Source organism: Vidua chalybeata, chromosome 3 (assembly GCF_026979565.1).
Source record: "Vidua chalybeata isolate OUT-0048 chromosome 3, bVidCha1 merged haplotype, whole genome shotgun sequence".
NCBI lineage: Eukaryota > Metazoa > Chordata > Aves > Passeriformes > Viduidae > Vidua > Vidua chalybeata.
In genome coordinates this window covers 102743862-102815950 of record NC_071532.1, presented here as the reverse complement: position 1 = coordinate 102815950, position 72089 = coordinate 102743862, and the positions used below count along the sequence as shown (strand labels likewise).

Here is a 72089-nt window from a genome sequence, read left to right as displayed (position 1 = left end):
CTACAATGGAGCTGGAGAGGGATTTTTTTAAAAGGGCCTCTTAGGATATGATGAGAGGTACTAGCTTTAAACTGAAAGAGAGTAGGTTTAGATTAGATGTTAGGAAGAAATTCTTTACCATGAGGGTGGTGAGGCACAGGAACAGGCTGCCCAGAGAAGCTGTGGATGCTCCATCCCCAGAAGTGTTCAGGACCAGGTTGAATGAGGCTTTGAGCAACCTGATCTACTGAAAGGTGTCCCTGCCCATGGCAGGCGGGTTGGATCTGGATGATTCTGAAGGGTCCTTAAAGCCCAAATGATTCTGTGATACACATGCACATTGGAAAAACAGACCCATTTACAGTTAACCTTCACCAAGTACAAAGGGGAGGCTTATGATCATGCAGGACTGGCTTCCTACTCATGATCTTTATGACAGAGAAACTTAACCTTCCAGGACATATGAGCACAGCGACAGATCTCAGTGTCTTCTGAATAACAATTCAAATGCACACATTTGATTATCTTTTTGCACTCATTAATTAAATACTTATAGAAAACTTTACAGAGGGGCAAACGTTTGCAAAAAATAGCCCTCATCACATTCTTCTTATGACAGGGTTGAATATGAAGCAAAGCAAGAGTTATAGTTAAGGTAGGTCTCAGTCTTCCAATAAAATTTAAATATATTTTATTTCTGTGCATTCCCAGCTACAGGAAAGGTAACTCCTTTGGGATTTATCCTTTATTAGACTACCGAATGTGACTACAATCACAGGAAATACTGCATTCTTTTGTCTGTATGTACTTAAAGACATTACAGGACTTCTTATATGGGGAGTACTGTTAGCACTGTTTAAATATGAAAAAAAAAATCTCTCTACTTAAAAAAAAAGCTGCATGGAAAAAACAATCAAAATTGCCTAAGCAATACTATCACATAATTAGATTGCCTGGCATAAGCTTAATACATGAAATGTCCTCAGTTCTCATGCCATTCTCTGTCTTGATTAAGGAAGGAACTAAAAGACCAGACTTTTTCCATTGCTAAATTTTCCATTGTGAAATTTGACATGTTCATGACTGCAGAAGCTCTGTTAATCAATAAATCACTAGACAACTTTGATTAATTAACTAGTCAACAACTCATAAGGCAGTTCAGTCAGAACATCTGCATTTCCTTTTGTCCTGTGTGATTTTTTAGTGAAGTAAAATGTGGCTGTTTCTTTCCCAGACTGTTTGCTTTAAATGTTCTATGGAAGAATTATGGATTATTTTTATTTGTGCTTCAGTAGCAGCTAACAGCCTCTTCTAAGCTCCAGGCTTAATTTGTGCTAGGTTTTACATGATCCCACTTTAATAAGCAAGGCTGGGGGTAGAAAGAGATGCAAAGTAATTCCAGGGGTGCTCGTCCGTACCCCAGCACAAGCCCGGAGGCAAAGCCTGCACCAGAGCTCGGATGTGTGGAGCCCTCCCACAGCACCCTGCCAGCCATGCTGCCTGTCCTGCAAGGAAACACAGAATGCTCTGCTCTAAGCAAACAGCATTGTTTTCAAAGACAATTTGCTAGCATGAGCTTTCCTGTAAAAGGAACCATCTTATTATCACTCTGGGTGGGATGTCATCCTCCAACAGGATGCCTCCCATGGACCCATCTAACCTGCACTCCAGTGTTGGGTGCTGAATGCTGTCATCCTTCCAAAGTCAGTGCCCAGCCCTTCTGCAGGGTATTCAGGCTGGTGGAGGATGGCAGCAAGAAATGAAGAGGCACATGTTACAGGTGATGGCATGTTCTCCTCTGGAGTAACCTAATATTTGGATGTGTGTTGGTCAAGAGAAAACAATTATAACTGTACACAGGGCTGTAGCTTCGGTCACAGGTTGTAGATTCTGTCACACTTGGATGTCACTTGGATGCCTGTCACAGGAAATGGATCCTGCAGAAGGAGACCTATGAACTTAAAAAAATATAAACTTAATGTGACTTCATACTCATGTTTCTATAAAGTTCCATCAGATTTCAAGTATTCTTTTCTACATTTCAAGAATGTAGAAAAGAAACCCATTATTTACTATTACTGACATACACAGTTTGCTATGTTGATTAGGCTCTTCAGTTACTTTGTGTTTTTTGCTTTTTTTGAGATTTAATGCTCTGTCTCACCCAGCTGACATTTCCAGACTCCCCTGATTAAGGGAGCACTGAAAACCTTCCTCTGACTCACAAGCCCAGCAGAGACCTCTGAGCCATGCTTGACTGCCCCTGCACGGAACAGGTCCTATAACCTCTGTAGGACTGCACCACATTCTGGGTTATTTAAATATGTGAACTGCTGCCTCTACACTTATTTCCTTACAGTGGTTCCAATTCATCTGTATGTCTCCCACTCTTTTCATCACTGTTCCTCATGATAAGTCCTCTCCTCCATTTCTGTTGTTCTCCCTCACAAATCCTTGTTGCAAAAGAGGATGAAAAAAAATATGAAATGCTGAGATTACTGCTAGACAGAAATTCCAGTATTTCAGGCAGATCTGTTGCTGATCTTTTTAATTCTGACAAAAAAGGCATGAGTTTCCCTATCATTTTCCAGAACATATGAGACGCAAAGTGAGGACCAGGGTGTCTTCCCCCAGGGCACAAGCAGTAACACAGTTTGGTTGTCATTACTCAGAGCACCATTTGAGACTTTCATTTCAAATACATGATAGCTCAGTTTCCATCTAAAGCAGCCAAAAAACAAGCAAACCAGAAAACATTACCCATGATCCTTTATCTTAATCCTTTCTTTTATTTTTTTTTCTTGCCTCAGAAACAAAAAACAGAGGCTGCAGAGCAATATATTGAAAAAGTTGAAACATACCAACCTTTGAAGAATCACATACAAAATACTATTTTAAATCAAAAGTATGTGTGTTGCACTTTGGACCAGGTTGCCAGCTGATGTAAAACAGTTCAGTTCCTTTAATCATATGGGGTTATGCCAATTTACATCAGCTGAGGATCTGTCTAATAGTAATATGTGAAGCAGGGCTTCACCACATACTGTACTGAATGTTGGAAAACATCCTGTACTTAAATGCATGCAGCTCTTTAACTTGGAGTATGAGACTGGCCACATTGTTTGACACAAGGGTTAGTTTTCAGATAGTGAAATTTCAGTTGCCAGGTGCCAGAGGCAATTTATCAGACACTCATAAAATAAAGATCAAAAAGCCCATCAGTCTCCCACTGCATCTGGGATCTAGGAAGGAACACTTACAGCCCCCTATCCTTTAAACAGCTCTCACTTAAAGAGCTCACTGTTTATAATAACAAGAAAAGGAGAAAGGGGTCAGGTCAAAACCAGCTGAACAGCAGGTGGTGTTATAAAGTTTTTTTTCCACAGTTAAAACTTTTGTGAAATAGTGGTTCAAGTGTACTCATACAACCATGTTTCATATTTTTAATTTGTATTTTTGGATAATTTTGGCAATTAGAATACAAGTCACAGATAACTTGACTTTTTTTCATCTGTTGTTTACTCAAATATGTTACAAAAATAATCCTGAATGATTTCCTTTCATGCTTCCCTTTTGACTGAAAGCCCTTGCTACACACGACTGAACTTAGCTTTTAGATCCAGAAACAAAATTCCTCCAAAGTTCAAAGGGGTTTCCGAGCTGTGTTCCTGTTCATAACCAGCTTAGCTGGAATGGTGCAAGATGAGAAGTTTGGATTCAGATCTGAACTGTACTATTATTTAATTTTTAATGAGCACTCACACTCAGTCTTGGCTGAAGTCAGAGACGTGAACCTTGCCTTCTGAAATGTTTCAATGTCAAGGCTCTGGCATTGCCCTCCAGTCTCCTCAGTGGAGTGGAAGAAGCATCTTTCCACCTCCAAGCAATGTGTCACATTCTGGTTTGAGTCCATCTCTTATGACTTCATTCCTCAAAGACAAAACAGCCAGACTCTATCAGGCAAGAATTAGCCACACATGCTCAGAGTTGTCATCAAAAACTCCCATAAGAAACCCCTCAAATTAGATGAATATAAGATACTTTGCTATTCCAGAAGAGTCAATGAGTGTCACGTGAAAGCCTCATCTCTAATCAGCAACTGACCATGACAACCTGACAAATTTGAAACACTAATTAAAATATACCATTACCCCTGAGGACATAGGATCAGAGGAAATCTGCCCCTTATATACTAAAAAATCCTATGAAGTACAGAGCACACACAGTCTCCAGAGACATTTCATGGCACTGAACACACTGGAGCAGAGGGAATGTAATTTGTCTTGACTAATTTTAATCCCTTAATTTAGGTACCTGCTGAGGTTCTAAGAATAGCAAAAGGAAAGAAGAAGGTATCTAAATTATTATCCTAATTGCAGTACAACTCAGATATTCTGCATCATCCTCCAGAGGTGCTTTCCTCCATCAGTCAGGCTTGGGAGCCCTGGCTCTCATACAAAACCCCTAAATTTGATCCTTACTACAGGCAATGTGACTGACGTCACTGATAACAGCATTATTTTCTGCAGTGTGTGCTGTTTGCTCATGCATCCATTCAAAAGTGTTCTCCTCTTGTTGCTTTTACCTCCACTGGTCTAAGGGTTTCTTCACCACAGCTTTGATTAATGACCAGTTGTTGGGAAGAGCGATGTCTCCAAGTTCACAAACCCAGTGCTCATCATTTTTCAAAAATGTAAATGTTTGTCAACAGTTACTGCACAGAGGTAATAAAAATCTATGGGAAAGAAGTGGTGTGCCTTGGATACAAAAAGTATGACTATCATTAGTATTATTTGCTGGCAAATGTGACTTTTGTAATAGTGACCACAATATTGTTACCATACATCAGCGTTCACGGAGGCTAGTACCCCCTAATTTTCTTACTGCTATCAGGCTTCCCAAACACCTTGTCCCAGAAATCATTTTTCTATTCCAAAGCATGAGTCAGGTCTCCCATCTGCTTTGGACATCCATTCAAAAAAGCTTACTTGGCCTTAATCCCAGTCACTGAATTCTGTGTGGTATCCAGTATAGTGTATGCATTATTTTCAAATGCTGTAATATTGTTATCTTTGCTTTATAACTGTGATCCCTTAGAGCTTTCCTTTGTATTTCCAGCATTCATTTCCCAGGCAGTTTTATAAAAATGTAATGAGGTGCTATTATTAAAGCCTATTAACTTATACAGGCTTGTTGCCTGATGAGAACTCAAATTTTATTTTCCTTAAGCAGCAGGCCAGATTGCAATCAAGCAGTTTCTCCAGTGAGTATCCCAGCAAATTCATCACCCTCTTTCTTAGTCTGAGATAATGCCACAGTAGAGACAAAGCCAAAACTTTCCTTTTTCAGAGTTACAACAAAAACATATTTACTCTTTTCACTGTAATTTCCTGTAGTAAGGCAGTTCTTTCCTTCATTTTGTAGCTTCTTCTCCTGTTTTCCAACTTTCATTCCAGAAATTAGACTGAGATATTTATGAACTGTGCTGAGCTCATGGATTTTAATTAAGATTTCTACATACCTGAATAATTTCTATAACTTACCTCTTCTAGCAAGACTATCATTAGGCTCGTGCAGCCTGTGTAGGCACAAGACCACACAAAGCAGGAGGCTTTGCATTCCAGGTCCCCATCTCCAGAGGCCAGAGAACAGCAAGGGCTGCCAAATTGGTTTTGATGGGCCCCAGCTCCGCCTGCAGCTGTCAGGGCCCTCCCACGCACTGACAGAGAGAGATTTTCCCACCCTCCTCTGACCTCCAGAGATGTGCCTAGTATGGAAACCTGCTGAAAGCACCAAGGTGTTAGGCATTTCTGCTTAAAACGGCTGGAAGAGGAGAAAGACCTTGAAAGCACAAGGTTGTTTGGCTTCAGTTTCTAGTCCTGTTGCTTGACTGACTTTACATTTTACTCCCTCTAATATTCTGTTTTGACTTTGTGTTTCATAAAACATGAGAAGAGAACTTCTAGCTGTGATTCATGGAAAAACACAGCCATCAAACTGTGCTCAGGTTATTAGTGAACTTGTAGAAATAGGTCAAAACTTAAAAAAATAAGGGGGGGGGGGAGTTTTTCAATATAGACTACAAAACACAAAGACCAGATTCATTACAAGATAATGTTATACATTTAAAAAACATTAATAATTCAGCAGCTTGAATATGTGATTCTGCTCTTCTAAAAAAAAATTATATTTCATGCATACTGGGCTCCTGAATCTCAAAAAACCAACATCTTCTGGCGCTGCAAATATCTCATGAGATTCCTTAATTGGAATCCACTTGTGAGTGTCCAAAATGTGCAGATTTTTGGAAAGCTAATTTCATTGAACTGGAATTCTTCCTAAATTTCCTTGGCACTGATCTAATGATATATGAGGTAATTTAACAAGTATTTCACAAATGCCAGGCCTAAGACAAAATGCTACTTCAAGTTATCTCTGTGGATAGGTTGAGTGGAGATAGACAGTGGGATGGCTGAGCAAGATTTTCATGGCAGACCCTTCAGCAAAAGACCCAGATAATGGTATATTCCTAGCAGGGAAGTCACTTTTAAGGAGGTTTCTATATTTCCTGTTCAGTCAGCTGGGGAAAATGCAGTGTCTTCAAGGCATCTACTGAAAGACTCAAACCTCCCTTAGTTTTAGTTTTAGGCACAACAGAGAGGTGAATGGGACTTCCTTTAGAGTAGGCACAGGTTACTGAGGCAGGAGAGACACACCTTCCATTACCAAAGGCAAGCTGACCTTGTTTTATGTGAGGCCTTTCTGTGGCACCAAAGAGAAAAAGAGAACCACTTCACACATCAGTCTATTACATCCATTCTTGAACTTCGCTCTGCCCATGCATCTCCTTAAATCAGCTAAGAAGCCAATCCTGAACAGAACAAAGCCTTCAGCGTATCAAATTTACATCTCCCTCTATAAATTTTCTGCATACTAAAGCCAGAAGAGATTATTATGGTCATTTGATCTGTTGTATAATACACCACCTAGATTTGTCTTCATAATATATTTTACAATAATATACTGGCTTTTAAAGCAATTAATTTCTAATTATACACTTTCAAACTCCATGTTTCCTTAGCTAAGCTGTTCTAAACTTTCATTAATTATAGTTAAGCTCAAGTTTCACATGACAATAACTTGGAGGAGTGCGATTTAAAACAGAACTTGTGAAATTACCACTTCTATGAATGCTGGTGTGTAGCTAGACAGCAAAATATATACCTCCATATAAAAATTGACATACCTATTTCTGATGTGAGCCCTGTCATTAAATGGAGTCAATTATTCCTTTTTGCTATTCAAAATTCTACCAATTCCTTCCAGTACAACTCAGGTTCAGTTCTTGGCTGCTTCTTTATGCTTGCTCTGTGATTTTCTCAAATCTAGCTTTTCCACTCATTAAAGTCACAGCTAAATTCTCCTTTCCCTCCTGTGCCTCTGCTCCCAAATCTCTTCACCAGCATGTCTGATATGTCTTATCAAGTCAGAAGCAAGCTCCTTACTCATGTCAACCAAAGCTCTGGAATACAGTTCCCCCCTACCTCTGCAGCCTTCCCTCTGCCCATTCCCACGGTCTCTCTCCAAGCACTTCCCAAGCCTTCAGCCTATCTGCTCCAGTTGGCTCTTTTCCTGCTCTCTGTGGTCCTCAGGAGTTGCCAGCTGGCCTGCTCTTCCGTCTTCCTTAGAAAATTAGATACTTTTGCTGTCCCCACTACCTAATGTGGAGTCAGGTTCATGTAACCCCATCTTCAGAAGGAGAGCTCTAAACTCATCTTTTTTCTCTTGCCTTGCTGTTGACACCATTTCTGGGACCACTCCAGTAAAAGAAAATCAAAAAGTTGTATGTGGTTCTTAGCAAAGGTATAATGAGCTGGCTCGTGGACATCAGCTTCTGGATGGAATCTAAGTTCCTTGATGGTTTTATGAGCATGTCACCAAACACTGATTTGCCTGCAGTTCCAAATCTTTATTATTTGTTTGGGAGGCAGAAGCATCTTAGTTGTATGCAAAGATGGTGAAAAAACAATCCAGAGTTGTCATTAAAAAGAGAAGAATTAGCTAAAATTGTTGCCAGAAAAAATACTTAATTTGCAAAAGAAATAAAAAGCTCTCTTTCTCCCTCCAGTATTTAAATGTTATAACTGGCCATGCAGTTTTGTTGCAATGTCTTTGGTAGCCACTGATTCTTCACTTTGGAGTGTTAATACCTAGTTTACGAATTTCCAAGTGTTGAACTACTAATGATATGGTTATTTAATGTTTCTAGACAAAGGGAATTACTTTTCTCATATGTTATGAGAAATAATCATCATGGGAACAAAAGGAAAATTTGGCTACTGAACCAGAGGAACTAACAGATCCATTACTTTCCTGGAAACGTTTCCTTTTAGTTGGCTAATGTGCATCATGAGCTAACGATAATGATGCACATGACTGCATGGAAGGGATAACCTTTTTCTCTCTATTCTCTGGGAAGACAGACATAATCTATCTCCACTTCAGACAGCACACAGCACATTAGTATGTTTTAGCGTCTATTTACACTAGAACTGGGTGCTAGGACAGCTCAGTAATTTCCAAGTCACAGATGGTTCATGTCTGGGCCATTCAACGTACAGCCTGCACCCATTTTTATGGCCATACCCACACATGAAAAGCTCGGTTCTTTGAATATCTTTTATTTTCAAACTGCCTTCTGGGAGTGAACTTGATTTCATTTGGCAGATGAACATGAAAAGAAATTAATATCCATTTCCCTCTGTGCCTTTCTCCCAAATGGTGTTCTGAACCTGGGTTGCTTTTATTTCCTCTATTCTGGCTGAGGTGTCTCATTCTTAGTCTTGCAGCTTCATCTTATTTTTGATACCCATGATATGATGGAGGGGTCAAAGAACCCAGCTCAGCCTTTTTTGTTCTCAATCAGCAGGGAAAAAAATGTCTCATTCTAGAATTGTGTCCTCTTCCTTCTTTCATTCCCTCCCTCCATAAACACAAAAAGAGAAGAGGAGAAATATCTGGTTACAACATAAGACAGGACTGGAAAATTGCTGTATGAATATCACCATGTCATGTAAGGCTTAAATGATACTCTGTGTCCTGCAGAGGAAAGTACTCCTGTCAAAAGAATTTTTACACCCCCATGCCTCCTAGTTTGAAATTGTTCCACTGAGGAGAAAGGAAGATTTTTTTTTAATGTACTTAAAAATTATAATGGTGCTGAAATTCCCCCCTTTAATCACACAAGTCTCACAAATATGTTGTCATGCAGACCCTTCTTACGTTTGAAAATTCGCTTTGTTCTTCAGTCTGTTAACCATCTTTTACAGCAGGACCTGTGAAATCTGAGGCTGAAGTAGCATACATGTTTCATAAAGAAATATATTTTAGAGACAGCATTACGCAGGAGGATAATTAAATAGGGCTCCTGAATTCCTCTGTGTGTGAGGCAGGGCTGCACTTGTCTTTGCATGCCAGAAAATATCTAAGATGAAGCATGGGACAGTTAGTTTTTAGGTTATGCCAAATTCTGTATAGAAAAAAGAGATATGGGTTAGGTACTATGTGAAAAGCTGAAGGTTTTACTCTCTGGTTTGGTCCCTGATTTAAAGCAGTCAATTTTTTTCTGGAAAACACAGAAATTTTTATTATGCTTGTTGATTGACTGCCTCTGGCCCAAGACAGTAAATGAAGCACAGTTACTCTTGGATTAAACCCAGTTTCACCATTACTGATTGATCTTCCAAAGAGAAATCAGCACGAAAGGCTCGTCGCCTGCTACTGCTTGGCAGAGAGGAGACAGCAGTGTCAGGATGGGACCACTGTGTCAGGAAGACAAAAACAGACTTCTGAGAGCAACTCCGATTTAATGTCAGTTTTGTAATTCACCTGTGGCATTACATCCTTTACAGCTGGGAATGCTTCATTAAATACCAGGCATTGTTTCATTGTTTAAAAATAAGTTTGCCAAGCTTTTTTTTTTGTTTTGTTTTGTTTTGTTTTGTTTTGTTTTGTTTTTCTTTTAAGCCTAGAGCCAGCAAAGAAACTGCTTTCTCAACAACAGAGATAGCTTGACTTCAGCAAATGTACTAATGCTAATAGTGTTGAAGAAGAAACACATCTCTGATAAGGACTGAGCAGAGGCTGCACAGCAGATAAGGAAATTATTTTTTAAAATAAAGCCAAAGGGAAAAAATGGAATAAAGATAAAAAGACTTTATAGTTGGGGTTTTTTTTCCAAGTGACAAAAATCTGCCAGATTAATACAAAATCAACAGGACTGCCTCCTTAAGGAACAAAGTTATCTTGAAACTTGTTTATCAAACAAAATATTCTAAGAATCTGCTTTAATTAAGAACATTACTTCTATCTTTTACCAAGTGCAGTCTTCTATTTGGCACAGCTTTAGTAACAAGTGGTAGATATTTAAACAAATGGGATTTTAGCCATGGAAGAGCGACGATATCTATCCATTTGGTTTGTTTAGAGCCCATTCACACCTTGAGTGATATCTATAGGTCTTGCACAGATGTAGCAAGGCAAATGCATGCTTTACTTTGTGTTGTTGGCTCTCTCCTACATAGGAGTGCGTTTATATTGCAGGGCACCAGCAGAAGCCTGATTACACAATGCCACTCTCTCCCCCTTCTGGCAGAATACACTCTCTCCCCTTGCAGGAAGAGCAAGGCAGGACATAGCCCCAACAGTGATAAACAGCTGTAGAATTATCCCTTCTTATATGACACAAATCACAGTTGCTGTGTTATTGAGGAGTTCATTGCTTTTAATTCTTCCTTCTTTTTCTCCCTTGAACTTCCTCCCTCTCACAGGCAGGTTTGTCCCAGCCAGGCACACCTGGCCAGTCCCATGTGTCTTCCCATCTTTGCACTGTGAGAGAAGAGTCCTGGAGTTCTGTACATCAGAAAGGCAGAGATTTAGCAGTGCCATTCCAAGCATACATTCTCATTTAAAGCAGCTACCTAGTTAATTCAGTAGTTAAACTTCAAGTGCTATTTTGGAGAAAAGCGTGGGAACTGAGATTTGCTAGATGTGCCCCAAAGGAGAATTTGTCTGGTTTTAGATTGTGAAATACTCCAGCTTCTGGTATTGTTGTTCCTTTTTATTTCTCAAAGTAAACACATATTGCTACTCTGACGTGTCTGGTCCTTCAAATGTTAACACACAAGAGTAAACTTTTATGGTTTCACAGATCAAAGGGTTTTACAAAATTAAGAACATGCATAAAGTACTTGCAAGATCAGGAATGCAATTGACTATGCCCAAAATAAAAATTCAGAGAAATTAGAGAAAACTTCGTAGAAATTTTCTTCCTCTTGAATTCAAATACATCAGAATGGCCTGAAGCTGAATACGAAACTTTGCAGTTTCAATCTGCTTCATGAAATCTCTGTCTTAGGCAAAGAATAAACAACTCTACAGAAAATGAAATTCTGGTTCTGGCTCTGCAAACTAAATGCCTGTGCTTAACTTTATGAACAAAACCTTTGATGTCTGTGGGTTTACTCTATAATGGTTTGTCACACACTGGATCTGGGGAACTTTTTATGGCTTGGCATACTTAGGTGTACTTTTTTGCAGAGCGCTAAAAGGAATCATTGGTCTTATATGTGTAAGTTTAGCTTTTATTCAAGGGGATTTTTTAAATACCTGGATTTTGTTGAGCAAACTATAATACAAAAATTATTCCTTGCATTTGAAAAACACAGCTTCTCCAACACTAGCTGCTGTACTTCACATGCGTATAATATTGCTATCAGCTGCTTATTGACTTAAAAAATATTTGATTTCTCCCTCTCTCCCCTACTTAGAAAGATTAAAGGCTTAGATGTTCTGTTATACCATACCATATGTTAAGAGGAAAGACTAATTTTGGCTGCCTACAACATTCCAAACCCTATTTAAGTAATATTAGCTAAAAGCTCATCTTGTATAAATGCTTAAATCTGCAGATGTAAAGCTTTGATTAACAAAGTCCTGTAAGGAACAAAATCTGCAATTTACTGCTTTTGAAAAGTCTGCCATGCTCCAGGGAGATGTACTGTTTCTTGGTGGAGCCCTGGCAGGACTCTCTGAGGTATTCACAGGATCTGTTCACACCCACTGGATTTCACTTAGGAAAAAGTCTGTGGAACTCCCCTAACCACATCATTATGATGGTTAAAAAGCTCCAAATTAAAGCCAATTTCTACTTTTCTCTTGCTTAGCTCACTGACAACTACAAGCTAATGCTTGAATTTTTTTTCTGTATTCTGTTCCCCTTGCTGTTAAACGAGGCCTGAGTGAGGGTTTCCTTTCTGGTGAGTAAGTATCACACCATGCAAGTACAAGGATAAGAGTGAGCAGAACTGCTGACATCAGCCTTCTGCCAAAAGCTCATGAGCTGGAAGGTCAGATTACACAAATCAGCCTGTGATAAAATGCTAAGGGGAGATGATCACATCCTCATCAATTGGAAGAGTTCAGTAACTTTTTACAGTGTGTTCTCAGACAGCTGCTAGGATTAAATTTATAGGTACTAAGTTAAGGATTTCTGGTTCTCTGATGAGTGTAGATTCAGTAAATCTTCATTCTTAGAGAATTTGGGGGCTGTGGGTTGCTGCAGTAGGCAAGGAGAATTGACTGCTCTGGATTTAGTGAGTGGCTGTGTTTCAATCTCAAATGTCAGATTGTTGCTTGAAGAAATCAGATAAATATTTTTTCCATCCTGATGAATAACTTCAAGCGTTCTTCTGTTTATTTGCTCATTTTCTGTTTAGCTAGTGGGTTGTTGTTTTGGATTGTTTGGTTTGGTGCATTTCTCCTCCCTCTGTGACATTGCACATGGGAAACTTTGGGACAGAACAGCACTCTGAGAGAATAAAAAGGATTCCCTTGGCCAGCTGGAGCTTCTACATGAAGATTAAGGCATAGATCAAATAATACAACCATACTCTCTAGCATTGAGTGTAGTGAGATACAAAGATATAAATTCAGATGTATTGGTATTGCAAATTATAAATATAATTCCATTAAACTCTGTTATTTTAACTGGTATTATTTAAAAACAGGAAAGAAAATATAAAACCTATGATCTTTATAGCACACCCTTCTTTTTTATGCCATGAAGTCATCATGCTTTGCTTAAGTACCCCTCTTTCCATACAGATTCACTTGCTAATCCTTCCATATCTTAACTTAGATGCTGGATCTGCTCTGCTGCATGACTGATCCACATCTCTCTCATGTGCATGTATTTTACCATAGTTAGCCATGGGTGACATCACCTCAACAATCAGAGAAAGACTATTAATTACTCTGAAATTCCTTCAGTCTTTCACTAGAAGTCAGTCTAAAGCTCTGCATTGGAGCATAAACACATCCTTATGGCCTTTTCTTTTAAAACTTGCATCTTGCTTACAATGACTTCTGACGGTAAGCAGTAGCCAATTGAGTTTTAATGTGGCACTGTAAATATATGTGTTCCACAATGCCTTGTACGCACAAAGCACTCCAGCTGATGATCTACATCAGACCATACATCTGGCAAGCATCAAGAAGATATTAAACCTGCTGCCTTGAAGAAAACACCACCAGCAAAGTCTGATTGTACTAGGAATTTCATACAAATACCTATTTCCATTTTGGTATGTGAATTATACAGTGTATAAATGTCTTCCAGGCCTGTCCCAGCCACATGTCATGGGTGACCCTTCAGATCCCACCTCTTTGGACCAGTTCCTTTGTATACTTCACTGTATAGCCAGTAAGTCACCATAAGGCTTTTCATTAGCCCACCTGAGATGGTTCCTAGGAAGATGGGAGAGGTGGTGACCAGGGAATATACACATGCTGTTGGCCAGTCCTGGGAGCCTTCTTTACAATTAACAGACACAACTACAGATTCTGGTTTCTTAAGGAAAAAGTGCCTAGGGGCTACTGCAGATTAGAGGGACACAGTCATGCCTTGCATCACACATTAGCATTATATGATACATTCAACAATTATACCCAGTCGGGTTGTGTTTGAAGTTTCTCTATGTAGTACTTTTCAGTTTTCTTACAGGTATTGATACAGATTTAAGCACTCTTTTTTTTTTTTTTTTTAATTAATTGGATATGCTGTTTTTTGAATGATCTGCAAAAATACCAGTGACTTTGCTTCACATGTAGATTAATAAATTTAAAGGACTACATTTGTGCTCAAACCTAGGCCTGTACTATTTATTATTGCATATATTGTCAATTGCTTATTTGCTTATTTATCAATTGCATTTATGGAATTTTGCCAATTCTTCATTCCTGATCCTCTAAATGTACTACTTGGCTTGGTAATTGACGTTTTCTTTAACCTAAAAGAAATTAAAGACATTTACATTGATGTGATTGTAACCATAACAGTGCCAAGTGAAAAAAATACTTCTGGAATCTCAAAATATCTCCATATTTCAGACATCTAGATGTGTTACACTCCCAAAATAATTAATAATTCAGGAAGCTCAGCATAACTGTAGCAGTAGATGTTGTTAACAAAAGAGAAAAGCTGGAAAGGAGATTGGTACTACTTCTCATGGAAAATTCTTATGTGTTTCCTCCCAAAGCCAGATGTGCATGTTCTATGGCACCTCAGAGGGATATTCCTACACTGCTCACATCAACTGTTGCTTTATTTTAAGGGTCCAAACAGGACTTGATTTTTTCTGTCTAGGGAGAAGCTTCCCCCACAAGGGAAGCAGCACCAGAGGCATAGGTTGGTTTTATGCTGAGTTCTTTCTTTACATATAGAAAAGATACAAACTTATCTAACAGTGGTCTATTATGATATGTCAAAATCATAGGATTGTCTTGGGCTGGGCTGTTAGGATATACGAGGCTGATCTATGTCAGTATCATTTTAACTTGGTGCCAGTTTTAGAGGTGTTTTGGACTCTGATAATGAGACACAGGATGGGAGATAGAAAAACAAATTGAGAACAGAGACAGGGGGTTTAAGGGAGTAAAATGCAATCAATAGCAAAACAGATATTCCTAGCGATTAAAAAAAAAAACAAACCCACAACTTTGGAAACCAGCCATTCTTAGTATAAAGTATGTGCAAGAAGGAGAACCTGAGTGGTTCCACTTCATCTGTACCTCCCACTGTTTTCATCACTGTAGCTCATGATGAGCCCTCTCCTCCATCCCTGTCAGTCTCCCTCACAGACCCTTATGATCTTTCCTCCTCTTATGGTTTTGAGCTTTTAAATTGCTCTACGTCTGCCAGTAAAAGGGAATGTCTAAATATATAACTGATACACCCATTCACCTTGGGATGAATGTTTTATTGGTTTGGATGTCATCATATTCCTCACAATCACACGTTCCTCCCTCCAGCACATATGGAAAGCAGCTGTATCATACGGGCACTGCTCTTACAGTTTAAACCTGGGAGACTCAGAAGCTCAAAATTAAAACAACAAAACAACTCTGACGTCCTCTTAGCAAGCCCTAGTTTTAATCATTGCAGAAGTGAAGAAAATCAATGAGAAAGCAGAATCTGAGCAAGGAATAGTAGTTCTCCTGTGTTCAGAAGATGTTATTCCAAAGGACAAATGGCACTATTACTCCATATCTGTGTGCAAAAGTTCTCAAAAATAGAAAAAAATGCCCAAGTTTCTGATTCTGTCTTCTTCAATTTTATTGAACAAGCAGGAGTGGATTTTTGCATCTGGCATAGTCAGATGGCAGAGTGCTCTAAAAATAACATTCCGTGTTTAACTAGAACTTTTTATCCAGATATCTTAAAGCCATTTACAGGGGGGGATAAGGTACGTTATCCCCACTTGACAAGACAGAAGAATCAAGATTCTGTTGAGTTAATAATTCACCTGCCCAAAGATAGCCCTTGTTTTCACCTAAGGGACAGGACCAGATAAATGGCAATCCAAGAAGCTGAATTCTGTTTTTCCATTCACTCACATTTCACACTAGGTGATGAGGGAGAGGCCATGGGACCTTCCATGACACCCTCGTGCCATGCACACCCAGCTGTGCCTGGCCCTGTGGGCTAATAATGCCCCACAAACTGGGACATGGGTGAATACTTCAGCAGGTGAACTGCTGAACATTTAGTCTACAGAAAACCTTTAAATCTTTAAATAAAATGATCACCTAAATTTTGTCCTTTAAAGTCCATGAGCAGACATCGCCAAGACTGCAGAGGCTGTAGTTTGAATCAAAGCCTTTGAATATTGCAAGCTCTTGGCATAAATTGCTCAGTGCAGCAGGAAATCCTCTCACACATGCACAGCACTGGTGCCTGGTTGCAAAGAGCCTCCCACTCACATGGCTATAAGGACAGAAACCTTTCAGCATGACTGCACAGCACACAGCAATCAGCCAATGCTATATTTAGACTGAGAAGTTTTCTTTCACTCCAGCTGCATTGAGAGACTGGAAATTGCATTGCATACAAGACCCAGAATTAGCTCCTTGACTTCATCTGCTCCACTAACACACCAACTGCTTTCTCCTTCCGTTCTGATGTCCTGACTTTGGTGAGCCACAACAAAAGACCTTTTCTGTAGTTGAAATGGGACTGTGGTGTGTGGGTATTTTCTTAACACATCTATCCATTCATGCTGCATAATTATTGACACATCCACTTTTACTGACAGCTTTTTTTTTTGCTCTTTTTCCTTTTTAAACTTAGCATCTGCCAGTTCTGAGTTACTACACCTCCTGTTAACAGCAGTGCCTTGCTCTAATCCTGCATTTATTTTTTTCTCACATAAATCAAAATTCATGCATTTTCCCTATGTTGTTTCAATTAATAGAAGAAAAAAGTCCTCCCAAGACACAAAAGACTAGAGAGTATCAGGCAGAAAGAGTCATTACTGTCACTTTTCAGGATAAACACAGAAACTATCAGAATATTTTCTCTCTTCCCAAAGCTTCCCTGCTACCATTTCCAATGGGGCTGTTCATGGCAGTCTACAGCACTCATTATTAAGAAAGTAATAGATGCTCTTCCAGATCTCAGGACCACAGGATATGCTGCAGCTGAGTTGCTTCCTCTGCTGGTCACACTGGTGCTGTTTATAATTTCATATTATTTGTCTTGCTATTGCACCAGAAATCTCCTGGTGTCAAAAGATCTTGGGAGAGAACTTAAATAGACCTTCAGTTACAAGTTTGGCTTGGAACTTTTTATCTCTGAAAATGAGAATGCTGTGAAACTACACTGATGATTTCACACGTGACCTCTCTAATATAACAAGTCATCTTCTAATGGGGCTGAGATGAAGAGATGTCAGGTGGTAGAGGTCAGAATCTCTGCTCCATATCAGTAACAGGAGATCATCCAAGAACATGGCAGGGAACTTCTTGATGGGTACCAGCTTAGGAAAGGGAATCAAAATCTGAAATAGTTATGAATTAGTAGGATATCCAGCAGAAGTGCTCAGACTGCGAAGTGGCCAGCACATGGAGATTAACAAGGTAAATGTGCAGAATATGCTCACTTAATTGCTAACTCATCTCTGTGTCTCCCTTTCTTCCCTGCACATTTATTGCCTCTTGATGGTGTTTTCCAACAGCACTGTAATTTTTCAGTGTACAGGCTGATGGGCCACAGTGTACATATAAGAGAACAGTGAAGCCTGGGTTTTGAATGCTTCCAGATTTCTGGGTGTATCCTTCCATTGTTCATCTTAATAAGCACATAATACTGGGATGACAGGATGGAGCAAGGGCGAGGAGATGCTGAAGGGAAGTGCAGCCATCCAGTGGTCACTCAGTGCTCAGCTACACAGCGAGTGCTGCATGGAGCTGGGAGGATTTCCTGGGACTGCTCCTTAAAGCTGTGAGACAGAAAAGCTCCTTAGAGCTCTGGCAGAAACAGTGCAGAACACAAACTCACTTTACATTTTAGTGACTGTATTTTGGCTTCCATGAGATGATAGGAAATACGTCAAAACTTTAATGTAAGTCTTCCTATTAGTTAGTTTACTATACAAGATAAATATGTAATATTCCTAGAGTGTTACTTCAAATTTGTATTCTAGTAGTATCAACATGCTCAAGATGAGCTCAAAGCCTGATGATCAGTGATAATACAATGATTTCTAATGAATGGCAGCTTTGCCCATAAAGATTTTAAGATCAGACAGGGAAGAAATAAGGAAGTGCCACTAGTCCTCTAAACCATCAGAGACTCCACATGCAAAGAGTGAGTGTGACTTCCACAGTCACCCCAGGAAGCTGTGGTCAATACATGAGATGAATCTCCATGTCCTGTGTTTTAGTCTAGTGTCACCCTCACACTGCTTTATTTTCTGCACTGCGCATTCTGCATTGAGAAACACATTGATTTAAACTCACATCACCTTACATTTGCCAAGTGGCTATTAGGAAAATCACAGGATCATAAAAAACAAACAAACAAACAAACAAACAAACAAAAAAAAAAAAAAAAAAAAAACAAACAAAAAAAAAAACAAACAATATATTAGCAATTCACTTATTGTGAAACAATTGTTTTTTTCTCGTCACAGAAATAGAGTGGTTAGATTCCAGGGTTTTATCTTAGGTAGAACAGACAAGCTTTTTGTTTTGGGTTCCAGATAACTTTGGGCACTGAACTGTTCATAAAGAATAAATCAACTATGTATTTTGCTGACATGTAAGAAATTATTTTCATAAAGTGCATTGAGATAACTACAAAGGAGGGATCATAAAAGACTACAGAATTATCATTATGTAAGGATATTTGGCCTCAAAGGATCACAAGTGATAAAACTATTCATTGTGATAAAGAAAGTCCACTTTTTTATTAGAAAGGGGCTGATAGTGTCCAGATCTAGGTTAGGGTTGTAATTTAGGTTTGAGGGCAAATTGGACGAATGCTCAGACATATTAACAGCAATATCCTGAGGCTGATTTTATGAAATTTAGGAATGTCTGAACCAGAGAATAGGCCCCTTCCAGTATTGGATCCATCTGCTATTTTGATGTTAAACAAAGATATGTATAAAATAAAATGCAGAGAGGTAAAATCAAAAATTCTACTTGGGTCATCTTTATTTTTCAACTTTAATAAATAAAATTAAAAAAAAAAAGAAAAAAAAAAGAAAAAGCAATTTTACTTGATCAGAGCTTGGATATGATGCAGTTTTTCCAGCCTTAAATCCTGGAACCTTAATGAAATCTCGGTAGTAAGCAATGAGTAGACATGTTGAGTGTTGGACTGTCTGGGGTTAAGCCTTCAAAAAAACCCAATCTTGTTGTGGTTCCACTATTGTTGAACAGCAAAAATAAACCCTATTAACTAAGGCTGGATAATCATCAGGTCATCATTAACCCTTTAAAAGCACACCACATCCTCTCTTTTACACAGAATTGGTATAAAGGTGACATATTAAACCTCACTAATCTGGTCACAAACCCCTCTCTAGTTATTATGTTAAAACAGAACTATCCTGGGAGACCTTGAGGAAAGAGGAGATGAGCCATATTTCCCTTGAAGCATCTCCTGGACACTGGTTGCTGTTGGGTACTGGCTACTGGATTATATCAACAACGGATCTGATCTACTGTGGCAATTCCTATTGCCTTCTTCCCAAAGTATGCTAAGTTTTCAAACTGAGAAGGAAGTTTTCCTCTGAGAAGGAAGAGGTAAACTATATTAACAATTAATTGAAACATGCCACCTTCATTTTTATCTCCTAAGGTATTTCTAGGAGGTAAGATAGAACAACTTGCTTCACAAAAATCAAGAGATTTCCTCACACAAGTTGAATCCCCTTTGCCATTCACATGAGTGAATTCTTCTTTCTCAAAGATCAGAATGAATTAAGGCATCTGTTCTTGGAAATGCTTTATTTTATATATTCATATTTCTCTAAATAACTCAACTAGCAGCATCATCCTCAGCTACAAGTTCAGGGCCCTAGGAAGATGTTCATAAATATTTATCTTCCTGATCTGTCATGAACTGTCCTAAGAAGTGGACCTCACTGTACAGCTTTAGGAATGTTTTCTCTGGTCAAAATATCATATGAAGCATGAGAGGTGCAAAGAATAAGCTTCAAACCACAGCATAATTGTTACATAAATATTAAAAACCCCCAAAACCCAAAATCAAAACAAAACAAAGGTCCTCAAAGTAACAAAGCTAATTAAATCTATTTTCCTATGGCTTGGGATTTCAGGGATAGATTCTCCATTTCCTCAGATAGGGTTAAGAATGACTGATACTCTCTTTCAATCACCGTGTTTTTATCCATAAAGGCAACTCCTTTGACAGTCACATTCCAGCTTTCTCCTCAAAGAGAACCCTCACACAGACCCTACATAAAAACTGTAGAAATCTGGTATGTTTAGTAGTTCTTCCTGAAATTAACCAAAAATAGCAAAAGCTTTCAGAGATACAAACACGTCTTCACATAAACTCAGCTTCTTTCAGTCAAAGTCCAAGGTAAGTGATGTCCTTTTGATTGCTCCTGGAAGCCATATCCTGCTAACCTTAAAGATCCAATTTTGCATTCTGCTGAGCTGTAAGCAGTTTTACTCATGGCCAAACCAGGTCTGGCTGCAAAAAAAAACTACATTTGCTTCCAATTGAGTAAAGTGAAACTTTTGTACAAGTATACTCGTGCAGAGTTCCTGAATGACGTGCATTAGTGATCAGTGCTTTCTCAGTTGTGACAATAATTAGAAATGGGGTCTGAACCAAAATTCTTGGAAGTAAATAACCCCATTCTTGGATTAATTTCCAACTCAAACCCAGATGCAGCTCTAAAATTCATAAATTTGTTCCCCCTCAACACAGAATAGAACTAAAACTACATACCAGATCCCCCAAATTGAAGAATTTTTAAATCCAGCTCTGTATTTTGTGGTTTGGACACCAGTCTCTTTCTAGAGATATTTCCAAGGTTAAAACCTAGTAACAGGCAAAGAGTTTCTAGTGTTTTTCTCCTCAGAAAATACATGTATATATCTTTCAGCTGGTCAAATTATCTTATTTGAAATGCATTTATAATGACTGAATGACCTGGTTGTGAGGCTCTATCTGATCATTTGCAGACCCTGTTAAACAACAGCTTGTGCATGACTTTAGCAGATGGTTTAGCTAACATATAATTTCTATAGGTATATAAAATAACAGTTGGAATCAGAAAGCATAATGGCCTCAAGATTGTCTCTCCATTTTTGCAAAGTCATTTTCTTCTAGTTGTTATAGCTCAGCAAAAGACCATACAGAGAAAATGGTGTTGGGGTAAAAGAAGCTGAACAAGGACACTATTTAAGTATTACTTTAGAAACCTTATCAATGTCAATAGTTACAAAAGGGAAGGCTTAAAATGTCGATCTCAAGCAAAGCAGTTTGATCAGCACTGATGCGGTCATGGTCATAAATACCTGCAGTCTCCAGAGAAGCTTAATTTTAACATAGTCAGCAGTAAAGAGCTGGTCTATAAAAAAGAATTCCATAATTTATTTTCAGGAGATAACATATTTTAAAGGATATGCATTATTAAAATTAAGAGGCAAGATATTGCTCAACGGTGCTTGGATTTTATTCCATATGATAAAGAAACAATATCTGGATTCACAGCTGATGCTTTTCAGAGTTTGGAGGGACAGAAAATCCAGAGCATAACTTCAGAAGTAAGTAATAATCCATGCTATACTTCACTTGTATTTGACTGAGGGAGTTAGAGGTCCTGGAGAGCAAGAGGCTACTCTGCAATACCATGAGGGTACTTCATTGTGCCCCTTGCAGCCCTGATCCCAGCATGTGCATCCATACAGCAGGAAAGATAATCTGCAGTCTGCCCCACAACTTTTTCCATCAAGGTATAAAGTGAAATAGTATGTGATATCCTCTGTACCTGTGGACTTGCACTTCTCTTGGAATGAAATGCTGACGTACAAGTGAAAGAAACACACCTCCCACCTACCCCCCTCACAGTGCTGGAATGAGGCCATGGTGCTGCATGAGCTGAGCCTGCAAGGATCCTGCAAGGATCCTGCAAGGACCTGTCAGTCCAGTAGTGTTGGCTCAGCCAAAGAGTCCCAGTGGGAAATTTCTGCTTTGGATTGTCCCCTAGGAGAACCCACCACTCCCTACCGACCATGGAGGAAACTGAACTCTTCGTCTAGAGTCAGCCTTTGTTATCACATTTGTAAATCATTTATCCTCTGTTAAATGCATGGCATTATGTTAGCTAATATTCTGCTGTGAACAGAGGTGAATATCTTGTGTGCAGAGTTGTGGGTGTTCTGCACATGCATTAATGAGAGAATATGTCATCCTCTGGAGCAAAGTGAACATATATCAGAAAGTTCTGTCAAAATGCCTCCTCAGATGTATTTTTCTTAAATATTACAGGCAACAAAAAGAGGATACAACTTTGCAAAAATGTTTACAGTTCCCATTCCAGTTTTTATTTCCAACCTGACCTACCTTCTCATAGTATTTAGGGTGTTGTAATTGTCCATCTCAAACCTAAAATCAATCCAAAATCATTATTAAGTGGTGGGAATAGTTCTGCTCATTGACATCTGTGAGTGTGGTGAAAGAATCCCCAATACTTTCAGAAAATAATAAATAACAATCAACTGCAGCAAATGAAGACAAAGTTTATAAAACTATCAAAACATATAAAACTATCATTGCCAGTCCTACAACACCCACATACATAAGTCTAATTTATATGAATTTTTCCAAGCCTCATTTACCAAAGAAAATTGCTGTCATTATGGATACATCAGTGAATTGGTCAGGATCATTTTTGTTCTACTTCTCAAATTAGAACATATTGATTACTTCATACAATATTTTTTCAAGGGGAAATGTCGGTTTTGGGAAATGGATTAAAAAGCATTTGCAAATGTTTTTTGAAGTAATGAAGACTTTGTCTCTAAAAATGACCATTCTATGTCTCAAAATTACATTTCATTAAGAAATATAAGCAACTTGAATTACAAAGTATATATTGAAAAATATCAAAGTATTTCCAAATTGCCAAAACAAAATGTTACAGCTGATTTGAACCAAAACCATATCTTCTGGATTTATAGCTCATGATGTTTTTAGATTTTTGACTGCTTTGTCTTGATTCAGGACATAAACATTTTTCCATACTGTTACATTTGGCCAGAATGTGAAACCTATTTCCTGCCTGTTTCTTTTTTACTACCACACTGATGGCAGTTCTCCTAGCACAGTCACAGCTGTAAGATATTGGTTTTGCTGCAACCGTAAGGCTGCTTTTGCTGAGATATTTTATATCAGTTCCACAGACCCAAAAGATAACTGTGGTGCAAACCCAGTTTTTTACTTGCTAGGATAACTATATAGTCTTACACACACACACACACACAAACACACACACACACACATCCATCAGATCTAGCTTGTGTTAATCATAAATTTGAGTAGATTTTCCCCTATTTACATCAATTAATCTACTTCACTGAAAGCATTCCTGTAATTCAGCAAAGTGAGTGCAGAGGGTCTCTTGGGTCCCATATAAGCAATGTTAATGTTACTGTAATCCATATTTTAATACTTGAATATAGTGATAGGAGATGCATTAATACCATGGAAATACCCCTAATACCCCTGTTAAAAAAAAAAAAAGAAAGAAAAAAAAAAAAAAAAAAGAAAAAGGCAGAATTATTAGAGGTTAATAGATTTGCTATATTCACTCTGCTAATTTTGTGTCCTGCTCCTCTTTTTGACCTCTTTCTTGCTGCTCCAGTTGCTATCTGTGAGCTCAGGTAAGGCTGTTTGTATTCCTTCTGTTCTCCAGCACTTGGATGTGAGAAGAGCTGAAGAGGGACCATGGACTGTGTTCCTTTCCCTGGCCTGGATGTGCTTCTCTGTTTTCCAGTCACAACACTACAGCAGAGGGGTGCAGCCCTCAGTGGAATTTTATGACACATCTACAATAAAAACCAGTTTGGGCGCTATTCCTGTATTCTGAGGACTGCTGGCAGGGCACAACTCATGTTCACAAGGGTAACATTTCTTGCCTCCAAAAGCAGAGTGTCTATATGGAAAATAGTTTGCTGTCCCATTAAATCCTTGCAGAAGAGCAGTGTTGGAAGAGCCCTGTGTGGCACAGCTCAATCGTGCCCAGGAGCACCCTGAGAGCAGAGCACTACAGGCAGTCATGGGCTCAGGCCTGAGTCCTTCCCCTGCCTGGTGTTATTTACTAGCGTGGACCTGTCTGTCCAGCCCAGCATCCCAACAAGATTGGGAAGAAAAAAAACTTTGCTGGCAAAAGTTTCCAGGACCCCCAGCCAGCAGACAAAGAGTTACTGACAAGAATATATATAACTTCCACCTGGAGGTTGAGCCCCAGAGGCAAATCCCTGACCATCCAGAGGGTGAGGGATCAGTCAGAGAACCTCACCTTGAAAGCTCACTGAGCCCTCACCTACAACACTTAGCAAAGGGTGGAGTGATATTGGTGGTGAAGTGATATTTTTTCGGCATTGGTATCATGGCAAGCTTGAAAATAATTATTTCATACAATTTCTAAAATAGTATTGTGATGAATTTCAGCTAGTTTGAATGAATACTGATTTTTTTTTCCTATTGGGTGAGCTATTCCTTTAAGCCTATAAATACCTAAAAGCAATTTTTTTTGGTGGTTTGTTTGTTTATGTCTTGTAGAGATCTTGCTAATAAAGAGAGGGCAGGGAGCATGAAAGATGGAAGAGAGAGGTTCAACATTTTTAATTTTGACACTGGACAAACCACTAAACAGTTGAGTTTGCATATGATATAAATTTCTTAGCCCCTTGTGGGTAATGAGAGCTGCAGGATAATTAATCACATCATCACTTCAAAAGATAATATGTACAACCCTAATGTTTTCAAATTTCATAAAGATGACACAAGGGCAGCTGGAAACCTGCCAAACTTCAGAAGAGTTATTGAATTATATGCACAGTATTGAGGCACGACATGCATGGATGAAAAACCAATGTTTTGTAGAAAGAAACAGAAACTGGAAAATAATATGATAATGGATAAACAGACATACAGGGTCCACATTTTTGCTCTGTGATATTACACAGGCTGATCATGTCTTGTGCTTGATTAATTAGTCTCCTCCATGTTGCAATCCCCACAATGTTTCTAAGATGGTAGACAATTCTGTTCTTGCTCTCCCCATGTGTGCTTCAAACCTCTTGCAACTGCAAAAAATGGTACCAATGATCTCAAATATAGGATCAGCAGTTTTATCACATTTGTTGACAGGTAGCAGCTCTCAGCATAAAGTAAGCAAATGACCTAATACAGTTGTGTAAATATACACACTGTCATTAAATATGTGTAATAGCTATTATAATTTGATATATTCTTAGCTGTCAGCAGGTTTTGGACTGGGCTCTGGGTGTTCCTGTGTGGCAGTTCAGGCAGAGGTGGCAGCCAGCAGACCCCTGGCAGGCACTGCCAGCTCTGGGAGTGTTGGCTGCTGTGAACAGGGAGCTGTGCAGAGGTGAAGCGAGCAGTGCCCCGAGAGCGCCTTTGGGGGATGCCAGCACGGCCACGGGAGCAAACAAACTGCTGTATCTGGCCTTCCTCCATGTGAGGAGATCTCAGCTTTCCTGTGTGGCCATCACAGCACTGAGGAGTCCAAAACACCACCAGAGCCAAAGATGGCTGTTACAAGCAAAGTAAAATAGAATGAGTTTTCTTTTTTGACTACCACTGAAAGATATAGGGCTTATGATTGTCTTTGTCTGATTTTGTGTTAATACTCAACAATTCTGCTTGTGCAAAACCAACAGTAGTATTTTAGGATTTTATTTCAAATACAGCATGGGGAATGAGACTGACCAACTTCTTTAGTTAGGATAGGTCCCATTTCTATATATCCTAGTTTTGCCTTTTCACTGAAGGAGAAAAACTATTGAGAGTTGGAAAATAAACAATTAGATTTTAAGTGAAGAAAGGCATAGCCTTCTTTTTCAGAGTTGGTGCCAGAATCACTTCCAGGTATGATAAAAAATCGAGAACTTGCATCTAAGTCCTGGGATTTAATTTTGTTCTTCCTCATTTGCCATCAAAAGGATGAAGGACTCAGGGAATGCTTTGCACTGGAGGTGGCAATAAGGATTTCAAACATCCATTTAAATATAAAACAACTACATTTAAAAAGGTAAAAATAAGGGCAAAAGGTGCAGGGCTTTATTTCATCTGCCCATTATCACTACTCTAAATGGGGGCTCAAAATTACTATTTATGAGATATTTTACTCTAAATACTAAGGGAGAAAAATTTGGCCAAAACTCATGACAAGCCCTCTGTTTTGTCAGTGTGAAATACTTGATAATTTGTAATGCATTTAGTCATTAATCATTTTAAAGGGCTTTTAAATGGGCATGGAAGTCCTTTGAGTCTTTTCCATATACAGACATTGGATCAGAAACCTTTGCTACAAATTACTTTTGTCTGGACTTCTAATATAAAATCAACTTGAGAGCAAGGGAAATACATCACTGTTAAATTTTATTATAAGACAGAGCCCTTATAACACATCATGGGAAACATTCTTGAGCTGCTCTATTAATAACAGCAGTGCCTGATTTCTTTGGTTTAAACTTACCTTTTCACATTTTCTTGTGACATTCTCCAGATATAAATTGTTATGATGAAGAGTCATTCAAAGCAAGGGAAAAAGCTGTAATTATGTTTCTCTTTTCTAAAAGAGAGTGGGGCAGGAGGGGGATTATTTTACACAGATCAGTGAAGGACACCCTAATAAAGATTGGTCTGGAACATTTCTTTTTATGACAATTGACTTATCAGCAAGAGCCATTGCAGCAAATCTGGAAATTACATAATTGCCAGAAACTGTAGATATTTGACTTGGCAAGAACTTTAGGTGTCTCTGATTTATTATTTTAAGAATTTGGCTCTGCAAAGATGAAGAAATGTTTAATGAAAGAACAGTAGAATTCAAATGAAATAGGCATAGATCTTGTTTTCAGAGGCTATATTTAAGGCTACATTGTCACTTCTACTGTAACACAAATAAACTAAATTTAAAATGTCCAGGGTGACAAACTGGCAGAGAGATCAATCTGCAAGAAAATACTAATTTCAACAGCTACACACTCATCTTTTCCTCTCCATTTTGTACTACCCTTTGTGGGTCATTCATTATAATATTATCCCTTTTAGCACAGGCAAAATAATAAAACTGTAAAGCTGAAAGAAACTTGTTTATGAGGAATTGCATTTTTTTAATCTGTCTTTCACAAGGCACTGAATCATTTTCAAGCAGCAAAGTTTAAAGACATTAGGTATTATTAAATTTAAGAGAAATGTAGGTGACTAAGATCAGAGTGGTGAAGTGGGAATGTTGTAAACATTTTAGGATTGGAGGGCTTGCACACCACAGCAATTCTGAAAACACCCATGATTATTCTCTGTATCAGAAGACCAGGTCACCACATGGTAGATTAAGGTGAAAGTCTTTGCTTAAACCATTTGCATCAAAGAGATTTACTTTGGCAAGTCCTCCAGGAGACATTTTCCCTTTGATAAACTTCAGCCTCTTTCTGGAGAAATGCTGTTTCCTGAAAATGGTTTATCATCTGCTATTTAATATCGCTTAATGTTTCTCATGTTATCTTACTACCTCACTGAGGAGTTGCTAAGACATCCCACAGTTTATGTGTCTTGGCATTCAGCTGGGCAGCAGCAGCTGGAATCAATGCCACCACTGCTGCTCCTGGCAGCAGCTGCTGACTGCTGCAAAGGGAAGAAATCCTGCTGTGGTGTGAGATCGACATTCCTATCTCTGAGAAGACACAACAGCTGGCACCACCATCACCCATTAGACCAGAAGCTTTGAGTCTGCTATCAGGCTGGAGCTTCTCTGCTGGCACTTGGACAGACCACATCCCTGCCAGGGCTCTTATCATCTTTGTTATGGAGGAGTAAAAAGCCTTGTTAGAACAAAATGTTTCCCTTGAAGTGGAAAACTCACATTATGTATTTCAGTGTCAGAAGATTAGGAAGAAATATAGCAAAAATTTAGCCACTTTGTTATCTCCTTATTTTTTTCCAAGAGTCAATGCTGAATAGATGTTAGTGGACATGTTGGGAAAGGGGAGAGATACCAAAGAGTCTTATTTTTCCTAAATGATGGAGATATTAATAACAATAAATTAAAATTGCTTCATATTTCTCCTGTTCCATATCAACCCTGATGTCATTAACTACTGATGCTGCATAGACAAAGATGTCTCCAGACACCTGAACACCAAAATCTTCTTTCCTCAACCTTGACTAGATGATTCCAAGTAAGTTTTTAGCAAATAGGAGCAAATGAGTATTCCTATGTTCATCAGCAACAAAATATGGAAGCATCACAAGATGGAGCACCTGTTCAGCCTGGACTTTACCACCCAGTCCATGTAATCAGGAGTAGCATGGCTTGTGCTGCATGTCGTGCTACAGCTGAATGGAATAGCTTATTTACTGGAGAAAATTCCACTTGATGCTGGCCTGAAGCCCTACACAAGAGTCAAACTTGTATCATTTCAGGTGAATCTTAACTAGTTTGGGGCGGAGGGGACGGGGGGTTGTGTTTGTTTGGTTTGCTGGATTTTTTTTAGAGAATTTTTAGAACAAACTGGAAAAAGACTGTTAGATATAAGAGCTATCTATCCTTTTTTTTTTTTTTCCTCTTGGTTTTCTTTTATAGCTTAGTCTATGAAGAATGTTGATTTTCAGTGCAATTACACAAATGGAAACAGGAAGTATTTCGAAATGGTAACAGGATTTGAACTCTCTACTGATGCCATAAGACCAACTCACAAAAAATTGTCTCAGAGTGTATTACATGAAAATTTGTGCCTATTATAGATTATTATCTTTTTTCATTATATAAGGAGGGTTAGCATGAAAAACTTTGTGTGTGTTTTCACATATTTCGCACTATTACCCATCCTTATTCCAACATACTATAAAACTGGTATTCAAATCCTCTAAAATAATTCAATTTATGCTATGTTTTTTGCTATGACTTATTTGACTACTTACCTTCTTTTTCATTTCATCAGAATCATGTACAGTGTGTGGTCTGCTAGTTAGAAGCTTTTTCACGGCAATAAAAAAACCCACGAGAATTAGATTACCAATTATTTTGGTAATAATACCAAATATCAGCTGCAAAGACTTCTCTCATTTTTGAGTGAATACATTGTTGGTAGAATACATATAGTTTATATGCTATAGCTCTATTTCAACCTGGACTGAAAAATGTTATTTAAGCAAAATTTGCTCTTCTCCTCTTAGAATATAGCTAGGGAAAAATATATAATTTGGGTTGCAATAATAATTTAAAGCAACTTTTTTCATACTTCAGAAAGCTAAATTTGCCAAGTTTTGAGGCTTTGTAAAATCTGTTTATACATGCTCAGGAGAGATGTACTTGAGTTAGCAAAAATTAACCTGCTCTGAGAATATTCTTTTCTCACCTAGAGGCCCAAAAATCTCCTGCAACATGCTGCAATTCACAGAAAAAAAAAAAAAAAAAAAAAAACCAAACCAACCAAAAAAAAAACCAACCAAACCAAACAAAAAAAAAACCCCAAAAACCCAAACAAAAACAAAATCAACAAAAAAACAGCCACCAAAAAATCAACAAAAGCAAAAGATAAAATCTATTGTAATGTATCAAGAGTCTTTTGTCCAATGTTTCTGAGCTATTCAGATGCTGTTATAGTGAGGTAAACTAGAACTGCAGGATTTAAATTTTTCCCTACTCTCAGTGGTACTTTTTTGACATTCATGACTGACAAGGATTCATAATTTGATGTAATTCAGATGAACTGGAGATCTAAGGGACTTTACAAAGGGTTTCTAATGTAAACAATTCTTACAGGACAGAAAAAAACCAACCAAACAAAAACCTATTGCTATAACAAAACAACTTTTCCCTTTGAAAAGAGTTTGCCGCCAACAAAACAAACCCAGTTACCCTTTGCCATTTTCCATTTCTATGATGGACTATTAAGTGTTAAAGATTTAACTTCTGTGTGGGCTGTATGCAGCCCTTATCACTGGAGGTCTGCTGTGGCTCATTTGAGATTTCTCCTGATGAAAATACCCCACTACTGGCAGGAAAGATAGGATTTTGACCATAGAACTTATTTAAAAGATGTGGAAGAAGGTTATGCATAAGGACAAATATTCTAAAACAAATTAAAGAAGACAGTGAGAAATACCATGTTCAAACATCTGTAATATTATTTGAGCTACAAGTATGAAAGGAACTGTGTCTCTTCAGTAGGAATGAATGGATTCAGACTGGAGAACAAATGGTACCAGTAGTGATAAGCACTACTTCTGGATTTTCTAAACAACAGATTTCATCACACACCTCCTGCCTGGATAAGAAGACATGTTATTTTTATTTGATTAGCATAAATGGGAAGGATATTAGAGAAGCAGTATCTACAGAGAGAGATATGGGTATTTTTTTTATCAAAAAACTAGCAATCAAGTCAGCTGAAAATAAATTGAAGACACAAAGTAGTATTCAAAGCTTTGAGTCAAAAATAGAAAGAAAGAAAAATTGCATTGATTTACTAGCAGTGTGTATTGCAATAATGTGTCTAGGGGGTGAATTCAGGACCAGCTCAGCCTTCTGACTAAACAGTTGCATCCCAGCATCATGCAAATCCTGATTTACAATAATCCTCTGAGTCTCTGTGAGCAGACAAGGCAAAATAAAAGGACATGGCTGCAGGTCACAAAAACTTTCAATGCACTTTAATTAAAAGCAAAAGCTGGCAGTGGCTAGAACTGTCACCAGAGAACTGACAAATTTGAACAGGCCACTGGGACCTGTCAGGGTCTCTCCAAATACTACACTCAATCGGATCCCCCAGTGATTCACTGCATTTAAATGCACTAACAACTTCCTATCCACTTCTATAACCTCTCTCATGCCACAGACCACCAAATTTCACACAGTAATATACACACAAGCCCAGCAAAATGACAGAATATATATTTCAGACAAACAGAAGCTACTTGTTGAGTTGTGCTTACACAGCAACAGGCTGCCAATGAGTAAACCTGAACTGATACTGCCAAGAGCAGGCACAGCAGCACTGGGCCAGCACAGGCTGTACAAACACTTCCTAGTTGCCCTGTGCTCTTTACTGCTGCCACATTGACACACCAATATAACTACTTTGAAGACCCTTCGGTGAAGATCCTTGGATAATCTTTGACTGTAGTTCTTACAAGCTCTCCATCTTTTGGTAAGTCTGTAGTTTCTAGCTTTGGAGCCCTCCACAGGGCTTGCCAGGCAAATTCCTGCAGTACCTTTGGAGAGACTTCACATTAATCTTGTTGAAAAGTCTCAGATTCAGAAGTCTGGATTCATTCTCCCACACTGTGCCAGCATTACACACACATACTTTTGCCAAAGGCATTGACTTCAGCAGGACAGTCACCTGAGGCTCTCTGTGTGAAAGAAAAAAGGGTGCAAGTTAAGCCTTCAGTGTAATGAACGGTCTGCTACACATACTTTTTTTTTTGTTGTTGTTTTTTTTTTTTTTGGTGGTGGTGGTGGTGGTTTTTTCCCCCTTTGCAGAGAAAGAACATATTGAATACATCCAACCTGGAAATTTTCTGTACAGGAAGGAAAATAGGATGAAAGCTGGACAGTTAATGTATTTTCTTCAAAGTCAGGAGCTGAATTTGATAACCTCTTTATATGATCTATGACCTACTGAAATCTCATTGAGTGCCTTTTTTTTCTGCAATTTCACACCACCACTTAAAATGAGGTATAGCACCATGTAAAATTATTTTGTGATATAGGTACTTACTATTAAATTGTAGAAGCCTCTGACTGGAAACATTACTTTTATATTTTTACTGGTGTTGCTCTTGTCATTGTTATCTTTCCACATTCTCAAGAAAAATATTGAAAACAGAGAAATGTAAACACTGCTTTAATATAAATAATACAACTTGAAAGTCACTTTCAAGGGAATTAAAAACAGGCTGCTGAAGTGTTCTCTACTGTGATGCAATCACAGTAAGAATTGATGAACGTGTCTGAGGAATGTTCAAGTCGCTAAAACAAAAGGAGAAGCCATAGCAGGAGGAGATTTTGAGTGTGGGTCTCACCTCAGTTGCAGCTGAGTCCCATAACCTCAGCTCATAACCCTCTGCACCAGGAAATTCCCACTAGCGATCACACCAACTAGGTCAGCCCAGTTTTCTTGGCTCTGTGGGGGCCAAGTGCAGGAGTGGGACTGAAACACTGCACTGCAAATGCACGACACAGCAGCACAGCTGTGGGAAAGCATGCGGAGAAGGGCAACTGTGGGAGCCTCACACTTAATGCTTGAGCTTGGAAAGGTCTGCAAAAATAATCTTCCTTCTACTGAGAGGATTTGAGAAGGGAGGAGGGGTGTCATATGGGGAGCACCTTCCTGTGTGTTCCTACAGCAGCAAACACAACAGCTCCCCGAAGCTTTCTGAGGCCCTTGGAAACTAGCACAACACAAACAAAAACACATTATCATTTCTTTTAGTCCTTACCTGTTTTCTCCCAAAAGCTTTACTTGCCAAAAGGAGAGAGGGGACCTGAACCAGAAATGGGATACACAATCCATGAAAAAGAGAATCACATCATAACTCAAGTAACAGAGATGTTGCGTGCAGCTTGCTGACAGGTTTGAAGCTGTAGCTTAGAGAAACCCTAAATCTTCTCTTCTATTTACACTTCTGGCTCCTCTTTCCCCATCAGGAGTGCTGCACTAATCACTTACATTCCTATTTTTGGACCTGGGCAGTAACTGTGCAGCCAAAAGCATTCTTGCTGCAATTAAACTTTGTCTCCTTTATGAGTAGGTATAATCACATCATCCCACACCCCTTGCTTGGATAAACTGGTACATTTTATGACTATATTCCTATTCTTCATTGCCTAGGAGATTGTAGAAAGTGTATTTTTTTTCCTCATATTCATAAAGAGACAAACAAAAAGCTTTGTTCTCAAGGACAGCAGCGGGATGGCTGGCTATGTAAACAAAATTCCTGTTGCCCAGTTTGCTCTGTAGGTGAGTTACACTGTGGCTTAAGGCTCAAATGAGACTTGGTACGTGTGTAAAGATGAAAGGCAGAAGTTCTGGTTTTGGAATGCAGTGGATCTGTTTTTCCAATGTGTGAATAACATCAGTGCAGTAGCAGACAGTGGATGATTTTGCTCTGATAGCTCTGCCATTGCTCTTGCTGTCCAAAGCCCATGGGACTGCTGTGCTGTCCCATCAGGGGTGCCCAGCAGCTCCATCAATGTCACTCTGGTGCACACATTGTTTGATATCTTCCTCCAATTCAGGAAATGGGTGGGAAACCAGTTTGCTTGAATGGGTTTCTCTGAACGCCTGGAACAGGGGGAGGAGAAACACATTTAAAAGACTTCCTTGTTCTCCTCATTATTAAAACTATAACTAACGCAATGCAATAGAGATTAAGTGATATCTTTATGGTAGTTTTGCACAACCGCACAAAAAAAAATCTAAGAATCTTTTTTAATAAGATGTTCTCATTAAAGACTTTAATTTAATTGAATACTTAACATGAACCCTCGTGGACAATAGCACAACTAAACCATGAGTATTTAATACATAATAGGACATGTAATTACCAGAGTGAATCTTAGAATAGTGTAATGTCTTTTGTTATGGTAAAATGAATCAATAGGATTTCAACATTTAGGTTTCAGTCTTGCACAGACACATCCCTGTGTGGAGCTGTTTGCGTGACTAGACCCTCCATTAATTTCCATTAATAAAGAGATAATTAGTGCATAATGAAAAATGCTCAAACAACTGTCTCTATTATAGAGAGCTGAATCTAAAATTTTTCATTATATTCAACTTTTTATTCAGTAGGATCTTGGAACCCCAAAGGGTTTGTATGTACAATTTATCTACATTCCATCTTACGTGTGGTTGTTTTGCAATGCAAACATTCTTGGAATATTTGCTTGGAACGGGGACAAACCTTTCTCCAGCTCATTTTTTTCCCCTTGTGTGCTAAATGCCTACAAGGTGATTCCTACAGAGTGCAACAAAGTCAAATCCTGAACAGCTGAACCTGTTATTATTGATATGGTTATTGTCATTTGTCTTTGTTTTTATTGATACAAAAGTAATGACTTTACTAGAGATTTGTTTTTAACTCAGAAAAAAACACTATATTTTGATAGCATATGTGCCTTATTTAGTGCCTTTTCTGACCACAGATTTTCAAGAAGACTCCATTTTTGTCCTATTTGTCATGGTTCACATTCTTGAAAAGGTGGCCAGGATTGCTTGCTCACTGAATGCTTCTCAATTCTCCCTGTGGCAAACTACTAGATGGGGCAGACATATTCAGCTTTGGAGATAAGACACCATTTTTCTACTTTTTTAGTTAGCATCTAGGTAAAAATAATATTTTATCTGAATCTCACAATTCTTCTTGATTTGTTTTTACGTGTCACAGTTATGTGATGAGTCTTTCTTGGGGTAAAGATAGGTAAAAAATTGTTGTTCAGAATAGCTGGAAGAGAGTTCAGTTCTAAAAGTTTGGTTACAGTTCTATTTTCCTAGGAAGAATTATATTAAGTCCTTTAAAGAGAAGAAATCTCCCAAAAGCCAAAGATAAAATTTGGCTGCTGATTTCCTTCTGAGAAGATTAACGATTAGAATTAACTTTAGTAATAAGGCAAGTGAAACTTGTATTGCAATGATTAAACTGGATTTCTTTGGGAAGAGAGTTCATGGCTCAGCAAATCTTACTGAGCATTTGTGTTGGATTCAGCTTTCCTTGTCACCTGTCTCATGAGTATTGGAATGACTCATGCTTAGAATGATGGAGGTGGAATAGATCATCTAAGAACAAAATATCTGTGTCATTATGGGAATTTATGTGGCTGTTGCAAAAGAATATATTATTAAAGACCGTAGCAAAGCAATGCCAGGGGAAGATGAAAGGCAGTTGCCATAGATTATAATGTGATGCCACAGGTTTTTGCATTGTTGTTTCCCTGCACAACACAGAGGGTGGGAAGTGGTAGGAGAGAGAAAACGAAAAATAATGCTTCAGAGGGACCAAAAGAAACTGTCATGAGATGAAAACGGAAAATGCAATACTGAAGGTATGATGCAATACTGAAGGTTTCTTCAGCATATAAATGTGCCTTCTAGGCATGATGCGGTTTCATATGCACATCCTTGGCACAATAGAACTGTTTTTTTATTTCTGCCTGTGTTAAAATAAATTTGATAGCAGCAGGCAGGCAAACAAAGGAATATAGACTGCCTGAGATCCACATTGAGGATTTGTAGAAATCATGTAGAAATGCAGAAACACATGTAGGAAATCAGCTGTTAACTGTTTTGTAGAATCAGTTCCTCAATACTAGGATTGTATTATAGGTCCTTATACTATCTACAAACAGGAGGATTTTACAAATTATTTATCTGGCTGGTCAGATGTAATGTGGCAGTGTTACCACACATTTTGCCATGCCAGGTAGACCTAGATCAAAATCATTCTCAGGTTCCTTCCTTCTGTGAACACCACACTCACGCTACAGGTCTTGGGCTCTTAGCATGAAACATCACAATGCATAGATGAAGTAAAAGTCAGTGCAACTGCTCTCTGAAGTGACCCTGGCATAACTCTGGGAGAGTTAGGTTCTGGATTCTATATGTTTGTGATATAACTAGGAACAATACATACTGGGATCTATACATTTAAAGAGAAATAACATCCTTCCAATAAAAAAATTATTGCAATTTTGCTCTCATTATTTTAAATATTTGGAAATATTTAATGTCTTTCCAAAGGAAGTAGGCATCAAGAGAAGAAAAAAAAAACCTACAACTTTTTATTATTTTCAGTGATGCAATTTGAGCTTCTTCTTGAATAAGAACATATAAATCATTCTGGGTGGTTGTTCTTAACACAGGAAAAATATCAGCAGGTCAAGCAGGGGGACTTTCTTTTTATTTGAATACTTGTAACAGACTTCAGAGAACGTGCATGACTAACTATAACAATATACATACAAAGATAGAAACACAAATTCTTTTTTTTTTAATGTAAATGCCCTACAAATTAATGCATGATAACAGAAAATTCCTTTCCTCCCCTTTCCTTTTTAGTTTAGCTCAGAAACCACAAAGTCATTCAGTTTTGGATCCATTCCTATTTCCCAGACTCCCCAGGAGGTTTAGTGAAAGCAAGACATAGCTCTTTCCTGGAACCCTATGGGCATTACTACATGTTTTAGATGTAGATAAGGCTGCTACACTCTGTATTTGGGAAGTCAAGATTTCATTTATAAGGTGCTGAAGCTGAAAGGCTTTCATGTCAGGCCCTCAGCTCACAATCTCCAGCAAAAGAGGAAATGGAGGGTATGTCAGCAGCAGGCAGCCAAGCACAGAACAGAGACATGGCAGCTCAGTGCATATGTTCACACAGCTGAGTGCTGTGTAGCGATACCACGTGCGTCTGGCAAAGTATTTCTGTTATCATAGCACTGCTTTCAGCAGCAGCGCATCAACAGCACTGCTTGGCCCCAGCACCAGATTATCATCTTTTAAGTTTTTAGATGTCTTGCATAGGTTAAAAGGAGTCTTCACTGTGTGATGACTCTTTGCTTGGGTGGACAGGAAAGGGGGTAACAAAATAAAAACCAAGAATGTTACTGAGGAGCTTTGATTTTGCTCCTGAGTAGATGCAGGGTGGTGGGGAACACAGAACGACAAGTCCACCTGGGCACGGCTCTGTAAAAGTATTGTCCCATGTTCACACAGAGAGGACAATTCAGTTTTGTAACCACCAAAGAATTGCTTCCTGATTCCTCCTGTTCTTTTCCCCTCTTCTTCATGGGCAATGTACCCAACAGTTTAACTAAGAATTGTCTCTTCTTAGAGATCATCTTCTTAGACTAGTGCTGAAGTCTCTGAGCAGGACAGCGGTAGTGACTGGGACCAGGAGCTGCTATTTTGTGTCTTGAACCCTTTTTCCAGGTCAGCCTGGCTGCTCCACCTGATCTCACTGTATGGAGGGGAGCAGGTGTGGCATATGACATACTACAGGTCTGAGCTCAGACATGGAAACACACTCAGAGTGAAATAATCAGAATAAAATTCAAGGAAAAAAAATCACATCTATCAGTAGCAGAGCTACTAAAATCAGGTTTGTTCAGATTGAAGTTTGCCTTTTGCAGTTTCCCATGACAACAACCACTACAATGATTTCCTCTAACCTCCCCATTTTCCATCACTTCCCCATTTCCAGATCCTTCCCTGGTTAGCTGGACATCAGGCAACATAGCAGATTTGTAGGTGGCAGATCAGCCAGGCAGTATTTGTTTGCTACTACAGCAGGGGAACAAGCAGATAAAGTGCTTTCCCCAGTAGGGCAACAAATTGCATGTTACTGTTGATTCTCATTAAACATTTTAACAATTTAAATCTCTTTGAGATCTTTATCCTTCTGTCAAATTTGTTTGCAGCTGAACATCACTGGGGAAAGACAGACAGATGGTATAATCACATAAACCTCCTTTCACTGGGAAGCCACATTAAAAAAAAAAAAAAAAGGAGGGGCAAAAGTAACAAAACCATCCTGTTTCTTTTTGGAGACTGGATGGAGGCAGAGAGAGATCTCACAATCAGATACAGATTATGTAGTGATCAAGGTTGGAATCAATATTTAGAGTCTTCATTCAAAATGTTAAAGGGGCTTTGGTTGGTGATCATATGTGCTACGATATAGATATCACTATGGGTCTGCTGTGCCATATCCTGTACTGGTTTAGGAGAAAATCCGATTCCTTCTTCACTTTCCGCTCTCTCCTGCAGCTTATCAGTGCGGAAACCTTTGCTGTGGTTCAGATGGTGATCTGCAGAGGCAGACACGACCATTTCAGACAGCTGTATGAGTATTAGATGCTGCCCATAGCTCTGTGTGGGACTCTGGATTTTAGGACCACGCCAACCTCATGCCAGAATAACAGTTTTTGTGGGTGTGAACACACTCTCAGCCACACTGCCCACATTGCTCTTTCTTGAAGATATTTTCCATGTGGCATAAAGGACCCAAGGTCACAGACATCGAGCCCATTTTGACTGCTAAAACATAGATCTCCTGGGAATTTATTGCAGTTAACACTAAGTCAATTAAGCCATTGCAGTTAAATAATACATCGCTAATGCTGCTGGTACACTGAGTGCTGCCGGCTCCTGCCGGACATCAAGCAGCGGCGGGCATCGCTCCCCCGAGACTGCGGAGGTCAGGGGCCGGAGTCAGCGTCCGCTGGAAGGGGCCGCCACAGGTGCCGTGAGGGCGGCGGGGAAGGGCCGCAGCTCCGGCTCCCGCGCACCCCACGAGCCCCACGCTGAGGGGAGACTGCGGGCGGGCTGCGCCTCGGGGTCTGAGGGGCGGGGGGGGTCGCCGAGGCCAGGGCCGGGGCTGTTCCTCTCCGGAGGAGGGCTGCACCGCTCCGAGCCGCGTCCCCAAGCGCCCACAGCGCCGGGGAGAGGCAGCGCCGGTGCCTTCCCCGCCTGGCCGGGGCGGGGCAGGGGGACGGCCGCTGCCGCCGCTTCCCGGTCGCCCGTTACGGCCCCGGCCGCGCCCGGAACCATGAGCGGCTCGGGCTCGGAGGAGCCGCCGCCCAGCCAGGCGACAGAGGAGGACCGGCAGCAGGAGGCCGAGCGGGACTGGGCGGCGGCCAAGGCTTTCTACGACAATCTGGTTACCCAGAAGCCCCGGCCGGTGAGTGCGGGCGGGCCGGGGGTCCGGAGCTCGGGGGTCCGGGGGGAGGCTGGGGGCCCGGGGCCTGAGGGCCACGGGCCGGCGCTACGCTGAGCTCGCTCCGCAGCCCAAGCCCCAGAACGCCATCACGGTGGCCGTGTCCTCCCGAGCACTCTTCAACCTGGTGGAGGAGCAGCGGATCTACGAAGAGCAGGGCGTGGAGAAGTACGTGGAGTACCAGCAGAAAAACGAGAACATCATCTTCAAGCCCGGACCGGCGTTCTACTTCGTCAAGGTAGCCAGGAGGCGGCCCGGAGCGGGTGGCCCGGCGGGGCAGGAGAGCGTGTGGGGTGCGGCGGGGCGCGGGGGATGCCGCGAGGCCAAACGTCGGGAAGAGGAGGAGCACGAAGCCTCCTGCAGCGGGGATAAACCTGCCTCGGGGAGATGTTTTTGGGAGTTGTTCTCCCAGCGCCGAGCTCGTCGCGGCGGGGCTGCCCGGGAGCATCCCCCGCATCTCTGCGAGCCCTGGCCCCGCGGCCACCGCTTCTCTCCCCTCTCCCATTCCCTCTCCTCTCCCATTCCCTCTCCTCTCCTGCCCTCCCCTCCCGTCGGCTCTAATGCCGAACGCCTGCGGCAGAGCACGTACTGCTCGCGTCACCGGGACCGGAGTGGTACCCTCAGCATCCCGTTCCTCTCTGACCCTTCAGCCTGCTGATAGTGACAACTTCACCACCCTACAGCTTTGTCTTCTCCTTTGTATCCCGGCTCACAGCACCACATCCCAGGTGTGGGTAAGGAGGAACCTGCTTTTTCCACTGGACATGGGGTGTATGAAGCACCTTTCCTTTTAAGACCATTTCAGTGAAGATAAGCCCCAAATTTTTTTGTTTAAGTTTGTCACAACCTCCTCCTCCCCAAAACCACCCAAAACAAAACAAATAAACCAACTCAGTTCCTCTCCCCACCTAAAAAAAAACCAAAACAAAACCAAACCCAAACAGTGGGTGTTGATTTTCATTTATTTTGTTCAGCTTTAAATTTTCCTTGCTTTTGTTGTCACCCTGGAAATTGTTCTTGAGGACCAGCAAAAGAGATGGAGTCCCTACTTCTGAGTCAGGGTTTAAAAAGAGCTGAAATTGAATATTTTGCTTTCATTGCACAAAAAAAAGAGAAATGGCCAAGGAAAACACCTTCCAGCATGGAAGCAAGTAAAATTACAGAAAAGTGAAAAAAATTGAAAATATTTGAAGTTTTTAAAGAGCACAGGTTTTAGTAGGACCGTCTTGAAAAAACACTGTCTATAGAGTTAATTTAATTACAGTCCATTGAGAACTGTTTGCTGAGCTTTACCACAGGGACTTTAGAAAATTAATGAAATCATAATTAGAAATCATACTTGCTGACATCAGAGTTGTTGCGGAACATTTCAGGTTTTAAAAGTAGATTTTCATTACTTCAGTTTTGGTCTCAGGAATTTAAAACATTTTCTTCATTACTCACTTTATGAACATACACAGTGGAAAAATTACTGATGTCAATACCCATGCATGTAAATATAACATAGCTATTAGTAGCATTAATGGCACAAGCACTGAAAAGGTGTTTGTAACATAGAAGTGTGGTCATAAAATAATTCACTGTGCACACCAGTGAGGGCAGACTGACTTGGGAATTTACTGCATCTTTTCCTATATGTAGCAGCCCTGCTAGCACAGTTAGTTTTTAAGATTGAAGTTCAGTGTCAAATTTACTTAAGAGTATAAGCACAATTTGACTCTTTAACTGCTCATACTTTGGAAATCAGAGCTTATAGCTATGCCCAGCTAAATGCAGCTTGACCTCTGTTCCCTTCTGATATGCTGTTTCCGTTTGAATTCTTTATATTGCTTAGTCACAGGAATCATTAGGCTAGAGAACTGTGGCTTTGTTGAGTCATCCTTTTTACCTGGAGACAAAGAAAGCAAAAAAGAAATAATATGTTTTTCTTTGGATTCCCTTATTGAAATGTTTAAGGTACTAACTTAAAAGCATTACATCTCATGCTTGTAGTGCTTAAGATTTATAATCACAGGCCAGGGTGTCTTCAGACTGCAAAGTATAAAGACACTGGACAATAAATGGAATCCCCTCCTCCACTCACCCTTATTCTCTAATAATTTAAGAAATTGCCTGTGTAATAGAGTATTAACAATAGAAGTGAGTTATGATCACATACCAAGATTTTTTTCTAGGCCTTACACCAGGCTGTAACTTTGAATTTTCCTAAGCACAGTGCCATAATAACATAGCTTTTTAAAGTGAGAGTTCCAGAATTTAATTATGAAATCTGTGGTTTAGTTCTGAACAACTAGCCTGAGTTTTTAAAGCATGTTAATAAAAATCACTCTATCTTCATTTGATGATTCATTATTGATTTTGTTGCTGTAATCCCAAAGAATTCCATTCAAGGGTCAAGATGAAATTCTAAATAGGAGAACAGATGGATACAGAGAGAGATAGGCAGATGAAAGGTCAGGGAAATAAGAATGCCAGACTGTGGGTATAACATGTTGGCCAATTATCTTTGAAGAGCTCTCAAATCAAAATCTGTCTCATTCATCGATGCAATTAGAAACTCTCAAGCTAATCAAGCTGACAGGATGTGATTTTGTACTCATTACTTAAGGATGGTGTTTGACACCTATTGACCTGCACTGTGTCAGTAAAACAGCAAAAGTAAATTCCATAGCTCAAAAAAAAGTGAAAAATGTACTTGATTCCTTTCAAATGAACCCAGTCAAATGGTTGCTGGGGGCAGCAAAGCAGAAGGAGTAAAAGAAGTTCAGCAAGTTAAACTATCAGGTATTTTACACTCTCCTTCAAGATAATCCTATCACTAAAACTCCAGTGACTAAGAAAGGAGGCACACTTGACTGTTGACTTCCACATTTTCAATCTGCAGGCACTGGAGCATGTCAATGCCCGGCTTCTCGAGCTGTACCCTGATGATGAAGAACGGTTTGATATTGTCCTGATGACTAATAACCATGCCCAAGTGGGAGTGAGGCTCATAAATAGCATCAATCACTATGGTAAATAAAAAGAATTACTGATGTGTAGAATTGCCACCTGTTACATAATAATATGAATTAATTTTATAGTATTAGACAGAATTTGATCCAGTGGTCTAGATTTGTCAGGTGTGAACCATAACTTCTGAGAAGTCCTTAAACTTTTTCATATTTGGTATCTATGCTCCCTACACATACATCTTCACAGCAGTTACTCTGCTGTCACAGAGGGAATTTTTCCCCTAAATTCTCAATAAAGATGGGCTGATCAAACATTGTAATTGTTTGAAGTTGTGTAACTTGTTGAAATTACAATGAATGTATTTTCTTAAGTTTACTGTAAGCTAGGCTAGTGTACCTTTTCACAGGTTCCTTTAACAGCTTTGTAGTGTCAAGGCAGAGCCACACCTTCTGCTGTTCTTACTTTAGGCTTAACAATTGAACGTTTCTGTATGACGGGAGGAGAGAGCCCCATTGGTTACCTGACTGCGTACCTCACGAACCTGTACCTCTCAGCGGATTCTGACAAAGTGCAGGAAGCTATAGAAGCGGGTATGAATTGACTTTCTTTTGCTATCTGTTGACATCTTTTGTTATCTTGTGGAGCTTGTTCAAAAATTATATATATTGTGTGTCTTTCACAGAAATTAGTGCTGCTTCATCAAATGCAGAAAGTCACCACTTTATATGGTGCAAGCTTATAACTTATTTTTACTCAACCAAATAAAATTATGTGATACAGTTCCTCTCTGACCCTTCAGCCTGCTGATAGTGACAACTTCACCCTACATCTTTGTCTTCTCCCCTTCAAAAAGAAACAAGACTCTCACCTCTATTCAGCTTCTGTTTGAATAGCATCATATCTTTGATACAACTTAGAAAAGCAACTTCTGTGCCCCCTTCTTGTTAAAAAGTAACAAATACTTTGATTGAGTGGTCTCCTTGGGATTTCCTGCTTTTCTCTCATTTGCAGCAGAGCTTGGAAGCATTTTTATATAGTCTTATATGAAAGTGGAAGGAAGCATGTCCAGGATGTTTTGGCAGTTGGACAGCTTCCATGCATTTGTGTTACAGAACAGGCATCTCTAATTAGCTTTTGTGATCGGTCATGCTCACCATATATAAGAGTCACCAGCAGTAAGTTGTTGGAACCAAACTGCTGATGGTTTCATGACTGACTTTGCAGGACATGCTAACTGAGGGTCTCTGATCTATTTTCAGGCATTGCATCAGCTACGATGTTCACTGCCAACAAAGACGTTGTTTACTCGGATACACAGCTGAGGGTGGCTTTTGATGGGGATGCTGTTATCTTTTCTGATGAATCAGAACAGATTTTCAAAGAGCAAGGATTAGATAGATTTTTTGAACATGAACAATTGAATGAAAATAAGCCTCTTGCACAGGTTTGTATTTCTTTAAATTCTTGTTTAAAATGAGTTTCCAGAAGATCTGATGACTTTTCATTGCTGCTGTATTTCTCCATTTCCCCAGTGTGGATGTGTTCTTTGTGAAAGCTGATGCCCCTATTTATTTCCTTCTTTGAAGATAATCTTTAAAATGCATGTTTCACATAAAAGGGGCCACGATTGCAGTCCTTTTACCAGGCCGTCATTGCAGTCCTCTCTCATTTCTCTGAGAGAACTGCATATATAAGACAGTCACTGACAGTTGTCTTTTAATAGTATCTTTAGAAAAAGAAATGTTAGTACTGATTTCACTGATTTTTTTTTAATCACACTGTAGGTAATGTTAATTTCAAGCACTGAGATATTCTGGTTATTAAAACAGGATAATATCTGCTTAATCCCAAGCAGAGCTATGCCATTTGTCTAAAACCACAAATATTTTAACATTAGCTTAAACTGAAATACCAATTCTGCTATTGTTAAGAACAGTGTAAATTCAGAGTAAAAGCTTTATTTATGAAAGAACTGGACAGTGCAATTTGAACAAAACTGTCATTTGCTTCTAAAAATTGGAGTATAGTATAGTCATTAGTTTGGAAAGAGTTCATTGATGGCTTTGTAATTAGGTCTTCCACTGTTTTTTGTGCAGGAAAAAAATTACAGCTCATGGTTCATAGCAAAAAGACTTCTGTGTTTTCAATGAACATTTTATTAAAGACTGTAATTAAAAAATAATATTGTAAGAGATCTTGTAAGCCTTAGTGAGAATGATTTTCCCACTGATCCTACCATGTAGTGTTATGGTTTTACCTTTTTGCCAATGTGTGAATTCCTAGTGAGGATGCAGACCCATTTGGAGATGTTACATAGAGAATTTGTGGAGTAGCACAGCATTAGGAAAAGGAATTCTCTGTGCAACTGGCACTTGGGAAGAAAGCAAGAGAATTATTTGGGGAATTGTGGACATATACTAAATATGCTTCTGGTATTTCATGCTCAGGGTCCTTTGAAGGGTTTTCTGGAAGATCTGGGGAAACTCCAGAAGAAGTTCTATGCAAAAAACGAGCGATTAAATTGTCCTATAAGGACCTACCTGGTCACAGCCAGAAGTGCAGCGAGCTCTGGAGCAAGAGTGCTGAAGACTCTCCGTAGCTGGGGTCTGGAGATTGATGAGGCACTGTTCCTAGCAGGAGCACCTAAAGGACCAATCCTGGTGAAAATCCGCCCTCACATTTTCTTTGATGACCAGATGTTCCACATCGAAGGAGCACAGAAATTGGGCACTATAGCTGCACATGTCCCCTATGGCATTGCTCAGAAGTACCACAAATCTACATGACTGGAGGGTGCTATTAAGGATAAGGTTCTTAACTCAGCCAGCCTCTAATCTACCAATAGTTACATCTGAAAACCTCTGCATTTGTGTTTTGTGAGCACTGTGTCTAAAGATTTAACTTCTGGCTAGAACAGCCTTTAAAGGAAGTATTTTTAATAGAGTTATTTTAATATAATTCTTAAGGAGTTTAGATTTTTTTTACCTGTCTGTATCTAATACTGTGGTTTTGATATTAGGAGATTTGTACTGTTTTTATAGTTTGAGACATATTCTGAGAGACAGAACAGTTATATTTTATCTAAAAAACTGTCGATGGGTTATTTGTAAGAAAATTCATTCTGCAATGCTGGTTTTTGACAGTTATTTCTGAAGTTCCCAAAAGCACAGTTTACATGTAACTGTTTACCTGTTGGTGGTTTGCTGGTTAAATATGTGTTCAGTAGGTTTGTCACCACACAGTTTTGGCTTCTAGTAAAATATTCATGCATTTGGTCATGTTTGCATTATTTTTCTATATTGTTTTCTTATCTTAATAAAGCTGGCTTTCCAGAACATTGTCGTTTTTCTATGTAGAGGTTTTAGCATCATTTCCTAGGCAGAGTTTGTGTAATCAGAATGTTCCTGATGTTCAGAACCAGAAATTACCACTTTCAGTCAAATCTGAGAGCTCAAGGTCTCACCTTGACCTAACATACTTCACAGAACTGGGCAGAAGTCTGAGATGCTGTGAGTGTATTGGCTGAGACAAAGGCTGAAGCTTTAGAGCATGCCTTCATAATAGCAGATAATCTACCTGGAAGTAATGTTGTTGATGGAACTACTTTCTTCTTAACTAGATTCCCTTGGGATTTACAATCGTTCTGTGATCTGCATGAACTCAGTTTGGCAACTTCTGATGAGTTTCCAGGGAACAGGTGTCTGTTGCTGCATGACTTCATATTTACACCATAGATCTATTCTCTCTCTTTTATGCTTAATTCCTGTATCTCATTGTTATCCATGTAACTAAGTGATATCCAAATGACACCATTAACATCTGTCAGGTGGTGTTTGTTCTCTTTCTCTCCCTAGTGGAACAACTATCCTATTTTATTATTTATTGTTATATATTCATACCAGAAGAGACAAAACCAAAAGAATGTACTTTGCAGTGGGAGTAGAAATGGTGAATCAAGCTTGTCATGATCTGTGGTTCCTGTGGGAATTCGGCCCAGAATCTCATGCTAGCCTCTGAAAGTTTAGTGTCCTCTGTCCAAATGAACTGTCTTGTTATTGCAGAAAGCTCCACTGCATCAATTATAGTTTCCCTCCCAGGAACATAGGCAATCATTTTAATGTTCTGGGTCCAAGCCACAAAGTTCTTTGGAAGCAAATGAATGCTGCATGAAACACAAATAGATACCATTGGAAAGATTTTCAAGTGTTCACACCAGTATGTGATGTTGATGGGATGCACTGCAGATTTCTGGTGTACTTGGAGCTTCGTATGTGCTAAAGGCTTTGTGCCCAAAACGTATCACATTTCCCAGCCCAGCCAGGAGGTGAGGAAGATGTGAATTAACTGAGGCCTGGTCATTGTCTGCCAGGATGGGATAGAGTTACCAAATAGAGATTATGAAAAATGTTATTAGCAGATGTTTTTATGCGAGAGATCAGAGTCCACAAGGAATTCAAAAATATTCCTTAGCTATGGAATATAAATTGTGTGTGTACCTTTACCACAAAAGCATGGCTGCAAATTTCAGAAAGACCAGTCCTGCCTTTTTGAAGCAGAACATGTATTATCTGGTTTTCATCCATGCATTGTTAGAGCTGTAGAGATTGGGTGCAGGAAATAAAACTGGCATTTGACTCTCACTGAACAATTACGTCTTAATCATGAAAAGGTTAATGGAATCCTTAATCCCTATAGGAGTGCAGAGGTGAGTCTCATACCTGTCAGGGCAAGCATGCAAATCAGTGAATAAATTGGAAGCCGAGTCTTATGGTCTATTATGTTTACCTTTATTTCCAATGAACCATCCATGTACAGCAAGAATGAAACCTACTGGCCAGGACACCGGAGCTTCCAAGTCTTTTTTGTTCTGTGCACACAGTACTAGGGGACTCCCTCTTGCAGCGTCCTCCTGACAGCACTAAAGCATGTGTAAAAAGTGTTCACAAATCTACATAGTAGAATTTACATTCTTAGTCACAGAATTCAAATTGACATTAAAGTTCAGAAGCTGATGTTAAGGCCCACAATCACTTTTCCTAAATTAGTTGAGCAAAATGCTCTTAAATGTTTCAGATCATACACTGTCTTTTAATTGTCAGGCAACTGTCCCCAGGCTCGATGGCTGTGTCTCTGCATATCCAGCTGGCAGCATGGTGGGGGAGTGGAGCCTACTAGTTCATGCAAGTACCTTCCAGACTAATCTGGATGTTTGGGGAGAATCAGGCTTGCCAAGCAGCCTCTGCCTGTTAAAATTATTTTCTTCTGCTCCAAGGCACAGCTTGGCTAGTGGACTGAAATAATCTTTTTCAAGAAAATTATGTGAAGTGGGGTGGGAGCTGAGGGAAAGTGTTTTCTATTTTTGTAGACATAGAAGAGAATTGTCTCTTAATAGCATTCCAATCCACAAAACAAAACAAACAAGCAAACAACAACAACCACAAAACTCAATAAAAATCTCTTGCTTCTCATGCTTATCATGCTACCATGAGTTTATGCCCTCATAACCCTAAGCCAGTTACAGTTAAAACAACAGAAATATTTTTCAGTAAGGGACTAGAAAGAATTGTCCTTTATCAGCATGTTTACAACACTGGAAGACAGACTCATGAAAAGGAAACTGTCATCTTAGACAAAATCTGCAGGAGGATTAGTAATAACACAGATGAATTGTGTGGAAACAGAACTCCGTCAGGGAAACCCGGTTCTTGTTCCCTGAGTTTCCACTGCATAAGAGTCCAGGAAAGACAGTAAGACAAATGGGAATGTCTCCAACTGCTACCAACCCCTGTGGAGAAAAATGTTTTAAATAGGATTCTGAAGGTGTCTTCAGATTTTTGTTTTACAGAACATATTCTCAGAGTGTGTTAGATATTTCCCACCAGACAAGACATCATAAACCCATGTTCCCAGTTCCTTCCCATCCTTAAGACACCCTTTTAATTTCCAGGCTAGCATGTTATCTGCAGGAGCCAAAATATAAAGTATTTCAGATAAAAAAAATTAGAGATCGTCATCATCACATGTCTTCCAACATGCATTCTGGACTGTGGTCTGTTCTGAGGATGTGGGATTCAGAAGGCTCCTACATTCTGAGGAGCATCCTCAGGTACCCCCTCAGGCTCCTCTGCCAGATCCTGTAACCTACACTGGTCTGCAGTATTGCTAAACACAACCTTGAGTGCAATAGAGGGGTACAGAAATCTGTGGAGCAGATCAGTGTCAGAAGAAATCATTTCCAGTTATCATGCTCAGTATCTGGGACCAACATCTGGATGCACACATCATTCCTGCCTACATAAGCAGCTTCTGGTCACCACGAGCTCCTGAGCACAATGCTCCTTGCACTGAAGGCTGGACTGGCATCAACAAACACAGGCAGCACCCTCGAGGCAGTGCCCTCTCCAACACATCTGCAGCCTTCAGAGTAGGGGCATCAGAGATGACTGGAGAGTCCTCACAGCCAGGTGATGAACAGCAGATTCTTTAGTTCTCACCAGGATGATTTCTTACAGAATTAATCTGTTCCTCTAACAGGGTGTTTCCTGGTTCTCCTATTTTGACATCTCTTTGGCAACTACTGTTCCTTCCTCATGGTCCTTGACTGGGTGTGGCTGCAATGCCTCCCAGTACATGTTTACTATGAGAAGAACATATGGAAAAACACCCCAACATGGCTCTTACACCACATTAAGGATGTAAAAGTCCTTATTTCATACACAGATGCAATGGTATGGCTTGGCTAAAACACCCTTTGGTGTAACCGCAAGGCTCAAAATGGAGTGAAGGGCCGAGAATGAAGAAAGTGTTTTCTGTGGTGAAAACAAAGACAGAAGACGTCTGTCAAAAAATCTGGAGTGTTTAGATGTGGTGCTGCCTATACAGCCCTTAAACTGCCTGAGAGACAGTCAGAAAAGACATGGTAAGGGCACTTCCAGAAGAATCTGCTGTTTCTGCTGCTGTAACATGAGCTGAGGTCAGCCTCAGAACTGACTGCAGCCATGTGACAGCCTGCAGGTAGCACCAACGTGTGACAGTTGAGGGGAGCTTGTTATTGCAAATGGTTGTCATGTCCAGACAAGCCACAAGAAACCTGATTAAAGGCTCATGGGTTTCCTCTTGGGTTTCTTAGTCATTTCCCCAAATGCGCCAGGCCTTGACTCAGGACAGACATGCTCCTTATCAGCCAAGTCAAGCATGTTTCTTGTCTCCCTATATTCTCCTGCTTGCTGGCCTCTAGTTCCTCATCACAAACTTCTCTTAATCTGTGTTATTCTGTCCTCTTTGACTCTATCTTATTCCTAAATCTGCACTGAACTCCAGTACTGTGGTTTTGTTTGTTTTTGTGGTTTTTTTTTTTTTTTTTTTTTTGGTTGGTTGGGTTTTGTTTGTTTGGTTTTTTTTTTTTTTTTTTTTCGGGGGGGGGGGGTTCTGTTTTGTTGTTTTGGTTTTTTGGGTTTTTTTAACCTACCTTTTAATTCTCTCTCTGTACATTTCTACTACTGACTTTTCCCTGGCTAGGGGGAAAAGGACCTTGAGTGGGGGAACTGCAGGGGCCACTCCTGCCTCCCTGAATGGGTTCATGATGCCCCGGTTGGGATCATCAGGGTCTGGGATTAGTAACAGTGTCTAAAAACATTATATGAAGTCGATAGCAGAAAACAGATTTTGGGTTAAGGATTCAAAACAAAGTTGGCAGAGCTGAGGGACCGCCCAAGAGCTTCAGGGCCAACAATTAAAGAGATTCAATCAGCCTCCAACCTGCGCCGATACTTGGGGTTGTTCCCCACTAGGCGCAGGACCCGACACCTGCCCCTGTCGAACCCCATTAGATTTCTCTCCGCCCAATTCGCCAGCGCGGGGCGGTGCCGCGGAAGGGCAGCAGAGCCCTCAGGCGTCGCAGCCCGGCCCGCGGGCAGCGCGCAGGCTCCCGAGGCGCTCCGGGACCACAAACCCCAGCAGGCCCCGCGCGGCCCGGCCAGCCCCGGCATGGCCGCGGCGCTGCCGGCGCTGGCGCTGGGCGCGGGGCTGCTGGTGGCCGCCTGGCGCTGGCTGCGGGGCGCGGCGCGGCCCGGGCGCGGCGGCTCCATGCGGGGCAAGACCGTCATCATCACCGGCGCCAACAGCGGGCTGGGTCGGGCGGCGGCGGCCGAGCTGCTGCGGATGCGGGCCCGCGTCATCATGGGCTGCCGCGACCGGGCGCGGGCCGAGCGCGCGGCCCGCGAGATCCGGGCCGAGGTGGGCGAGCGGGCGGACGGCGCGGGCGAGCTGGTGGTCCGCGAGCTGGACCTGGCCTCGCTGCGCTCCGTGCGCGCCTTCTGCCACCGCGTCCTGCAGGTACGGCCGGGCCCGCGGGTCCCCGCGCCGCGCTGCCCCGGGCCCGGAGAGGGCACGGCAGGCGCGGGCTGCGCGGTGCTGGCGGCGGCCTCTGAGCCCCGCGCTGGCGCCCGGGTTTCCATGTGGGTTGGACGAGGCAGTTCCTGCTGCCAGCAGCGCGCTCGGGGGCTGGGGAAGTCGCTGAGGTCACCGCAGAGTTTGGGAAGAGGATGTAAGCAAACTGGCCGTGAATTAGCTCCTGGAAGCATGAGCTTCGTGATAGTTTGGCTCGTTTTGGTTTAAATATTCTAGATATTTTCTGTTCTGGGAAGGAAATGCTTGTTTATGTGTGAGATTCTTCCTTTCCTTCTGAATTAACTAGCTTAACGTTTGTTGGTTTAAATTAGTGTTACGTGTTACAGCTCAGCTTTGCCACCGGAAAAATAAAAGTTGACAGATGCACTGCTGACATGCTCCAGACATCCTCCTTAGGTTGTATCCCCACAAGGATTTACATCTCTCACCCACCACCAGCAGAATCTAGTCAATAGGCATTTTTGAATATATAAAATTTTTGCAGATTCCCTGAAAACTTGAGTTTAAGGAGAATGGGTACATCCAGTTGCTTTGCCTGATGGAAATGCCACTAGATTTGTAGAGCAGAGAGAAGCACTGTTGGAGGCATTATTTCATTCCCACCAAAAGCATCTTTCTGGACTTTGATCTCACCACATCTAGCTACTCAAGTCATGAGACATGAAGTCATAGGAAGCCAGGCTTAATAAATTCTGCTGCTGCTCAGGGATTTGTTAAGTACTTAAAAGATGCTCATACCCTGTTGTAAGAGGGGAAGAAAATAGGGACTGTATTGTATTAATTTTAAAACTGCTTTTCTAAAAGTCAAGTGAAAAAAATTTAAGTTCTCTAGTGGGACACTTTGTAGTCTATATATATATATATATATGAATCCAGTGGTAAGGTCTAATGTTGTTTAAGTGCTGTGGGAAAACCTGCATGCATGAAAGGATATAAAATTTGTGTAATAAGCACAAAGTATCAGAGTGGCTCTTAAGTGAGAAATAGATAAAGGAAAAGAGAGTGTGCTGTCTTCAGAGTACTGCTGACGCCTGCATTATAACTTGAATGACAAGGGATGCAAGCTCAAGAGATACTTACAAAAACTTTTCCACCCAAGGTTATGTGATTTACCATCTCTATTTTTGAGTCCTTTTTGGAGCTGTTATTTAGGGATTTGTTTGGGTGTTCTTGTGGTTTTTTCTGTGACATAGAGAAGATATAAATATCGGCAGGATGGAGAGACAGTGCACTCCCACTGCTTAGCCTTAATTGTGGGAGCTTTACTTTGCATGACTGAAAGTGATTATATCTCTCACTCCTTAGTCTCACTGAAAAAAAATAAAAGACTGAAGTATTGAAGGGTTCCATGGGAAAATGGAGAAAGTGTAAGTGAGCTTAGAGGCTGCAGGGAATAACACTGCCCATCAAAGCAATGTTTTGTGCACTCTGCTGCCCTTGGTCGTAGTAGCTGCCTTCTTGGCATTGATCACATACCTCTAGGTTATTACATGTAGGAGTTTCACAGAATAGCACATGGGGAGGTCTTGCTTCTTGAAGTGTTAAGTCTTGCTAAATAAATCCTCCAGTCAGATATTTTTCTCTAAAGAAGAAAGAAGGATCACTTCAGTGAGCAAATCTGTAGTCAGTATTTCTTCACACCTGTCCTGATTTAGTGATAGTGTCTGACCATTGTGTCCCTTTGGGTGAAGTGGAGAAGCAAGTTTGGTGCTCTTTGGATCATGTCTTTGGGACCCAATTATATGAAACACTGAGCAGCCACAAGTTCCACGGAAATCAGTTTGAGATTGAAGTACTTGAAGTTTTGAGTGATCAGATGCCAGCACCTTTAACTGAATGCCAAGTGCAGATTTGGGGTTTGCTCTTTGTATCTTTGCTGCTAATGGCAGTGAAATAAAAGGGAAATGGTGCAGAATTCATTTATGAGGCTCTCTATTTTTATCATCAAAATGGTCCAAGATTGTCTCGGCTCGTCTTCCAGTCCCTGCATTGGCTTTAAAGAATTAAAAGCTAAGAAAACTGCCGGTGCTCTTAGAGAAAATCAATACCTTTGCTTCTGATTCATGCAAGCATAAATTGTGCTTTCACAGTCTTTTGTCAGAGGTGGGTAAGTGTTGAATTCAGAGCTTATTTATGCAGCATACTTTAATTTTTTTTTTTTTTTTTTAATTACAGTTTTGGGTAAATTGGAGAGCTCTTAATTTTTGAGTGGATTCTGGAGCATGAAGTGCATGATGCATATATCTAAATCATCAATGCCATCTCTCTGTTAATTACTTTTATTTTCTGATCCTGAAGAGTGTAACATACATCCTTGAGTCTGATTTTTACTGACATGAACCAGAATAGTGATCCATCAAATCTCATGTGCTAAGCACCTCATGGAGCCTCTGTTCCTTAGTTCCTGAGTAGACCTATTGGACTTGAATTATGTGAAACATGAGTGTTACTTTTCTATGAGTACTGTTCCATAGTTCTCACTCAGCAGCAGAGTGATGTGTACTGGTTTTAAAGTAAGACAAGTTTAAAATCATGAAAACATTATTTGACAGAGGTTCCTCTTCAGCCCTAAGGTTAATTCCTTGTGCTAACACCTTGTGTTCCATGCTCACGTGTCTTTTTCACACTAGATCACTCTGCTGTAGCAGAAATTTGCCATAAATTAATGTGTGTCCTCTTGCAGTACAAAAGACAGGTTGCTTTTTAAAGAGGAAAAAAATTGATCACAAAGGTAATTTATCACTGAATTGCTGTAGAAAAACCTATTGGCTCTTGGAGAAGCCAATAGTTGTGTTCTTTGCCTGCATTAGAAGTTGATACAGACCTACTCTCAGGTACTTGCATCCTACTGGAGTCAAGTGCACAGTTTAGTGGTAGTTCAACTTAAAGGTGTTTTTTTTTTCCAGCAATGCTTTAAGAGATTGTCAGAAGTTACAATTCAGAAAACTAGAAATGAAATTATTTATTTTTTAACAATGCCCAGTGAGAAATTGAAACATAATAATGTTATACATGGGACTTCTAAACCTGAATGATTTTTTTTTCTTTCCTCTTTAAAGGAAGAGTCAAGGCTGGATGTTCTGATAAATAATGCAGGGATATTCCAGTGTCCATATATGAAGACAGAGGATGGTTTTGAGATGCAATTTGGTGTAAACCACTTGGGCCACTTCTTGCTCACCAACCTTCTTCTGGGCCTCCTCAAAAATTCTGCCCCAAGCAGAATTATTGTAGTGTCCTCAAAGCTTTACAAATATGGAGAGATCAATTTTGAAGACTTGAATAGTGAAATAAGCTACAATAAGAGCTTTTGTTACAGCCGAAGTAAACTGGCTAACATATTATTTGCCAGGGAGCTGGCCCGTCGCTTGGAGGGGACCGGAGTCACCGTCAACTCCCTTCATCCTGGGATTGTCAGAACAAATCTAGGCAGACATGTGAATATTCCTTTGCTGGCCAAACCTCTGTTCAACTTGGTGTCGTGGGCTTTCTTCAAAACACCTCTGGAAGGAGCCCAGACATCTATTTATTTGGCTTCCTCTCCTGATGTCGAAGGCGTGTCAGGAAAGTATTTTGGAGACTGCAAAGAGGAAGAACTTCTGCCCAAAGCCATGGATGACTTGGTTGCAAGAAAATTGTGGGATATTAGTGAAGTGATGGTTGGCTTACTGAAGTAAGTGCCAAGGAGTGTCTGCAAAAAAGAATGCAGATAGCTATGCAGTGCATTTTGGCAGCAGTGAAATTCTCACTTTAAATGCTGTGGGAATACAGAATTTTGCTAAGTAAGTATGAAATAAGAGAGTGATTTATTTTGGAACTCTGTTTTGAAATTAAAGACAAACTTCAAGAGACACAGGCATTCAGAAAAATTTTTAAAAAAATTGTGGGTGTGAGTATAAGTTCTGGTTAAATCTGCTTAAAAACTCATGTTTTACAAATAAAAATTATGCAGAAGTTTGTTTTACAATATATAAGTGTATTTGTCCATACATGTCTTGCTGGATGATGCAGGGTACTGATGGTGAAACACTTCTATAAAAAATTATTTGAAAATAAGTCTTAGTAATCTTTTTTTGAGCCATCACAATGACAAATGGAATTAAGAGTTTTCCTGATATCTTGCACTCTAATTGTTGAGGCCTCTGAGTGCCTTTCAAAGGCTTGTCAGCCCCATGGTTCAGTGAACAAAATCGTTGAACCATGTGCAGTTCTGCTGTGAAGCACAAAGTCAGCTATTTTGTGATGTTGCTGCTGTTCAGTGTGTAAGTACACTTGATTGTGCAGGTTGTATTTTTATTTTCACATGTGTTGAACTTGCTGTTTCTTGAAACCTTGGGTTTCATTAAAAGGGTAGTTGCAAAATGTATTCATGGTCTTGACAGGGCTTTGCATGGCATGAACTGTGTAAGACCTCATGCAAATTAGATGGAAGAGAATAAGCTTCTCACTGTGTTTGGCTTGACTGATGGCACTTTAATTCAGTAATGAGATTCCATAAATGTCTCATACAGCTGACTGAATATTCTTTAATAAAATCTTTTAAAAAGAAGACATAGCATTCATTCTTTTATTGTGGGAGATGTATCAGAAGCCAGCAGCCTTGGTAGAGTAGCCTTGTTTCAAAGCAGAAGATGAACCCGTGTGTTGGTTTAGGGAGCCTGTGCTGTGGGGTTGGTAGAAATAAAATGGGCTCCAATTAAATACATGAGTATTGCATGAATCTGTAGTGTTTTTTTTTTTTAATTCATACAATTTATGAATTCATACAATTTACAAGTCATATTGACATTTATGCCTTTTTGTTTTGGTCTACATTATTAAAAAATTCTAGTAGTTAGGATATATAGTATAAATACAGAAGAATGGTTTAGAGTGATCTATGTTACTATTACTCGAAGGAGAATCAATAAGAAGTTACGTATTCAATAGTTCCTTAGTTATAAATACATCAGTTCTGCACTTCAGGTGGTGACCTACTAAATTTTTTAAATTCTTTCTCTGATTGTTTACTCGGACTCACAGCATACTTTAGCTTTTGCACAGTGGAGTGGACTTGATCTTGCTTTCCTGTTCCCCAGCAAGAGTCTATACTGGGTAAGTGACATGGGTGGGGCAGAAAGCAACATTCCAGAAAATCAAAAGGCAAGCTACAAAGCAGAGCAGGTTTGTAAAATCATGTAACAGGTTGAACTTTGCACTACTCACTGTAAGGCAAGCTGGTGAGGTGGATGTGTTGTCAAAGCGCACTGTGAGTGTTGAACAAAATTCTCTAAGTGATGCGGAGGGAGTTGTGCTACACACTTAAAGAAGTCCAGCTTTGATCTTCAGTGATGCATTTCATGTTTTAATTTTAAACACTTGTAAATGACTGCAAGCAGTGCCTTTAGCAGGCAGCTGAAGAATAAAGACTTCATTAACTTCTCTGTAAAGAGTTAGAGAGAAGCTGAGCCAAACTTGGGTTTGTATTTCAGTACTACTGTAGTAAGTCTAAAGAAACACTACTGCATTGTTCCTCTGCTGAAATGTGTGTACACCTTTTGCAAGGAAAGCCTTGGATGACAAGGTGGGCAATGGAGAGGATGATTATCCTCAAAATACTGCAGTAAGGAACTGCACTGAAACTGCCTGAAGAACAGAGATATATGTAATTTTCAGACTGAATGACCTACATAGGATGTGCACTTGCCTTCAAAACAGCAAAGGTGGATTCATACTGAAATAGGAGATGCAAAATAGGAAGTCCTAGTTGTGTGTAGCAGGCCATACTTCATACATCTACCATATACTTATTTTTGTTCTTTTGAAATGTTTTTTTAAATAAGAGCAATTGTCGGAAAGGGATTACATTTCTCTAATCATAACTAAATTACAGCCTCATTCCAGAGTAGACTAATACTTAATGGAGGATGAATATTGTGTGAAAACAATTTGAAAGGATGGATTTTTGGGGGACTTATGGAAAAGTGGGCTTTTTTCAACATCTGAAATAAGTAAAATTTATTGCTTTCAAGGTTGAATGTCATTTAACTGCTGTGGACTAGAAAGCTTTGATTACTCTCTTGAGGCCGCCATGAATGTTTCTGTATGTGATGCCTTTGTTATTCTAGCATCCAGGAACTAGAGACCTCACAGGTCAACAGATCTACAAAAGCTAAGTGCAAAACCAAAGAAGAGTCCTTATTTCAACAAACAGTAATGCTGACTCAGTTTAGGTAAGAACCAAACATTTTGGCTAAGGAAGCCTCTCCTCTCCCTCTCCCTCTCCCTCTCCCTCTCCCTCTCCCTCTCCCTCTCCCTCTCCCTCTCCCTCTCCCTCTCCCTCTCCTCTCCCCTCCCCTCCCCTCCCCTGGTAAACCCAGGTGTATGTGTATGATTTGAGGACTGTGGGCTGAATGTCTCCTCTTGGAGCTGGTAGTACATAAAGAGAAGATCAGCACCTTCTCATTTGCCCCCACTGTAGCACTGCAAGCTCTCTGTATTACTGTTGTATAAGCAATTTGTATGGAGAGCATGCAGCTGAAAATGTTGTGTTCCAGTTGCCTTCTTTCACCATCACCACCATTTGAGCACTCCTATCCTCAAATTAAACTTAGTTCCTGTGAAGAATTAAAGTGTTTAAAATAAGGGTGAAAGAGGAAGGCAGTGACCAGGGATATCAGGCAAAGCCTGTGGAAGTGCAGCTTTCACTAACAGGACACTGACAACATAGCTGGCAAGTACATTACAGATGTGAAAGTACAAATATCTGATCACCTGCAGATATCACCTACAAATATCTAATCACCTGCAGATAGATACAGTTAAGAAAGCCACAGCTGAGTTTAGGATCTTACTGAATTTTCTGATAAACATAAATGTTCAAAGGCTTTTTTCAAACACAAAATGTACCTTCAGCTTTCCTTGGTAAATGGTTGAATTTGAATGTTGATTTTTGAGTCCATGAGCAGTGTTGGGCCAGCACTCCATACCTATGTCCAGGGGATTTGAAAACAGGCTGGGACATGTCTAGGGCACAGTGACTCCTGAGAACATGTTCCCTGCCATTTTTGCTTTTCTCAGGGAGAGTGCCTCTAATAGCTGAGAGGTGGAGAACCACAGCAGGGCTTAACTGCCTAAATGCAGGCTTTCCCCAGTGAAGTTTTGGCCAGTGTCATCAAGGTATCCAAGTGGCCCCATTCCTCAGTGGTCACATTTTGTATGGCAGCAACATAGCACACTAACTGCATTCTAAAAGGCTGGGATTAGAATTGGCATTTTGAGGGGTGGTGTGTGTGTCTCTGTGTGTGTGCAGACACGTGTGTAGGTGCAATTTAATCTCTCAGTTTAAAAGATAGACAGAAAGAGCAGTCAGTGATGTATCAAGGACAGTGGGTTGTTAGCACAGGAGTGTCATCTGCCACTGTGCTGCTCTGGTAGGTGGTGAGGCATTGGGCTGGGGACAGAGCGGTCAGGCTTGGGCTCAGTGTTGAGCTCAACTGCTCGAAGCCACATCCAGGTATACAGCCTCTGGAGAACACACAGAGCTGAGGGCAGGAAACATCTCTGTGTAGTGGTCAAGAGAAGTAGACTTCAAGTATCTTAAGGAGACCACTCTCTAACTGTTTCACTATAATCTATTCACCTTTGGCTGTGGTGCTTTGGAAAGTACTTGTAATAACCAACTTCCCTCATGGACAGACGAAGAATTTAAGAAAGAAAAATTGAAAAAATCCCTTTTTTTTTTAAAAAAAAAAAACAACCTTCTAACTTCTTTATTTTGATTCTAAATTGCAGGCCCTAGCTGTGAGCCAGCTCTCCCTGCACATGTGTGTATTATAGCTGAGGTTTCTGCAAGCAAACTAAATTGAAATTGCATGTATTCATTTTATATGCCCCATCTGTTTAAGCCAAGGGAGACTTACTTACGTTTTAAAAAGCACTCTGAATCTGTCACCAATTTACCTTCCTTACCTTGCCACAAAGGCCGACATCTATCCCCAGGCAAAGGGACAACTCTGCTCTTTCAGTTACTCCAGTCAACACAGTAGGCAAGCTTATAAACCCAGTGGGGGTTCTCCAGTAAAAATTCTCCATCTTAATGAGATAAATGTTCAGTTTTTTCCATGATGCAATAAAACCAGAAGTATTTAAACTCTCCTCTTTTCAGCAGTTGCCTGGTTTGCCTAAGCTTGCTACTAAGTGAATGTTTCACAGGCTCCAAAGCCTGAGCCCTGTGAATGTGTGGCATGATTATGCTTTTGCTGAAAAATGTGGGTAATTCCCACTTCAAACAGACTTAATTTCTGTTCACCTAAGGCTATAAACAAAATAAACAACTTGCAAGAGTCATACAAATAACTTTAAAATGGAAGGCCTGTTCCCTTTTTCACATAACTTTTTCCAAACTAATCATTTAGAGAGTAATTGACTTGCAAAACGATCCAGGAGGCCTCCACAGTTGAATTATTATTTTTGATCTGTCCCAGAATGGTGCTGCTATTTCTCATAACAGAAAATGACAGGCTCCCTCTAGACTTTTTACTTACAGCTTTAGCTACCACTAGCAGCCTCACACCTGTCGTAACTGGATTCAGATCAGAGAAATTAATTAGAAAAGTTAATTAATTTCAAATGTCCTGTGTAACATGGGGAAAGGAATGCTTTCCTAATCGCCCCTTTTGAGGGAAGCCTGGCACAATGACTACCAAAGAAGGTTTAGAGCCCTTTCTTTCCACATTTAAGAATGATTGTTTCAGGTAATGTGGAAGAAACTTAGTTAATCTGCATAAGGAAAGCATCAATAGCTTATTTGCCATGAAAGACTCAGGAGGCCATCAGATGCTTGAATCACTTTATCAGGATCCTGAGAAAGTGATATCTTTTCTTGCTGTCTGCTTCTTGGGCAAAACAAGCAATCTGGAATCATGATCGCACTAAAAGCACTGGGAGTCAGACACCTAAATATTTTTGATCTTGATCTCCCAGCTTTAGGTTTGGGCAGTAGGACCCTTACAGCCAGATGGATGATGATTCTTTTAAGCTCGATGAACGAGGCTTTATGCATTCCTGTGGATGTATGGCATTTTTAAAGAAATACTTCATAAATTGTGAAATTAGGAGGGTGGAATGGTGATGGCAGTAGCAGTGCTATGCATATATTAAATATCCTGCAACATTCTACAGAAAAGTGTGTTTTTTTACTCAAAGAAATGTCAGCTCATTGTTGCAGTTGTTGAGATGTCTGCCAGTCCAGTCACCTGGACTGCAGTCTGATGATGACTGATGTTACTTGAGTTTATTTAAGTCCTATTGCAACCTTCCCCAACCCAAGTGTCCTGGGTCCTCCTAAGTCCCAGCATGACCATGACCTCTCCAAATGCCATCTGCCTTGGAGATAAGCAACGCCAGGGTCTTTCTAGATGCTTCAAGAAAGAGATCTTGAACAGCATCTGCAAAATGACAGGTGACACACCTAGAGGCACAGAACCAACATGCACTGCAACAAGTAGTTTTGGTATCATTTTATATACTTATTTACAGACAGAAATGCCTTTCCACTGTACATGGATAGGTATTTTAGGCTTCAGGCTTCCCTGAAGGCCTCTATATGCAGCTCTGTACCTGTATCCCATGAGTAAAGCATAGTAAATTGAAAATTGCTTCAGTAGCAACCCATTTGCTACTCTGTAGGGCTGAGATCCTACAGGTCCAGTAAAAACTATTGATAGTTCTAGTTGGCACCTCACCTGACTTTGAAAATACTTGGGAAGAGACTAGAGCTTCATTTTCCTTCAGTCTGCCTTCCTCAAAATCTTCAGAGTTCTAGATGTGTCTCAGAAGAGCCACCACAGATAGGGAAATAAAAATAAGATTGCTTTATGGAGGCTCTTTGTCCATAAAATTTTGCTGTCAGCAGAAAATTTTAAAAATTTCTTATTTTATATAGCAAGATGTATTATGAAACAATTGTATTACCATAGCTAAGATTGGGGTCTTGGGCCAGTAGAACACACTAAGAGATACCAAGCTCATCTGTAGTCACAAAAGAGGCAATTTGAATACTCAAAAGGAATAATTGAAAAACTTTGATTACAGTTATGTTGTTTCTGAATTTGGATTTTTGGGAGGGGTTTTGTTTGTTTGATTCTAGATACTTGCTACATTTATTAAAAGGGTTAAAACTGTATAAAATATGAAAACATCCATGTTTCAACAAAGAGGCACAGTTCTTCACTGTGGAAAACCCATAAAATGACAGGAAATGGCTTAATGTGGTAGGTGTTCATTTTTAGGGGTTCTGTTGACAGAAGTTGATGGATGAAAATATTGTATTTCATTTTTGCCTTTTGTTCAGTAAATAGCATGGAATTTTGATGCTGCCTAGAGGGACAGCTTTGTACTACGGTGGTCTAAACTGGGATTTTTCATTAATGTAACTCAATCAGAGCAGATGGGTTTTTTTTCTGGTTTTTTGTTAATTTTTTTTTTAGGAAAAAGCTGAAGTCAAAGAGAAGACGAAGAAAAAAGCACCACAAAGTTTATCTTTTACTCATCTGGAAGAGTTTATTTTAAACACGGAACATTGTTTGCTGCTGTGGAAATGAAAGTGAGAGAGTTGCAGCTTTCTTCCAATGCCATCTGGCAGATGATTTACTTGCGTATGGTATTCACTAATCCAAATAACCCTGTGTGTGGTAGCATTGTCTCTTTACTGATCATGCAGCTGAGTTGGCTGAACCCTACATGGCTCACACAAGGCTATCAACAGCACAGTACAATAGGTTTTTTTTAAAATTAGAACAACATTATGGAAAGGGATGTGCCAAATTAATTGTGCCTTTACCTATATTAAGCATATTCCTTGAGTTTGATATTTCCTTTTCATTCTCTTCATGGTTTTATTCACTCCAGATCTACTTGGGCTTTAGCCCATTTATTTCTACACTTACATGTAGCTCAGATGGGACCAGAGTGGTGAGCATCCAGCCCTAGGATGGTATCCTTGCCCTGATGGTAATTGTATTATCTCCTGTAAAGTCCCTTCTCAGCCTCATGAAACTTTTATTTCTGCTGGGAAATAAAGCTTTTTTTTTAGCAGGACAGCTGTATGATGTAACCAGTAGTTTTGTGGTTAAGGAATTCTCCCAGTTCTTAACCTGAGCCAGAATTTTATCCAGATAAGGATATTTCTATTTATCAGGCTACAGAACTACCTACTTCATTATTATATTAATATTAGTCTGTCACCAAATGACACAAGCAAAAACGACACACCACAGCCTTGGTCACAATGAAGAGACTAATTTATTTTTTCTGACTCCAATCTTTTATAGTTCTCAAAAGATGCCAGTGGATTGGAGGGTGAACGTGCCACCTTTCCAACGACACTGGACAAACTACCTGTACATCAAATTTCTCTGCCTCTATGAAAGAATGCAAAACAATAGGTTATTTACAGAAAGTTGTGTGAGAAAGTTCTCTACAAGAATGTAAACTCAGAAGGCTTTAGAAAACTCTTGATAACCAGGGCAACATTAGTCTGTTTCCTCTTGCTGTAATAGAAAAGAAAGAGCCTTGAATGGCTATATCTGGAAGTAAAATAACCAGGGGATTATGCCTTGAGAAGCAAATCCCAAGCTGTGAGTAAATAGAAGCATTCCCTTATATCTTTTGTTTAAATTCTAAGGAGAGGTGGGTATTCTGATGCTCTTCTATGCTTGAGATAATATAATGTCTCCTCAATGTATTCTGACTGAGTTTTCCACAGTGCCTAACTCTATGTGCATAATGGGTTTCTTATTTTGGATTGAAATTCTGCTCTCTGGTCTGAAGTTCTAAAATATAAGTATTGTGTGTACCTTATTTTTAGTCACTTCTGGCTTTTAATTGGATCTGGCCTTGATAGGTCACTTCAAATAGTTAATTCTGTGGTTCCATTTGCAGTTGAACAGTTTGTTAATTGCTGATTTTCCTCAGAAATCAATCAATATAACTCATATGTGAAATTAAAATATACATAGTGTAAATATTTTTGTAGAAGATAGGGAAAGACTTGAGAGCTCAGCTCTCTTCCTGCAAAGCAGTTGACACTTTGAACTCACTGGCTGTATCTGTATTACTGGGCATTTATTGCCAGAATAAATTGTTTCCTTGATCACATGTTGACAGGGATATTTGGGCAATGTTCATGTTGCCATATCCTGTTCTCTCCCAGAAGATGTGTAGGTGCATCCAAACTGCTTGCTGGGAGTGTCCTTGGCCCATGCTGATTCCTGAATGATGCAAGGAGTTATTTTGAAAAGTATTAGTTGGCCAGAGCCAAAATTGTGCCAGGAACTGCCAGAACTGTTGAACAGCACTGACGATTGAATTTCAGTGCTTGGGCTGGTGCCCTGTAACTCCTTAATGGAGTGCAATAAGCATAGCCAAAAAAATGCCCTTCTTCCTTCAGATGTTAATAGATAAAAGTGATTTTTTCAATTTATATCCATGACATTCAGAGACTGGTCTAAAAAGCTGAACCATATTTTCTCTTAATAATTTTATAGTGTGAAAATTCCATTGACTTTGCTGCAATTTCTATGGACTGACTCTCTAAACACATGGGAAATTGGTATTATTAACATCACCATGTCATCATGCTTTATTTGTTTCCAATTTTATAACGATAGTCTGATCTCTTGGAATTGTATCTGCTATCACAGCACTGGACTATGGAAACTTTATTTTATCAAAATGTGTTATTCTTGGACTAGAATTCAGAGTTATGCCATTTCATTTTATAGATCCATAGATTTTTTTAAAGCCAGAAAAGGCCCTTAGATTATTTAGTCTGACTTCCTGAATGACACAAGACATTTAATTTAACCCAGTTAGTCCAGCAATCTGTGTTTGGCTAAGGCTTATCTTCTAGAACGATGTGCAGTCAAGATCTAAAGCCATCAGTAGTTGGGAGAATCTATTGCTTCCTTTGGGAGTGCAGCCTCTTAAAAATGTGTGGTTTGAGTTCTGCCTGAATTTGTCTGGCTTTCACTTCCAGCAATCACCTCTGATTATGCCGTTCTGTGTGAGATGAGGGTGCTGCTGTTACTGCTCAGTATTTTCTCCCTGTGCTGATACTTGCACACTGTAATCACTGAAATCACCACTGGATGTTTTTATTAAATTCAACAGATTGAACCCCTTTATTCTCTTATTGCAAGGCCCTTTTCCAAGATTTCCAGTACTATCTGTGGCTCTCCTCCACATCCCAGCCAACATTTCACCTCTTTTGTGGCACAAGGCAACAAGAACTGGATGTAATACTCCAGTGTGTGTCCATTTATGGGCAATCCTAGTGCTTCTCAGTGCTTTCCCTCAGTTGCTCTAAAGCTATCACTAATTTAGATGTGCCTTGGGCAGCCCCCTGGCACTGAGGCCAGCTGGAATATTAGTTTGCATCACTACTCTTGAATGCTTTTTATCTTTCACAACAGGATGTCGACATCCAAACTACTTTTTGGTATTGCTTCCTGTCAATTTCTGGTACTGAGTTGGTGTTTGGAAATCATCTGGGAAAATGTTGTCAGAGGCCAAAACCATGCCAGGGATGAAAAATAAACATTCTTTGGTATGTGTGCTCAAGGGCTCATCTCTAGGAACATTCCCTAGGATTTTTTTGTTCAATGTGGTAGCCTACAATGGACCAGTTACCCTCAAGGCATCACTTATATTTTAGCTTCAGTGAAAGGATTAAAAAAAGACACATTTTTCATTTTTGCTTTAAGAATCTAGAAGACAGATGTATAGACTCAACTGGTCACCTCGGCTAGCTGGAGATATTGTCAAGTTAGAGATGTCCTGATTTTCGTTCACCCCATTTTCCTCAGATGCCTGGTTTTGAACAGTTTCTCTCTTTGGCAGGATTTTCCTCTCCCCCCTTCACAGCTGACAGTAAGGGTACTTGGACAATTAAGAGCCCAAGTCCATCTTTTCATGACAACACTTAGTTAAAATAACTCCTGCTCAACTTCACTTTTGTGCACGACTACTAATCCTATGGAGATGACTCCTATGTGTGACAGTTATGCATCTAAATCACTGAAAGGGTTTTTTTGGTTAAATTACCCATGAATATAATATATTTGCATGGATATGATAAACAGACTTTTAATTCATTTTCTCTGACTCTTGCAATAAGAATTGTACATGAAATTGTACTTTCTATCCGGAGTTTTCAGAATTCATACAGTAGTGTGTTCGTGCATGCACCTGGTTGGGTGAAAGCCATGGAAGGTCCTTGCACCTGGTTTCACTGTCTCCAAGAGACAAGTGCTAGTGAAGCATGGAGTGCTGAGCACAGCATATTCAAATTGTCAATATGAGACTCTCATATTTAGAGACTGTCACCAGTTTGGGCTGTAGAGTGTGCTATAGATTGTGATAGTTTGGGACCAAAATCCTGCTCTGTTTAGTCATACTTTATACAGGACAATTTCTCTTTGTGGAGAGTGGAAGGGATGGCAGATATAACTCTCAGCCACTTGAGATAGATCTATTGATAAACATGAATAGCAGTCTTAACTTTCTTCTCACTTAGAAAACAGCTTTAATATTAATTTCTGTGAGTATTGAAAAAGTACAAATTGTTGTTCTTACCTCAGAAACACCTGTGTTCAGGAATAATTTGAAGTAATAGCTGATATGGCATGAACCAGGGCAAAGCCTGTTGCAGACATACAGTGGGGATTCATTATTACTTTCATTGCATTTATCATCACCTTCAGTGACACATACAGTGTTTCTTTCATCACCCTGTAAGGGAGTTAAACACTACAATTGCAGTCTAATATTTCTCAACACCTGCCCATCTGGCAAGTCTTTCTTTGCTGAAGTTTGTTCTGCCACCGTTGATTTTAGATTTGAGCTTTTATAGCTGATCAAAGAGATGAGATGACTTAAAACAAGGGCTTCGTAAGCAAATATATCACCATTGGTCTAGTTTGGATTCAGAGATCTCTGGCAGTGGAAGACCTCTGGGCAGATTGGGTTAGCAAAAATGAATGTGTATGCAGATATTTATGATGCCACTCTGTTATTTTTAATGCACTGTACATTCAGTATTTTCCTCCTTTTAGAGTGGAAGATCATTTAGATGTTTCTTTGAAGACTAATTTAGAAATGTTGGCAAGCATGTAACATGTGCAATTTATTATATTAATAATATCTGATGAAACAACAAATGTGAATAATCCTGCTGAGTACAGAGAAAACAAATGTGCTCTTTTTATGCTGTAGTTTATCTGATCTTGGTAGACTACAGTTAATATATTTTGAAGCAAAATATGCACGGCAAATGTTTTCATAATACTCTAATAAAAGTATTTCTCTTTCTCATTTTTTTCAGGTTTTTTTTCTCTCTCTCAATCTTCCCTTTGTTTTCTTCAAATAAAAAAATTACAAAACATGGATGTTACCATCTATAAAAAACTAAATTCTCCTCAGCTGTGAACTCTGTTCCAGTAGGTTCCTTTTCACCCTATGTACAATAGATAATATAGCATGGAAAACAGTCTAAAATCCAGTGTAATTCACAGAGATATTAATAAAGTCAATGTTTCTTTTCTAGTAGGGAAGCCAAGCAGCTGAGCAAGTTGGAGCTCCACTGCTGAAGATGATTGAAACAGCATAAAGTAGGGCACAGTCAATAGTGAAGCCACTAATATACAGAGAAATCCATTTGCATTGTTGAGTTACTAATTTATGTGGTGTGCTATTGATTTGATCTCTGCCAAGAGAGACTAAGGACTTGGTCACAGCTTTGTTGAATGCATTTAGGGCTTATATAGAATGGCTGGAAGAAAACTGTAATGGGCAGGCCATGATTGGGCTAACTTGGAAAAGCCTGGGAATTTTTCTGACTCTAAAAGCTGGATTCCTCTCTTTGTTCCTCCACTCCTACAAGTTGCTGAGCCTTCTCCAAAGAGCTGAGAGTGCTTCACTGTCAGACCCCATGTGCCCACTGGCATCCCACCAGGCATACCACTGGGTACCCTTAGAGCATTCCAGAAACCATCCTTTAGAGCAGTGAATCAGAGAAATACTTACTCAAGTGTCAGTCTTTCTGCCTAAAACTTTCCACTGCTCACTGGGGCATATTCAAAAGTGTCAGACCCATTGATTTTCCTTTCCCCCCTCCCCCACCTTTGTTTGTTCCTAATTCTCTTAGATGAGTTTTTTTTTTAAAAAAAACCTCCTTCCTGATTGCTAACTGCCAACAGGGTAGCTTTTGCCATTGCACTGGAGGAAGTCAGCAAATGAACCCATGTGTAAATGAATGTCATTAACCATCAACTTCCTCAGCAGTGAGGAATACTGTACTTCATTAAAGTTCCACTCCTATTGTCAATTTGCATCTAATTTACAATTTTAGTCTAGGAAAGTTTGTCCCTGTTTTTTGTTAGCTTGATTAACTTTAAATACAGTACTTAAATTATGTTTTTTGGATCTTTCAGCAAGTCAGAGTGGCTGCCAGTTCTCTAGAAATGAGCAAACTGGCTGTTTCTTATGAAACATACTGTTTGCTTGACATGCACACTGGGACATGGCCATGTGATTGTACATATGTTTCAAGGATGCATCTGCTCTCTGTTCATAAATTTAAAAATTTCTTTTCATTACTCCCTACGAATTCATCCTGAGTTTGATGTTAGCAAAGGACTCAGTGAGATTTCATGGAAGAAATGAAATAATTTCAGATCATTTTGCCAAGTTTATTGATAATGATAATCAGCCTCCGATGGTAACCAGCTAAAAACCCCAGTCTGTAGAATTGTCTGTGGTTTTGAGATTTTTATAAATGTTGCTCAAGATATGTTTTTACCCTATTCACTGACATGAAATGTGGGCCTTCTGTTGCCTAGGAAAATTGATAAATGAATGGTCTGGAAGAATAACTGGTGGCTGGGAGATTTTCAAAGTAAAGGATGTTTATCAGACTTATTAAAATATGTTGTTATTGAAGACTGACCCAATGAGCATTTTGAGTAAAGGAAGTTTTCTGTTTAGCTTCTTGGTAGACAGATATGCCTAACTCATTTTCCAGTAAAATTGCCTTTTTTTTAATGTTTCTAAATTTTAGAAGTAGCAGAAAGAATATGTTCATACTTTTCTTTTGCATTTTAAGAAGGCAGGGAGAAATTAAAAATTTAATGTTCCATGTACTTTGAAGGGCATTTGGTATAAAATACATTGGCAAACACAAATACATGTGACAGAGGACACATATTATTGATGCCTTCATATCCTAGGAGACATTTTTCTATTTTCAAGCTGGTGTCTAGAATATTGCAATGAAATTCTCATTCTCACTAAATTTAATATGTGCACATTCTGCCCATTCTAGCCTTGAGATCTGAATTCTACAGCTTTGGTAATGCTGCTAAATAAGACAGAATAAAAGGTATCCTAGTGATTTGGGATAGCAACCTTTATCAGCAGGGTACTGATACATATGTCTAAATTCCGCTGAGGCTGACCAAAACATAAGTATTTATTGACTTAGGACTCAGACTACTTGGGACAGAATTAAGCTTATTTCAGATGAAACTTATTCTCACAGGTATTTGTTATCACATAAGAATTTTGACTCATATCAAGAGGTAGTAGCTAATAAACATAAACATTTTTCTTTTTAAAAGTTCTGTCTCTCCTCTTACTCAGAAAATAGATTTGCTTCTTCTGGAAAATGGAGACATCCAAATGACAACTCAGGATTGGCACTTCCTTTTTAGCAGAGTTGTGGCAACAGTTCTTTGAAGCATTAATAGCAGCAGTGAGGAGGAATCTCAGATCTGTAATAGTTTGTAATATTGTATGTATAGGTTAGATGTGAGCTGAACTAAGTCAGTGATGTGAGTCAGTCCCTTTGCCATGTACCTGGTAGCCACTTTCTGGTCACACATGATATTCTGGTTAAATATTTTCTCCAGTCAAATGTAATTTCTGGAACAGGTAGTATAAAACATAGATTTTTATCTTTTATATATAATATTTGAAAAATTGCTCTTGCTCTTGCTTTCACAGGCAAACTGCTGAAGCAGGTCAGAGTTTGTAGTTTTCCTGTCAGCACAAATTAATTTAAAGGCCTCTTGTGTAATAATAATAGATTTAAATTGTTTATAGGGTAGATTTTAATAAACACTGCATAACATAGAGCAGTGCCTAGCAAAACCACTTGATTCAGTGCCAACAAAATATCATATTTCTTTGGGGCTCTGAAGAAATAGCACAAACAATGAAGATGTCTGAGGTATGTCACAATACCATGATCAAAAGGATTGTATTATTTAAATATTATAATAAGCTCAGTGATGTCTTTTGAAACAGAATTATTTTAATTCAGAAACATCTGCTTGAAAGTCCAAGGAGATTAGAAAAGTCCGTTCCTGAAAACATACTAATTAAAGGCTTTAAATACTTAGAATAGTTCTATGCCTATGTAAGTTAGTCCAGCTGATAACAAAACTCGACATGTTTCATATTATTTCAACTTCTTTTATTTGAACAAGGGAATAGATAAACAAAAGGAAATGATCCTGTTGTTTTTAAAATTTTGTGAAAATATAACCCAAACCAAGGTCATTCTTCAAATGCATGGTCCATATGGCTTGGCTGACACAAATAGCTGTAAGGATAATATCACTTTGTAGGAACAGTGGGACTCAGCTCACTCCAGCTCTGTGCAGTAGCAGAGTGGAAAGAAAATGTAAACTGAACTGCTCCTTTATCCACCATTTTTGATACCTCAGATATATCTGCGTCAGTAGAAGCATAAACTACTGCAGCTTCTGGGTCTCTTTAATAAAATTTCCAAAAATAATTATCTTCTACTTCATGTAAAAGTATGGAATAACTGTTTTGTGTTTGGCCTGCAAGTCATCAGATGTCATTATTATAAGTGGGCTTCACAAGCAGCTATGTTGTTAAGGGAATGGAGAAACACTACTGTTAATTGTGGCATTACTATTTGGAAGAAGCTGCTGTTTAGATTGCTGCTTTACAATTTTACTTGTCAAGTGCAGTTCCATTACACTGGCTGAGCAGAGACTTTCCTAGGCCACATTGGGAAATATTGTTTTCCTTATTCATCAGAGTAAAGAAAATTTAGCTGTGTGTATGTTGTAATCTCATGTTTCCTTGAAACACTAGGAATATGAAATACATTTATAGTCAAATGCCTGTTTCAGATTTCTTAACATAAAAAAAAAAAAAGGTGAGCAAGGCAAGGTCTCTGGGTGACTGATTTGTCCTGATAGCCACACACATCCTACAGGCTGCATGCTGGGCATAGTGAAAAAAATTAATACAAGCCAACAACACAGTCATCAGGGCTACATCTCAAGAGGTTTTTGAGCATCCATCCTGTAGAATAACCAGTCAAGGTCTACATATCCTGGCATTAGCTCACTTTCATTTCTGTCTTGCCACATTCAGTGTGATGCTGTCTGCTAAGACTAAAGATGTTGCTAAAGCAAACATGAAGGTGGTGTTTCCTTAAATTGTCTTTGATTTATAGAGTGAGTTGCTGGACACCTGGTGGCCAGCCAAGCCAGCCTGCCACAACTTCATAGTAGATGCCCCCTAGACTGATAACCTGTGACTGGAGTGCATATCAGGGTGCTACTCTCAGCTGCATGGACAAACTCCAGTGTTGCAAGTCTTTACATTCAGATGTGTCCCAGGCTACAAAAATCAGAAGACAAAAATTATCTGTCCAGTTTCTCCACAATCAATCACAAAACCTGAGCATGGAAGAGTGAGCTCCCAGAGTGGTAAAACACCTCCTCTTTCAGGAGGAAATGCTGAAGAGACTGAGCTGAATTTCTGCTGACCCTCAAGAACTTAGTCCATCATGTATGCTGTTTTAATGACTATTAAATATTTTTTGGAATTAGGTGTCTTAGCCAGGACAACCTTGGGTATCAAAACCTGTAAAGGATAACCCCTTATGATGCCCAAATAAGTAGCCAATTCAGATGGAGGCTCTGTCTATTGTAGAGATGAGATTTACAGGTAGGACAGCAGTCACTGGTCCTGCTGGCCACACTATTGCTGTTACAAGCCAGGATGCCATTGGCCTTCTTGGCCACCTGGGCACATACTGGCTCATGTTCAGCTGCTGTTGACCAGCACCCCCAGGTCCTTCTCCTCTGGGCTGCTTTCCAGCCACTCTTCCCCAGGCTGTAGCACTGCAGGGGTTTTTGTGACCCTAGTTCAGGGCTCAACTTGTGAAACCCCATGCTCTTGGCCTCAGCCCACTGACCCATTTGTTTTGCCCTGGAATGGATGAATCTTGTTAGATTTACCTCACTGCCCATGTGGGACAGCTGAGAGAAGCTAGTGTACTAAAGTGATGAAAGTGACAATTGGCTTTAGAATAACTCTAAGCAAGAATCAGCACTTCAGCCTTCACAACATAGTGTGACTTGCACATCTGACAGAGCTGACTGCAATGCTTAATCAAGGAATTTGCTTTAAATAAATAAATCTATAAAATTTGGATTTTCCCTTTCTGCCCCTTTTCTTGCAGCTGCAGATTCCTTCTCGCTGCTGTAGCGGCAAATCAAAAGAACTTTTCATAGACAGAACTGATCACATATAGTTCATCTTCCAAAACAACTGTTCATGGAGACTCAGTTCTTGGTGTTTGATGCTTGACACCAGTGATAATAAGCAGAAAACAGTCACATGTGTAGAAGAAGAAAAAAAGGAATGGGTGCTTAGCATGATTCTCTCTTTTAGCTGAAGTTCCTGTGTTTCCGCAGACTCTTTGGGATAGTCTCACTGGCTGCTTCAGAGCACTATTTTTGTTCTGCCTCTATGGACTCCTCTGCAGAACCCAGACTGTTAAATGCATTTGTAACTTCACTCAGCTCATGAGTACACATCTTTTTTCATCTGGATGTGTCTGTACTCTCAAATGACTATGTCCCCACTTCCTTCGTCCATCATGGCAATCTACCCTGCACAGATGCAGTGCAGTTCACTTCTGGGCTTCCTTCAGGAATGGGTTAGTTAGTTCCATTAGAAACCATCAGGGGTGTTTCTTGGGGAAATTTCACTTTCAGACTGCTACCAGTAGGTAGAAGAGATAAATGTAACTGGCTGGGATCTTTACACAGCCCTGTAACCCTCTCCAGGCAGGGTGCTTGGAGACTCCCCTGCACTGTGATATGCCAAGGAACACGCACATAATGTCTGTCTCATGCCATGAAAATGCTATTCTAGTGGGCTGCAGTGCAGCACAGAAATTATTTTTAACATCATAAACTGATAAAAGCTATAAAATAATCAAGTCTCATGGCCACAGAGATACCACACAGGGACAGAGGAGTTCCACAGGGAAGTGCTGCCTGTGTGTGTATGGTCAGTGTGCTCTGGACAGCCTGGGTGTGACCATGCTGCACCCCCGAGCTCAAATTGCTCCCTGGGGCAAATACTTTTAGCATATAGAATACCAATTGAAGCAGCTAGTGGCTAGTAGATTCTGTGGCTTAGTTCCTCGTCCTTCTTTCAAAGGGTTTTTGCACAGCTGTGCTTGAAACATTATGAATTCCCATAGGATATCATGGGCAAGAGACCTATGAAGGTACAACAGGGGACATAATTGCTTTTTTTTTTAAGCCTGATGGATCAACAAGTGGGTATGACTCTATGCCATAATTCTAAGAATCTTAAAACTGACACCAAGGAAATACAGGACAATAGAATAAACATAGAACTATAACTTCTCCAAAATGATGTTAAAAACCTGCCAAAGCACTGGTTTGTAGTCTCAAGTAAATCTTTCTAACTGTTTTTCAGCACACAAGAGGAAAAAATTTTGCAGCTGTCTTTGGTCAAATGTCATGCCTTCCTACCAACTACTTCTTTT

At 39.8% G+C, this 72089-nt stretch overlaps 2 protein-coding genes across 2 annotated transcripts; both read left to right on the top strand.

Annotated features, from left to right (window-relative positions):
• Positions 1–38130: 38130 nt before the first annotated feature.
• NT5C1B (5'-nucleotidase, cytosolic IB) lies at positions 38131–45123 on the top strand. The gene is made up of 6 exons (XM_053938210.1): positions 38131–38797; positions 38904–39071; positions 41718–41847; positions 42256–42378; positions 43048–43232; positions 44236–45123. Exons 1-6 carry the CDS (start codon positions 38666–38668, stop codon positions 44572–44574), a joined length of 1077 nt encoding a protein of 358 aa, XP_053794185.1. The 5' UTR covers positions 38131–38665; the 3' UTR covers positions 44575–45123.
• A 4651-nt stretch (positions 45124–49774) lies between these two features.
• RDH14 (retinol dehydrogenase 14) lies at positions 49775–54746 on the top strand. The gene is made up of 2 exons (XM_053938211.1): positions 49775–50122; positions 53257–54746. Exons 1-2 carry the CDS (start codon positions 49775–49777, stop codon positions 53872–53874), a joined length of 966 nt encoding a protein of 321 aa, XP_053794186.1. The 3' UTR covers positions 53875–54746.
• The last annotated feature ends 17343 nt before the right edge of the window (positions 54747–72089 follow it).

Bases quoted from the DNA above. Each gene is read 5' to 3' on its own strand.
- NT5C1B (XM_053938210.1), top strand. From the start codon at position 38,666: ATGAGCGGCTCGGGCTCGGAGGAGCCGCCGCCCAGCCAGGCGACAGAG. The intron at 39,072-41,717 runs GTAGCCAGGAGG...TTCAATCTGCAG, and splicing joins CGGCGTTCTACTTCGTCAAG to GCACTGGAGCATGTCAATGC. The intron at 42,379-43,047 runs GTATGAATTGAC...ATCTATTTTCAG, and splicing joins GCAGGAAGCTATAGAAGCGG to GCATTGCATCAGCTACGATG.
- RDH14 (XM_053938211.1), top strand. From the start codon at position 49,775: ATGGCCGCGGCGCTGCCGGCGCTGGCGCTGGGCGCGGGGCTGCTGGTG. The intron at 50,123-53,256 runs GTACGGCCGGGC...TCCTCTTTAAAG, and splicing joins TCTGCCACCGCGTCCTGCAG to GAAGAGTCAAGGCTGGATGT.